The sequence below is a fragment of the Melanotaenia boesemani genome, chromosome 12, assembly GCF_017639745.1.
Source record: "Melanotaenia boesemani isolate fMelBoe1 chromosome 12, fMelBoe1.pri, whole genome shotgun sequence".
Lineage (NCBI taxonomy): Eukaryota > Metazoa > Chordata > Actinopteri > Atheriniformes > Melanotaeniidae > Melanotaenia > Melanotaenia boesemani.
The window spans coordinates 2,036,583-2,097,530 of record NC_055693.1 but is presented as its reverse complement, the minus strand read 5'-3'; the positions used below and the strand labels follow the sequence as shown (position 1 = coordinate 2,097,530).

Sequence of the window (60,948 nt, the reverse complement as noted above, 5' to 3'; positions counted from 1 at the left end):
GCAGCTTTTAATCCCAGTATAAACCAGCCTGTAGCAGCTTTTAATCCCAGTATAAACCAGTCTGTAGCAGCTTTTAATCCCAGTATAAACCAGTCTGTAGCAGCTTTTAATCCCAGTATAAACCAGTCTGTAGCAGCTTTTAATCCCAGTATAAACCAGTCTGTAGCAGCTTTTAATCCCAGTATAAACCAGTCTGTAGCAGCTTTTAATCCCAGTATAAACCAGTCTGTAGCAGCTTTTAATCCCAGTATAAACCAGTCTGTAGCAGCTGGAGCTCCCAGCAGCATACTGGCCGACCAGAAGCAGAAGGGAACGCCAGCGTTCCCGATGAACTGATGATGTAACAGCTGGTCTGGTGGAGTTTTTTGGGTTCGTTGCAGAGAAAAAATAAAAGCTGAACATGATGAAGATAATAATCTACCACATGCTGCGCCCCAGTTTGTGTCAGAGTGAGCGCTCCTGTCAGTTCCAGACTCTTTGACTCGGTTCTTAATGTTCATGGCTGAAAACATTTCAATGAAAAACCAGCTGAGCCTCCGTTTTCTGTTCTGTCTGGAAACAAGACTAAAGAAATCAGGAAGAAGTCAGGAGTGTTTAAGCGCCACAACACAAAGACTCAAACAGTTTACTGATTGCACACGTTTATGAAAAAGCATTTATAGTACACAAAGGCTGGTTATTGGTTTAACATATATTATAGTACATAGTTTAAGTACTTGGCTAAATAAAAGTGAATTACATTTTTTTCCTTTTTCTTAACAAAGGAGAGAAATATGGCATTTGTCAGGCTCATCGATGCGCCTGTCAATCAAACATTTGGCTCCAGGTTGTATAATAATAGTGGCTACAGTCATCACACGTCTGCTTCACAGTCCATCGTCCCGACACGCCGTCCGCTTCACGCCGCAGGACGACGCCTCCGACAGCCGAGCGTATAACTCAGGAGGGTGAAGTTGTGAGGAAAGTTCAAATACTGAGAGACGTCCTGCAGAGCGGCAGGACTCCAGCAAAGCTGCCATGTTACAGCCGATCCTGCTCGGCCTCATCAAACCGTCCACGTCGCTTCTGTAGTGTGGGGGCCAGACTAAAAGAAAAACACGGGAAGGAGAAACTCTGCTCGCCACGCTTCCATCCTGAACTCCAGACTTTCCCTCGTGTGGAGCAGGGACGGGGACCCTGGTCCTCGATGGCCGCCGTCCTGCAGGATTCAGATGGTTCTGAATCCATTTGATCTGGATTGGGACCACCAGGGGTCTCCGCCCCTGGTGTGGAGGCTGAACATGTGTCTGATGCTGCGCCTAAAGCAGGCAGCAGTTTCTCTAACTGTTGGTTGCTATGGCGACACACTGATGGAGGGGAAGTTAATTGTGGACAGAAGTCATCATGATGTCAACTTTTCATTTTTTTGAAGTGGATTTTTTTGTCTGAGCCAAAGTTCAGATGTAAATTATATAAAGTGTTGCTTTGTTATTGAGGTTGGAAGCTTAGAAAAAGTGAAGAAGCTGCTCAGCCTCCCATCCTGGAGTTCTGGTTGAACAGATATCGAGCATTAAGGTCTTCATCAGAGAGCATGAGAGGAGCGCAGTACAGAAGATCTTTGCAGCCATGCTAACATGCTACAGAGCATTAGCATCCACACCAAAGGCTGTTCAAAGCCTAAGCACTTCTTTGTGGTGAATTTGGGTGAAATGAGCTAGTGTTATTTAGAGTATTTTCGCATGACGTCATCGCAGAGCACGTCGCCATTTTGTGGGTCGAGCGGTCAAAGAGAACGGTAGCCTAGCATGGTGAATGCTGAAGTCGACGACCACGTGCAGCAGAAACTCACGTCTATTCCAGCTGTACGACTGACCGACAGCGAACGGAGAGATGAATGTCAGCCGCAAAGATCATCTCATTACAGGTACGATTACACCAATTTTATGTAGAATTATGCATTAAACATGACTGAACGGGCAAATCTACATCGACCTCTAACCACCACGTTTCAGTTTAGAATCATACCTTAAATACAGCATCATCTTTCAAAGATGAACAGACATCTCAAATGCGGCGCATTGATTTATTTCTCTCGTTATATTTTTTGTTAATAAGTAGAAGTCTATCCCACTTTCATCCAGTTGTGTTGCATGATGAGACAGCCTAGATCTACCGTAAGATTTGTAGGCTTTAGCTCCGCTAGCATCTAGCATCGTCTGCTGGTCACAGAGTGATTAAAGATGAGGTTTCCGCCTCCTGACCACTCGGGTCGCTGCCAGGTTCTGTGTCATATCTTCCTCAGGTACCACATCCACACTGTCCCTGTTCTTTGTTTTCACGTTCCCTTGGAAACGGCGGATGAATGACTCCACTGTGACAACAACTCTTTGTGTGACCCACAAAATGGCGGCCATGCGCAGCGACCGTATGAAGGTAGTGACAACGCTGTGTACAAGCTTCTCTATTTGGCGCCTCATTTAAATCTTATTTCCAAAGCTCATTTAAAAAACTGGTTAAAAATGTTTAATTCTTGATTTTTCTGTGTTAGCATGTTTACTGTTGAATATTCTTGTATGGTGTTTTCCTTATTTTATGTTCTTGCTTGCTTTGGGACTCTGGACGGAAATGAGCTTTCTTCTGTTTATACCTCACTTTTTATTATCCCTCATTCACGGCCTGATTTATAGCACCTCTACTTCCAAAACATGGTCAAATTGAGGTTTTTCTGACTTTAACATGTCAACAAAATGCAGAAAGAAGATGCAAATTAGCACATTGGTTTACTATATAACACCATATATGCATATCTAAACATAACATTTAATTTATGTTGCACTACAAAACTAACAGGAGTCATGTGAGGAATAAACCTGGAGACGTTCGTGGTGATGGGTAGGTGCAAATGTTACCTCGTTCACCTGGAGTCTCGCCTTAAATCTTTCTGGTTTGTTGCTGGAATACTTTCAGCTTCAATAACCTGAGTGTTGAAACCTGCAGCTGCAAGGAATTCTGGGAGTTCACTGGGGACGCTCTAGTGCTTAGCTCTGAGGTCAAACAGCTGCTGACTCAGAAACTTCCAGAGAAAAGAGACTTTTCAGTCAGACCTTATCAGACCTTAGAGACAACCGTCTCATATCTATTTACTGTTCCGATTATTTCCAGAGGGACCAACATTAGGAGGAGGAGGGAATCCACCCGTTGACACCATGATGATGTCTGAGGCACCACCTAGTGGCTGCTGGAGGTATTGCAGCTAAAGGCACTTCCTGTCTGACAGCAGACCACTGCATCCCTTATATTTTTTCTAAACGGAGGAGTTTTTCAGGGGCATCTGTGCAGGTTTGCTTTGGAGTGGACCTGAAAGTGGGTCTGGCTGACTCTCCTCCTCACACGTTTCCTTCCTGATCATTTTACCTCATGTGAGGGTTTCCTGGCTTTTTCCTGCAGGTCTGCACGCAGCTTTGGTCATTCAGGGTCCGGTTTCTCCACACACAGTTTCACCATGGGGGGGGAATTAAAAGCTGGGGATAATCTCCTTTCGGGCCCATGTTTACTGCACACAGATGACGGCGTGCACCGTGCACGTGTTGAGGTTTCAAGAGCCGTAGCAGAACAGCACATTACAAAAGATAAATATACACTTACATCGAGCAGTTTAAAAAACATCTGGTATAATATTCATCTGAAGGCACAGCGCAGAGTTTTTAGAGCGACAGCGTTAAAAAGGTTTGGAAAGAATTCTGGTTTCCCTTATAAAAACATCTTTGGTTGTTTGGATTCACCTGAACCTCCGTCCAGCCGGCTCCAGCTGCATCCTGGTGGGCCGCTGCATCGCAGGGGTGAATTCATACTTCATTGTTAATGTGTAGAGAGGCAGAGCAGACAGCGTATATATGGTAGAGAGGGATATATGTTAGAATAAGACATGAGGAAGCGGCGTGGATAAGCACTGATACAGGCCAACTATAGTGGGTCAGTGTTGTCCTGCGGTCCAGCGACGAGGCGGCGAGGCTTGGCTCTACTCCATCAGGTACATGGACATGTCCAGAGCAGGACCATTGCTCTGTGGGACAGAGACGAGACAATTACAACACAAACACATGAAGGAAAATGTTTGGGATTCAGATCCTGTTTAAAAAGATGACCAGACTCCAAGAAGAAATCTTAATTGTAATTAATTACAAAAAAATTAAACACGTTAAAATGAACACGTTTGTCAGTGCCGGTTTCCGGTACACCGATTACATGGAGACACAGCTACACTCGGCTCCATCCATTTAGCTAATTTAGCTACGTCGGCGCTTTGGTTAGCACGTTTTCAGACCCATCTAGTGACTCTAGCGACAAATCCAGAGACTTTTTCTGGTTATTGGAGACTTTTTGAAACTGAGGTGAAAGCACGTTTACTTCTTCGCAATGTGTTTCGTCCCCTCCCCCTTCCGCAGGCCCCTCCCCCGTCCATAAGCTCCCAGTTCCAGATCTGGAGACGTCCCCTCTGGTCCAGGACCAGACTGGAAGCTGCTGCTGGATGATCCCGTCCTGGCTTACCGGCACAAATTAATGCCTGTTATTGAAGTTCTCTACCATGTTGTATACTCTGAACCAGAGAACAGCTGCTGGTTAAAGGACTTTTAAATAAACTTTAGCTTTAGCTCTGTTCAATTTGGCCAGCAATATTTTCTATTTCTGTTTCTACTGTTTGGAACTGAAATGCAATTAAATGCATTTTCCAGACATTACTAGAGCTGAGTTTACAATATTAAAGTCTGTGTGTATTAATTGATTTAGTCGTTTACTAAAATCCATTTAAATAAAAAAAAGTTGCTATTTTGGGCAAATATTTTTATGTGATTTAAATGCAATTAATCGAGATTAATTAAATACAAAGCCTCTAATTAATTAGATACTTTTTAAAATTGAGTCCCAGCCCTCGTTTATACATGTCCATCCGTCCATGTATTTTCTTGCCACATCCGGGGTCGGGTTGTGGGGGCAGTAGCTTAAGCAGGAAAGCCCAGACTTCCCTCTCTCTGGCCAAATTTGTCATATTGTCAGGGGGGATCCTGAGGTCTTCCCAAGCCAGCAGAGAGAGGTAGTCCCTCTAGCGTGTCCTGGGTCTTCCCCGGGGTCTCTTCACCAACAAGGCTTTCAGGAGACAACCTGACCAGATGCCCGAGCCACCTGATCTGGTTCCTCTGGATGTGGAGGAGCAGCAGGTCTACTCTGACCTCTTCCGGGATCACCGAGTTTTTCATCCTGTCTCTAAGGGCTGAGGAGGAAACTCATTTGTTTTTCATCTTGTTTTCATGATTTCGTTCTTTCGGTCACTACCCACAGCTCATGACCATAGGTGAGGGTAGGAATGTAGATCGACCGGTAAATCGAGAGCTTTGCCTTTTGGCTCAGCTCCCTCTTCACCACGACAGACCGATGCAGAGTCCACATCACTGCAGACGCCGCACCGATCCGCCTGTCCATCTCCCGCTCCATCCTTCCCTCACTCGTGAACAAAACCCAGAGATACGTGAACTCCTCCACTTGGGGCAGGACCCTATTGCAGACCCGGAGAGAGCACTGCACCCTTTTCCAGCTGAGGACCATGTTCTCAGACTTGGAGGTGCTGATTCTCATCTCATTCGCAGCTTCACACTCGGCTGCGAATCGCTCCAGTGAGAGCTGAAGATCACGGCCCGATGAAGCCAACAGAACCACATCATCTGCAAAGAGCAGAGACCCAATCCTGAGGCCACCAAACCGGATCCCCTCAACACCTCGGCTGCACCTAGAATCTGTGACATAGGGCAGCCTTGGTAGAGTCCAACCCGCACTGGAAACGATTCTGATTTACTGCCGGCAATGCGGACCAAGCTCTGACACTGGTCGTACATACACATATACAAATGTGTTTACCTGTGTGTGTGTGTGTGTGTGTGTGTTTACCTGTGTGTGTGTGTGATTTCCTGTGTGTGTGTGTTTACCTGTGTGTGTGTGTGTTTACCTGTGTGTGTGCGTTGCTGCCTAGGTAGTGCTGAATGTTGTGTGCATGCTCTGTGGAGGCCATGCTGGGCGTCGCAGTCGGAGGACTGATGCTGGTGCCCTCCCGGACCGACGTTCCCACCACCAGCTCGCTGTGGCTCCACTCAAAGTATCCAGAACCCTGCGGTGGGCTCTGCTGCAGGGGCGCATCAGCCCTGCAGAGTCCTGAGGGCCCGGGGTGAGGAGGGACGGCGTGCTGTTGGAACATGCAGCTGCTCTGGGCGGCGGCTGGGCCACCCGCCAGCCCCCCCTGCTCTGTGTGGTTCAGCCTGGTGACATTCCTCTGCCAGAACTCGCCACACGGAAAGGCTCTGTTCTGGGTCTGACCTTGGAAGGCGGGAACCACCTCAGGTCCGTTCTGCAGGACCCTAGCGTGCGGCCACTGCTGCATCGGCCCGTTGTGCGTCTCGAAGGGGAGATTGTCCTGAAATCTGGCGGGAATTGTGTTGGTGCTTGAGGAAGTGAAGTCACTGGAGGGAATCAGGGGCGGCAAAATGTTTGGAACGGCTGGCGCCGCGGTGGCGTGGGGTGTTTGAGCCGAACTCTGCAGCAGCTGACCACTTCCAGCCAGTTCAGACGGCTGTAGAAGGTGGTTCAGCTGCTGGACGTGGCCGTAACTGTTCTGCTGGCAGGACTGGACAGCGGCAAAGGTGTCGGAAATGTTCGGCACGGAGAGCTCCGGCAGCTCGATAGACGGGCTGAAAATGTCCTGCAGCTGCAGCTGCTGCAGTGGTGGCAGGCCTCCCTGGTCAGCCGGACCCTGGTGGAACAGTTTCTGGTTCCTGCTGGCCATCTGAGCCGGCTCCACGCCCTGAATGGCCGCTCCGTTCGGTGGCACCTGCTGTTGAGCGTAGGGGCCAGGGTTGACATCCTGCAACAGCTGCGGCTCACACAGGTTGGGGGGAAGGTTGTTGACTCCAAGGCAGCTGGGGGCCACGTTCAAACAATCCTCTCCTTTCTCCTTAAAGACAGAGTCAATGTAGTCGAATATGTCGTTTGGGTCGATGCTGTCCAGGTCGGCGCTCCTCTGATGATCCTCTCCGTTGTTGAATCTCTTGATGGCGTTTTCCCACTCTGTCAGCACCAAGTCGTCCACTTCCAGATGATCCAGCACAGCCTCGAAGTCTCCGTTTTGGGTCAGCTTCTCCAGGCTGTTGATCACAACGCTCATGGACTTCTTCGTCTCCTCTTTCATCATCACCGGCTCACCTGCCGTGGCCGCCGCTTCATCTTCCTGCCACGAATCTCCAGCGAAACTGATCAGGGCGCGGCTGTCCATGAACACCTGGTCCACGGCTATGGGGGAGTCCACCGTCTGCATGTAGACGGTCTGATCCTGAGCCAGGAAGCAGTCCACCAGAGAGGTGGGGGCCGTGTCCTTCTTTGTGTCTTTGTTGTTGAACATTTGGTTGAACTGGAACTGAGTGATGTCCACGATGGGGCCCGAGTCGTAGAGGATGCCTTCTCCAGAGCTGCAGATGAAGGGTAGCTGCAGACCACGCTGCCGTTGATATTCCTCCCCCTCGGCATTCCTGAAACAGGAAGACGGGTGAAAACACTGACACAAATGAGTTGACTTGCCTCAGAGTCAAACACTTACGTTAAGGCTCTCTGGTACGCGATGATGAACTCCGGTCGTCCTCCTTTGTAGATGAGCTTAGCGTTAGACTTGACCCAGATCCAGCTGCCGGACTTACTGAGGAGTCTGAAAACAGTCAGACCACTTTCCCCTGTTTTAATCACTGACAAACACAGAAAACACAAGTAAATACTAGGGCTGTAAATCTTTACTGGTCTCACAATTCAATTACAATTATCCTGTAAACGATTGGATTCAGAGATGCATCACGATGTGTTGCATCCTCAGTTTTCTTCCTCACTGCACATCGCTGCTTCCTTCCGTAATGAATACAAGCAGGCCGATAATTATGAACTCCAAATTATGAAATCAATCTTCAGACAACTTTATTAATCCTCTCAGGAGGTTTCCTCAGACAAACTGAAGTTACACCGCTCATCACTATGCTATCAGGAAAAGAAAAATAAGAACAGAATAATGTGAAAGGATGAAAAAAATATATAAAACACGTATATATACATAAAAAATATATATGTGTATATAAAACCTTTGTTCATCTTTCCCTCTGAGAGACTCTGCCTCTCTGAAATGCTCCTTTTATACCCAGTCATGTTACTGACCTGTTGCCAGGTAACCTGATTAGTTGTTGAATGCTCCTCCAGGTGTTTCTGGTTTGTACCAGGTACTTTTCCAGCCTTTTGTTGCTCCTGTTCCAACTTTTTCCAGACGTGTTGCTGCATCAGATTCACTATCAGCTCATATTTTCATCTCATGGTGAAACGTCTCAGTTTCATCCTTTGACATGTTTTTATCTTCTACTGGTAATAAAATATGTTGATTTTGTTTTTTTTTTACATTTTACACAGCGACCCAACTCAGATTTGTTCTTTCTTTCTTTCTCTGTTTTAAACTAATTTTGTTTTTATCTTTTAAAATTTGGAGGCAACTGTGTTTTTTTAACCGTACCTATATATATCTTTACCTAAAAATTTAACTTCAAACAAGTTTACCTGCCTTGTTTGTTTTTTTTCTTTGCAAAACCTCACATGTGTGATTTTACAGATATTTTTTAATTCCGAGCTCCTGTATTAACACACTGAACCTAAAATCCCACAACAGACCAAAAGAAAACAGAAACTCTGATCACTGCTCTGATGAGAAGATCCCCCTGATCGAAAACCATCTTGGTGCTCTGGTCTGTTAAAACCAGCCTCATCAAGCTGTCTTAGGAGGGTCGTTCCCGACAGCTCACCAAAGATAGTTTTTATCACGTGAGATCTGTCTCACATGGCAGGTTCGGGCCAGAGCCTCCTGAAGGTCCCAAAGACCCTTTCAAAACCCGGGGAGACCTGTTTTTTCAGGCTGAAGCCCCCAGACTCTGGAAGGACTCAGCCCGTCCCACCATGTGGTCGACTGCGTGGACTCCTTTTGTTAAAAAACAGTTAAATTATTTAGTTCAGAAAAGCTTGTTGTTGATGGTCCAGGAACCTGTTCCTGAACCGGAACCAGTTCCTGTCCACCAGAAGAGACTAGAAGAGAGGACGCCACAGGTTGGACATGTCCAGGGTGTGCTAGTCCTCCTGTCCACCAGGAGGCACTTCAATCGGCTTAGTGGACTTTAGTCATTCCCACAACTTCTCCTCTTCCTCGGCAACCGGATTTGTCATGTTGTCGTGTCATTTTTTGATTGGTTGACGTGGTGCATTTTCCCACCAATAGAAAAGGAGATGCTCGGGGTTTTTTATGGCTTACAGAAGTTTCCTTAGAATCGGATGTTTTTACTGTTTCTTCCTGCACCAAATGTGATGGTATTATATACAGGAAAATATGTCCTACATTTTACATCATAGCTGTTTTACTGGTTTATCAACACAATAAAACAACCGGTTAATAGTTTAAAAGTCCGTCCTGTGGACAGAAGTTGGAGTGGAGGATGCGTCTTGCTGCTACGTCGTCTTAAACCAGAGCTGCGATCTGGACGCACCATCCACCCCAGAGGGTTAAAAAAAAACTTCGGTACAACTTATAGTTTTTATGCAGCGAGAGTTTCAGGCTGTTTCTTGTCTGCCTTGTGAAAAAGGCGGGAATTGCCACGGCAACCACCAAGCAGCTGTTTCCATCGAGGTACTGTCAGGATTTCTCAACAGACGGCTGCTGTGTTCTAACTCGCCATCCAGGAAAGTTTAGGTTTAAGCTGAACTTCATCTCATGTTGAGGTAAAAGAAGAAGAAAGGTGAACTTACTGCGGATGTGGTTGTCAGCGACGTACATCATGTCGGCGGCGTGGATGAACTGGTACCCAGAGCCTTTCATACACAGTTCAATCTCTGAATAACCCAGGATGATCTTCCCTCTGACCGAACACAAAACAGAGAAGATGAAACGGCTGCAGATTTCAGCCGTTCGGTGGGGAAACAAGACTCTTTGGAAGGTGCAAGTATTCCGAAAGCATGGACTGTCTCCCATTTAGGAACCCACAGCTGCCTTTTACCAGGGAAACTTGAAAAGCAGCACATCTCAGACTGAGACCTTCAATCCGTCCTCTGAACAGATGTCAGTATCCTCTTTGTGTGTTTGTTCTTTTTAGTTTCAAACCATGAAAATTTAATCACAAATAAAAAAACATGTATTTTGAGTTGTTTTCATCAAGGAAAATCCTACAAATAAAAAGTGAAGATAAACTAATAAACACCTGCTGTCAACGCCCATCGGTGTGAAGTCCAGCTTGTGCTTCGTTTGAAAGAGAAGCATCTTGGCTCTGATCTCCACGATGGACGGAGGCTGGACGGGTACAGCGAGGGCGAAGAGTGCCAGCTGGGGTTGGTTCCCGTTGTCCCGGGAGACATTTTGGCCGTGAAGGTACTTGAGACGACCCTCGAACTTCAGAGCCTGTTTGGGAAAAGAGTAACCATAACGTGATGTTTAGGAGGTTTTATCCTGTTTTGGGAGATGAAAAAAGAAAAACTGGACCCACCAGGAAGCCGGAGGAGTTATCCAGGAGACAGCGGAAGCGGCACACGAAGTTTCTCTCCAGGAAGGAGGAGTTTTCAGGGGGAAGCTGCTCGGGATTGCACATCAGTGTCTCATCACAGGTGTTCGGGACTAGGCAGACAAAACATCAGCTGTTACCCCACTTTCATAAATACTCCCAATACTCCACAACTGATCGCAGTATTAGACGCTATGATTCATGAGTCAATTCATTAGCTTAAAACCTTAATTTCCCTCCCGAAGCCACACTCGGCATGGCCAGGCAGGAGGCCTCAGCTGTGCAGCTCTTCCTGCACTAACTGACCAATAGGTGAGGATCCGCCTCCTCATTTACATAATGAGGCATAAATGCAGAAACGTAAAAAGAGAGACAGAGAAATAAATATGCTTGGAAAATAAATAGAGGAATAAAATGCAACATTAAAAATAACGAGGATGTAAATATGACAGTGGATAAAAAAAGTGTCAATAAACAAATAAAATGTTAGTTGAAAATGAAATACAGAAATAAATTATTTTGGGGATAAGAAAATGTAAAAGGAAAATAATACAGAAATAAAAACAGGAATAAAAATAAACCAGGAAAAAAAGCACCAAATAAATAAATAAACTGCAAATGACATGGGAAAGTAAATAAATAGGAATATTAACACAAGTTTAAATTAAAACAGTTGAAAATGAGAATAGAAATGAAAATTTTTGTCATAGTTTTCTTAATAGTAAAACCATTTTTATTTTTTTGTATAAGTTATTGGTATTTAGTTTTAATTTTGGCAGTTTCAGTCCTCCATATTTAAGGATTTTACACATTTGTAGTGTTGGGAAATTAATCAATGAAGAATAATCATGAAACTGTTTATTTGTTTATCCCTAGCTCCCACACACAGAAAACACATGAAATCAAACTGAAACAAAAAAGCCATTAACCATAAATAACCCACTCACATTCTCCGTCAGACGGAGGGTTCAGAGCGAAGTGGAGCTGCTCTCTGAACAAGGCGCGGTCGTCGGTGTGGATCAGGTCGAACACGCTCTGGTGGACCACGTCCGACTGTGGACGGAGGAAACGACACGAGTTTTCAACCACATGACATGAAACAGCCGGTTTAACCACAAACGTCTTCCAGCGCCTCACCTGATGGAAGCCCAGGTAGTCTTTGACTGTCGGCGAGGCGTAAAACACCAGCCCCTCCGATGTGACCACCATCACAAAACCGCTCAGGGCCTAGACAGGAAACAGGAAGTCAGAGTTTGAAAATCATATTCAAGAGAATAGATTAAAAAAGAAAAACTCTATTTTACTTAAAAGTAGTGCCAAATAAAAAGTTTCAGCTGCGCTTTAAAAGAGCTGAAGTTTGGGTCACGCTTCAGGTTGTCTGGTGGAGCAGCTCTAATTCACACCAAAGTCATCTCAAGCAAGGCTGGGCGGCGTATCGGATGTACTCGATGTATCCCGAGACGTTTCACAAGCGATATATAAAATGTCTACTTCGTAAACATCGAATACAAACTGACGCGGCGGCGGTTAAGAGACTGCAGGTGATTTTCTTCAAAGTTTAGCTTCTCTCGGTCACAGCAGAAAGACAGGTCACCCCCATCCAGAAAACTCTCCTTGTTTTTCAGAGGACACAGGAAACAGAGCATGCAGCTAGCTAGCAAGCAAGCTAGTTTACGATCGTTAACACGTCCATTTTAAACAGTAATTAGCCTCAGAGATGATGACAATGACGAGGAGACTGATCCCGATGGACATGACGTTCTTACAACACCGGAGCAGAAACCTCCTCCAGCTGCTTTCGTTATTAAATAAGAGCTCAAACCAGATTTCAGTCTTGTTTTACAGCTGGTTGAAGCCACTATTTCCACTGTGCATAATGTTGAATTCAATATTTATGTGTTTTAGAGGACGTTTCAAAACATCGGGATCTATATCGTGTATTGCGATAAAGCCAAGAAATATCGGTAAATCAGTTTTAGGCCAACTTCAAGATACAGATCTTTTACAGACACATTCAAATTCATTATAATCTAATTATAATCCAATTAAAACTGATCCACTATATGATCCACATTAGTCCCATTTACAGCATCTGTGTTCATAGAAACCTCTTCATAAAAATTACTGAGCTAAGATATTAGTAGCAGAAATACTAAATAGTTTGAACTCATGGGATGGACAGCAACATGGACCCAGTGGAAGAGAAATAAGACAGAACTACCAGGTCAGCTGGGTTTTATCCAGGTTAATCAGGTGAATTTGGAGGGTTTTTTGTTCCACTTGCTTGTGTAAAAACAGTCACATCAGGAGTGTTTGATGCTGTCTCGTACCTGCAGCAGCAAATCTCCTTCGGAGAAGCCGGTTGTGTCCATGCTGTTCCCGTTCTGTCCGGTCATCCCCAGAGACAGTCGGCTGCTGCTGCCGTTCTTCATGGTCGCTGCAAACAAAGTGAAAAAACACAGGAACAGTCAACATTTGCAGGAAACGTTTCCACATTTTACGCTGTGCTCATTTCTGGTTTAGTGTTGCTTTCCTTGTCTACACAGCACCGATAAATTTTCTGCTCTGCCTTTAACCCTTAAAACTCCACCAGACCTCCGACACCCCTGAGCTCCACCTCTTCTATCATCACCAGCGTCTCAGCAGCGGTGGTGTGTAGCTCTGTGGGGTAAACGTGATGGATATTTAACCCTTTAGCTGATCTACGGAAGTTTTCCAGCTTTTCTATCCCGTCCAGGAGGTTTACAATCCAGCCACTAAATGTAGTTTTATTCAGAGACTCTATCTGGTAAATCCACAATGATCCATGATAACAGCATTATTTATCACATTTCACCATAAAAACATCACCATCACTACTATGTTGCTAAGAGACCTCTATTTAGACCTGGACATGATGATGACGCCACTTCCTGTCAGACTTTCCACCAATCAGAGAGCTTAGATTGACGGTAACGTCCAATCAGGAGCAGCCAAAGATCAACCAGTGAGCAGAAAGTTCTATGTGTGTGTGAAAAGAAGAAAAATAATGCTCCTCTATGGCTGGAATAAAGCCAAGAAGACGTTTCTGATGCACGGTGGCGCCACAAAGCAGCTGAGCTGGAGTTGGTTTAGTGAGGATAGCAGGTAAATAGTAGCAGGAATAACTGGAAATGAGGAAACAGTGGAAACATGGAAATAGTTTCTGTTGTGTGTTTGTTTCAATAACAATATTTTTTCTCCTGAAAGCCAAGACTTGAGAGAACGATGAGATGAGAAAAGGTTTGGTCACTGTTGGTCTGTGTGTTATTTCTACAAAGTTCTGTTAGTAATAAATTCTGCTTTCTTCTTCTGGTCGACCTTTATGCTGCTACATCTATTCATACATTCATTTTACATCATTTTACCTCCCAGTCTGACAGCTGAGAAACATCATGTCTGACTGGGATTAAAAGCTTCAGCTTCTAGAAGCTGGATTTATACTAAAAACATGGCTTGGAGTTTCAAGGTTGATCTGTTTTGTAATTTATTTCCTTGTCAGTATCCGTCTTGTTCTGGCTGTTCAGCCTGCAGCCGAACACCTTCTACATTTCGCTGGTTTGGATTCCCTGCCTCCTGCATCAGGTCCTCCACCTGCATCCCTCCAGCCTTTCATCTGTAACAACAACAGTAAGTAAAATAGCCCATATTTACATCTGAGGTATGCAGAGGAGCATCTCTAAAGCAGATTATCTACAGCAGCAGAACAGATGGTGTGGTCTCAGTCAAAAACAGCTCAAAGCTTCACAAACTTCACTTTTTTCTTCTTCTTTTAAACACTCTGGTGAGCTGCTGCCTCCTACTGGCGGGCTAACGTCACTACATCTTCTCTGAATCAACTTTAATTAGCTAAAACTCAGTGAAGCTAATGACCAGTAAAGGTCATCATTCTGAACTGTTTGTGTAGCTGGACAACAGATTTCCCTGTGATCAATGACCTACATTTTCTGGAGGGGAGACATTGTTCTTGGCCCAACAATATGAGCTGCGACAAGTTCAGGTACTTAAAGAAACTGTGGTAACAGAACACCACATTCATGAGCTGCCGGAGAACAAAGCCAGTTTAGACAAGCGTTTCCAGGTAAGGGATTAGACAAACTTGGCAGCTCTTCGGGGAGCTGAGCGAGCCGAGTGTGCTGCAAACCGACACCCTTCCAGAGCTTGTTTGCTTTGGATTTGGCTCGGCATCTCCTGCAAAGGCAGCTTATGAAACCCTGGGCAGGTAAAGTCGCCTCTCGCAGCTCTTCGTTATCCTGCAGCAGCCTGGCGTGTCGCATCATGTTCACAGAGCAGCTCTGCTCTTCTTCTAACATAGAGGCGTCAAACGTACGGCCCGGGGGCCGAAACCGGCCGTCCAGTGGTTCTTGTCTGACTTCATAGAGGTGACTTCGGTTTGAAGGATGAGCTGAGTCAGTTCAGGTGCGCAGGATTACTACACACACGAGGAAATGTACACGTATGTACATTTAAAAATAACTGGATTTTTCCTTCCAGATACCTGGAATTCAACGTTTGCTGGTTCCACAGATGCATGCTGATCCAGAGGTTGTAATAAACATCGAAATGAGTTCATCTGTAAACCAAATAAAATAAAAAATAAATAAAAAAATGATTGATTTCATTCTTAATGAACAAATAATTAAATATTATAAATTCAAACATTATAAGATATGTAGCAAAAATATAACAAAAAATAGATTAAATACGAAAAATATATGAACTGGTTTTAATTTAAAAGAAAATAAATGTAAAAAAATAGATGTATGATTTTATAAACGTATATTTATACACGAATGTACATACATCGACAAACTAGAAGATCTTTGTATAGATTATATTTAAAATACATAAAACATGTTTAGTGAGATAAAGACTAAATAAAAAACATTAAAAATATGTAAAATAGACTAAATAAATTAAATATAACTACAAAAAATGAAAACAAATGACAAAATACGATAAAAGAAAAAAAATTATTAAATAAATTAAAAGTAAATATAATATAAAACTATAATATATACTAATATAGTTAGAGATAAAAATATGAATCTTCATAAGATACGTTTTTAAAAAAAGTTACCCAAAAAATTTATAGAAATTTATCAATAAAACTGCATGAAAAATAATTTTATAAAAAAGCATAAAAATAAAGTAAAAATATTTCTAAAATCTTTTATATCAATTTCTATTTATTATAAGTATATATTATATAAATAAACAATATGTATCCAAAAATAGACATAATTTTAAATATAACTATAAATTTATTTATTGAAAAAGTGACATATATACATGTAAATACATATATATATATATATATATATAAGTATATGAACCATACAATATAAAATAATATAAAATATGTAAATAAATATGTAAATGTGTAACCTCTTTGTACTAAAGGGAAAAATGTGGTGTTATTTACAACTTGTGATGCTGGTCCGGCCCGGAGCTGAACGCAACCCTGATCCAACACATGAAAACTCTGCATGTCTGCAGCTAACGTGGCTGGACATGATCACCTGCACGCTCTGCATCACCCTGCCAGACCGTTTACATCCCTACGGCGTGGGCCGTGCACAAGACCTGGTTCTAGATCCGTAAATACTCTGGATGTTAGATCACAGAACCTACAGCAGAAAATGCAAAGCAAGCTCCTGTTGTTGGACTTTTGCCAAAACAAAAAAAGAAAACAGGTTTTCTCGTTGCTGGAAAACTGATCTGGCAGTCTGGAAATCTGCAAACACACACACACACACACGCACGCACGCACGCACGCACGCACGCACGCACGCACGCACGCACACACGCACACACACACACACACACACACACACACACACACACACACACACACACACACACACAAACAGCTGCCCTTAGGGGAAGTTTTGTAAGCAACAGCCAACAAGAGCACTTCCCTTATCTGGACGGCCACTGCAGGAAAATCCCAGGATACGGCCTCTCCCACCGCGTCCGTCCAGCCCTGTCACGCAACATCGTTCAGGAGGAAGGGTCCCCTGAACGCTCCTCCTCCTCCTCACCAGAACTGAGTGTTAACACACATCCAGGGCTCAGAAAGCTGCAGGCTTCATGTCCAGCAGAGCAGCCAGCACAGGTTAGTAACCCCACCGTCCAAGCACCGCACACCACATCCCCCGTGCACAGTTCTCTGCCCTGTGTGAGCGTGCACGAGTGAGTGGGCTTCTTTGTGTTTGTTTTCATTCAGCTGTGCCCCCCTGGCGGTCAACTCTGCATCCACAATGTTTTCTGCTGCAGGAGGAGGAGGTGGACAAAACCTCAGAGGCATTCCTGAGAGTCAGAAGGAGGCTCTGAACATGCACGCTGCTTTCACAGGGCAGGAGAGGGGCGTGCACGTGGCCACACTGCTGTATCATCTGATGGTACCTGAAGGTAAGCGAGGAGCAGGTGAACCCAACTGTTACCAGAGAAACAGACGTATTTGCTCCAGCATCGCCAGTCGGATCAGAGCCGGATCGGAGCCACGTTTGCAGGGTTAAAGGATTCCTTTGCTTCAGGGTTAATAATTTAATCCCTGAAGTGATGGACAAGAAGTGAGCACAGCGAACTGGTCGGTCATTTGGTGGGATGCTTTTTAGGATTTTAAGAGAAACAAGAGTAAAGAAATCACTGGAAATCCAACACCAAGGCCGTCTACAGAACGGGACAGAGCAGACTCTACTTAGAGGAAGATGACGCCCTTCAATGTCTGAAACATGTTTCATAGCTTCAATCAGTCTGTTGTTCAGCAATCAAGACCAAAACCAGAGACCTAACCCTTAAAACTCCTCTAGATCCCCATCTCCCGTCCAGGAGGTTTACAATCCAGCCACTAAATGTAGTTTTATTCAGAGACTCTATCTGGTAAATCCACAATGATCCATGATAACAGCTTTATTTATCACATTTCACCATAAAAACATCACCATCACTACTATGTTGCTAAGAGACCTCTATTTAGACCTGGACATGATGATGAAGCCACTTCCTGTCAGACTTTCCACCAATCAGAGAGCTTAGATTGACGGTAACGTCCAATCAGGAGCAGCCAAAGATCAACCAGTGAGCAGAAAGTTCTATGTGTGTGTGAGAAGAAGAAAAATAATGCTCCTCTATGGCTGGAATAAAGCCAAGAAGACGTTTCTGATGCACGGTGGCGCCACAAAGCAGCTGAGCTGGAGTTGGTTTAGTGAGGATAGCAAGAAACTGAAAAGGTCTGTAGCAATAAATGATATGATCATACCTGTTTTTGATGAACAAACGATAGAAAAACTGCTGAACAACCAAATATTTGTGAGACGTTCTGTGTTATTTAAGTACCTGGCCAATAACCAACCAAATGGCATAATACCTTATTACATTACTGGCTCCAGAATTTATTTACATCATTGATTTTTTCCATTTTAAATGGACAAGATTATTATATTATTTATAGATGGAAACGTTGGCTTCAAACGACAGAAATTACAAACATAAAGGCGGGTTCGTGTGATTTTACTCATTTAGTGATGGCGAATTAGTTCATTAAGGCAGAATAGTTTAATATTTCTGTGACTGTAATCTATAAAAGTGACATTGCTAGTCCAGAACAAGAGTCAGTGTGAGCTAATTAAAAAGCAACAGGTGGATGTTGGGATGCTGTTCCTGACTGCCTGCGTTAAAATAACCGCCGGTTACAGCGTCAGGAGGCCGCGAGAGGCCGGGGGATACGTTCATTAAATAACTGAGGCGGTTGATGTTTCATTCACTTGTTAGGCCATGTTCTCTATAAAAAACAAAGCAGTCCGCTTGGAGTTTTCCTGAACATCTGTGTTTGTTTAAAGGTGCCGATACCAAAATTTAATCCTGGAAAACCGAGAAAAAAACAAAAACAAAAAAAACAAACAAGCAGACAGCAGTTAGAAGAAGAGACAAAACATTTCCAGGCGCTCAGATCTTCCTTTTAAAAGTGTGTCAGGCCTCGCTGTAACCCGACACCTCGAGAGGCCCCGCTCCGGCATCAAACTGTAGCTTCCTGTTTCACAAAGCGGCTCATTATGGGCCTGCTGAAAGCTCAGAGCAGGGTTTAGACCTTTCCTCTACACAGCGACGCTTGTGAGAACCAAACCTGAGGTTCTTCTGAGCTGTGGTCGAAAAGTGCATGAAAAACCAACCTGAAAAAACAAAAGAAAAGCCTCGTCTACTTCAAAGTTTTAGGATGTGGTGCAGAGTTGAGGCCCTAAAACTCAGGAGAGAAAAAGGAAATGCTGTCACGGGCTGGAGGTCTGCCAGAGCCAGAGCAGTATAAAGCATGCCAGCAATGCATAGGGGAATATTATCTTGATTTGAAAACATTTAGTTCCAGTAGATCCTGAACAGAGATCTGTGTTCTCACGCAGATTTGCAGGAAGAGGCGGAGCTAACAGTGAACAACAGGCGGCTCAGCGGGTCACTCAGTCCGCGGGTTCATCCTCATCACGGGTCAGAAAAACGCCCTGTCGGCTGCAGTCATCCCAACTTCGCCGGGAACAGGACAAGGTCTGGAGGTGATTTCACTCACTGCAACTCTTTGTTCTTCAGATTCAGCTCACAGCAGATTAAATGATTTCAGGGCGTTATCACTAAATCAGGGAGTGGACCACAAATCTGCACGTGATGTCCTATTTGTGGACGTCTGCATGTGTTCTACTTTTCTTTTTAATTTAACCATCGTCAGTCGTTGCTGTTTGCTTGCTGCAGATTATCAGAGGGAGGACTGTTATCTCCTCAGTGAGGACCTGAACCGGAGGTTTAGCCACGGAAAATGCTCCAATTCAACTATAGGACTCAGTAAAAGTGATCTGAGTGGCCCTGGTAAGTGATAGGAGGAGGCAGGAGACAAGGTGACAACATCAAGTTCAGGTCATTTCACACAGTTCATCTGTTCTACTTCCTGTTAACACAAACATCTAGCCAGCCAATCACAGGGCAGCATGTAGTCAGGTAGACATGGTGAAGTCGACTTGAAGTTCAAACTGAGCATCAGAATGAGGAAAAAAGAGGATTTTGGCCCCTTAGTACCAACGTGTCCTGGTTTAACCAGCACAGCCTACCTGAGTATTGTTGCTGACCATGTCCATCCCTTTATGACCACAGTGGAGCATCTTCTGATGCTACTTCCAGCAGGATAATGCACCATGTCACAAAGCTCAGATCATCTCCACCTGCTTTCTAGAACATGACGATGAGTTCACTGGACTCCAACGGCCTCCACAGCCACCAGATCTCAGTCCAGTAGAGCAGCTTTGGGATGTGGTGGAACGGGAGATTCTCATCATGGATGCAGCCGACAAACCTGCAGCAACTGTGTGATGCTGTCATGTCAATATGGAGAAAACCTCTGAGGAAGGTTTCCACCACCTGCTTCATCTATCACACCAGGATTAAAAAGGTCTGACCCGGTACTAGAAGGTGGTCCTGATGAAGAGGACCACCCGGTACTAGAAGGTAGACCCGATGAAGAGGACGACTCGGTACTAGAAGGTGGTCCTGATGAGGATGACGACCCGGTACTAGAAGGTGGACCTGATGAAGAGGACGACTCGGTACTAGAAGGTGGACCTGATGAAGAGGAGGACCCGGTACTAGAAGGCGGTTCTGATGAAGAGGACGACCCGGAACTAGAAGACAGACCTAATGAAGAGGGCGACCCGGTACTAGAAGGTGGTCCTGATGAAGAGGACGACCTGGTAGTAGAAGGTGGACCTGATGAAGAGGACGACCCCGTACTAGAAGGCGGTTCTGATGAAGAGGAGGACCCGGAACTAGAAGACAGACCTAATGAAGAGGGCGACCCGGTACTAGAAGGTGGTCCTGATGAAGAGGACGACCCCGTACTAGAAGGTGGACCTGATGAAGAGGACGACCCCGTACTAGAAGGCGGTTCTGACGAAGAGGACGATCCGGTACTTGAAGGCGGTCCTGATGAAGAGGACGACCCGGTACTAGAAGGCGGTCCTGATGAAGAGGACGACCCGGTACTAGACGGTAGACCTGATGAAGAGGACGACCCGGTACTAGACGGTGATCCTGATGAAGAGGACGACCCGGTACTAGAAGGTGGACCTGATGAAGAGGGGGGTCCTGATGAAGAGGACGACCCGGTACTAGAAGGCGGTCCTGATGAAGAGGACGACCCGGTACTAGAAGGCGGTCCTGATGAAGAGGATGACCCGGTACTAGAAGGCGGTCCTGATGAAGAGGACGACCCGGTACTAGAAGGCGGTCCTGATGAAGAGGACGACCCGGTACTAGAAGGTGATCCTGATGAAGAGGATGACCCGGTACTAGAAGGCGGTCCTGATGAAGAGGACGACCCGGTAGTAGAAGGTGGACCTGATGAAGAGGACGACCCGGTACTAGAAGGCGGTCCTGATAAAGAGGACGACCCGGTACTAGAAGGCGGTCCTGATGAAGAGGACGACCCGGTACTAGAAGGCGGTCCTGATGAAGAGGACGACCCGGTACTAGAAGGTGGACCCGATGAAGAGGACGACCCGGTGCTAGAAGGCGGTCCTGATTAAGAGGACGATCCGATACAAGAAGGTGGACCTGATGAAGAGGACGACCCGGTATTAGAAGGCGGACCTGATGAAGAGGACGACCTGGTACTAGAAGGCGGTCCTGATTAAGAGGACGATCCGATACAAGAAGGTGGACCTGATGAAGAGGACGACCCGGTATTAGAAGGCGGACCTGATGAAGAGGACGACCCGGTTCTAGAAGGTGGACCCGATGAAGAGGACGACCCGGTACTAGAAGGCGGTCCTGATGAAGAGGACGACCCGGTATTAGAAGGCGGACCTGATGAAGAGGACGACCCGGTATTAGAAGGCGGACCTGATGAAGAGGACGACCCGGTACTAGAAGGCGGTTCTGATGAAGAGGACGACCCGGTACTAGAAGGCGGTCCTGATGAAGAGGACGACCCGGTACTAGAAGGCGGTCCTGATAAAGTGGACGACCCGGTACTAGAAGGCGGTCCTGATGAAGAGGACGACCCGGTACTAGAAGGCGGTCCTGATGAAGAGGACGACCCGGTACTAGAAGGTGGACCCGATGAAGAGGACGACCCGGTGCTAGAAGGCGGTCCTGATGAAGAGGACGACCTGGTACTAGAAGGCGGTCCTGATTAAGAGGACGATCCGATACAAGAAGGTGGACCTGATGAAGAGGACGACCCGGTATTAGAAGGCGGACCTGATGAAGAGGACGACCCGGTACTAGAAGGTGGACCCGATGAAGAGGACGACCCGGTACTAGAAGGCGGTCCTGATGAAGAGGACGACCCGGTATTAGAAGGCGGACCTGATGAAGAGGACGACCCGGTACTAGAAGGTGGTCCTGATTAAGAGGACGATCCGGTACTAGACGGTGATCCTGATGAAGAGGACGACCCGGTACTAGAAGGCGGTCCTGATGAAGAGGACGACCCGGTAGTAGACGATAGACCTGATGAAGAGGACGACCCGGTATTAGAAGGCGGACCTGATGAAGAGGACGACCCGGTACTAGAAGGTGGACCTGATGAAGAGGACGACCCGGTATTAGAAGGCGGACCTGATGAAGAGGACGACCCGGTACTAGAAGGTGGACCCGATGAAGAGGACGACCCGGTACTAGACGGTGATCCTGATGAAGAGGACGACCCGGTACTAGAAGGCGGTCCTGATGAAGAGGACGACCCGGTACTAGAAGGCGCTCCTGATGAAGAGGACGACCCGGTACTAGACGGTAGACCTGATGAAGAGGACGACCCGGTACTAGACGGTGATCCTGATGAAGAGGACGACCCGGTAGTAGAAGGTGGACCTGATGAAGAGGGCGGTCCTGATGAAGAGGACGACCCGGTACTAGAAGGCGGTCCTGATGAAGAGGACGACCCGGTGCTAGAAGGCGGTCCTGATGAAGAGGACGACCCGGTGCTAGAAGGCGGTCCTGATGAAGAGGACGACCCGGTGCTAGAAGGCGGTCCTGATGAAGAGGACGACCCGGTACTAGAAGGTGGTCCTGATGAAGAGGACGACCCGGTGCTAGAAGGCGGTCCTGATGAAGAGGACGACCCGGTGCTAGAAGGCGGTCCTGATGAAGAGGACGACCCGGTAGTAGAAGGTGGACCTGATGAAGAGGACGACCCGGTAGTAGAAGGTGGACCTGATGAAGAGGACGTTCTGATATATAGAAACTGTTTTGTGTTGATCAAAAGGAAATAAATTGGTTTCAGGTGAGCTCTTATGGAAATAAAGTTCGATCATCAGCTGTGTGTGTGTGTGTGTGTGTGTGTGTGTGTGTGTGTGTGTGTGTGTGTGTGTGTGTGTGTGTTTTGGAGTCTTGGAGCATCTGTTCTCCAGTTCCTGAACTATTCTTGGAAAGTTCTGTGTGTGTGTGAAAAGAAGAAAAATAAAGCTCCTCTATGGCTGGAATAAAGCCAAGAAGACGTTTCTGATGCACGGTGGCGCCACAAAGCAGCTGAGCTGGAGTTGGTTTAGTGAGGATAGCAGGTAAATAGTAGCAGGAATAACTGGAAATGAGGAAAAAGTGGAAACATGGAAATAGTTTCTGTTGTGTGTTTGTTTCAATAACAATATTTTTTCTCCTGAAAGCCAAGACTTGAGAGAACGATGAGATGAGAAAAGGTTTGGTCACTGTTGGTCTGTGTGTTATTTCTACAAAGTTCTGTTAGTAATAAATTCTGTTTTCTTCTTCTGGTCGGCCTTTATGCTGCTACATCTATTCATACATTCATTTTACATCATTTTACCTCCCAGTCTGACAGCTGAGAAACATCATGTCTGATGCTGACATGTAATTTTGTACTAAAATGAGCAAAAATAACCAAAACTGGTTTGACGTTTGAAGGGTTAAAGCCTGGAAATCTTGGTTAAAACTAAAATCCATTAGTCCTGACCCTGACAGATCTGAATCACTGCCCTTAAATAAACATCATAAAGCATCTGCGGTTCTGATCCGGCCGCCAAACTCAGAACGGGAACACGGCTGATTCTGGTTCAGCACATAAACAAACAAAGTTCTTCTGGACGAGTGTAAATGTCACCGGTAGGCGAGCTGAGTGCTGGCCAGCAGCGGGGGAGACGGAGCGCTGTGGTTCGGAGCTGGAGAGGCCGGGAACAAACCTTCCAGAGGATGGAAAAGGGGAAAAATGAAAACATGATTAAATCTGTCTCTCAGCGGTCGCTTCGGTTCTCACGAGATCCTGAAAGCTGAGTCCTGATGGAGAAGGACGGGTTCTCCTCGGATGATGAACGACGCTCGGACCGGAGTAACTCCACCGTGACGTGCACAAACATCAAAAATACTCAATTACATCAAACTGAAGCTTATGCTTTGACGTTACTACGGCAACTGTGATTGCTAACAGGCCCTGGATGTTTTCTCTGGACTTGAAAAGCTACTCCACTTTTTCTTTTTTTTCTCCTCAAATTTCTACCAGCGTCACACAAATATGTCAGCAGCAGCGAGCCGCAAGCTTTCCAAAACATGCAGAGCTGCCTCGGAGAGTCACGCTATGAGGCCATCAGTCCGCTTCCAGGCAGCCTGATAATGTTTCTCTATCTGCTCTGGAAATCACACTCGCACCCCCTCCAACTGCTTATGTTTGTTCTTCTCTCTGAAGCCTTTTCTTTTACCTGACGATTTACAGGATCCTTATCTGGGATTCTGGACATGTCCCTACTTGAGCGCTCATCCCTGGCCTGTGTTTTGACTGGGACAGCCCCCCCGAGACTCAGCGTTTGGAGGCATGAACTCACATACACGTTTTCAGGGCTATGTAATGGATCAGAGACACTGCTGCGATGGACAGTGTGTCTTCCTGTGTGTGCCTGCACAAACTTTCCCAACATCAGAAAGTCAAACATTCCTCGTGTTTCCTGATTATTTGATCCCTCCATCCCAACAATATTTTCCAGTGTTTGACTTTTACACGTCCTGCAGATGAAGCCATCTCATTCATCATTTCTGCAGCAGCCTCGTTTATTCTACATCAGCTAACAGAGTTCAGGGACAGAACTGATGTCCACCTTCTGAGGTGGACGGATGCGCCGACGCGTCCACGTCGCAGGTGAAGACGACGCAGCAATGGAGAGTCTCCGTTCCAACTTCTGTCCCCAGGACGGACTTCAAACTATAAACCAGTTTTCAAATGAATGATAATGTTTCCTCACAGCAGCGTCGGGCCAGATTATGTTCTTATATTTACATCAAGTTAGGAGACGGGGCGGGGCGGTCTTAATTTGAACTTTTCAACATGCAAGCATTGCTGTTATTATGTAAAGTTGCAGGAATCTTCCACAGAGTAGAAAATAAACCAATTCCACAAAATGATCATGCGTCTAAGGTCCTTTCAAAATGATCTTGTTTGAAACTGCTGAACGACGCAGCGTTTCTAAAGAAGAATGAAGGAAGTGATGAACTTTGACACAGAGAGGCAACAATGGGCCGAAGGTGCTGAGAACAGAGAAGGTAAACCCCATCAGAGAAAATCAAGTTAAACAGCTCATGTTTCTGCAAACAATCTTTGCAGTTTAAATCATTCTCCTCCAAAAAGTAAATAAAGGTAAACCTCATCTCGTTCCTCCGTCCTGCCGACCCACTGCTCCACGTTCAGATGAATCATGTCAACGTCACCGTGACTCACATCCTGTTTATCAAACAGAAACCTCGCTGTTGCAGCTACAGGTCCAGTCGTGCGTTCCAGTTTTCTTTGGATGTCATTTTTTGAAAGAATTTTACCGGAAATGACAAAGTGACCTCATTTTTCCGAACAGAGACCATGTAAGTTACAGAGAACCCAGAGATGTCAGACTGAAAGATGGCTGCTACCACCATCACTGGCTTTATTCTTTTTTTTTAATATGGTTTGTGTTCACTAAGTTGCTAGTGTAAACAGCAACGAGTTGTTATTGATCATTAAGTTCAAGAATCTTTAGTACCGCCTGGGGGCAACACACTTTATAGCCAGTAGAACGACTTGTTAAATAAAAAACTAACAGCTAACAGGTCAGTTCAGCACCTCGGCAACCTGAACTGGTCCTTTACTGGGTGGTCTGGATCTGACACGATCAGCCTAGCTTCTCTCACTGACCCCACCTTGTGCAGATCAGCGAGGCTGTTTAGGTCTGCGCTAGCTATTTAAAGCCTCGTCTCCACTGAGCGTTTCGGTCCGGGCTGGTACGGTTTGGAAGTTTTAGAATGGTCCAGCCAGTTCAGGTGAGCATTCCCAGTCGGACAGCTGGGGTTTAGACCAAATGCCCAGCGTGGCCTCGTACCAGTGAGACAACAGCAAACAACAGTGGAGGCCGATCAGCAGCTCGTTGTTCTGCTTGGCTTTTGGTTCTTGGTACGAACGATACATGCTGCTTCGTACAACCAGACCTTACTGTCGTTCACAGGTTTCCTGTTTCCAACGTCCAACTGAACCATGAACTGAACGGCAGCGCTGTGTTTGCTTCACACTTGCTTTTGTCGTGGGCAGTGACGTTTTTCTGTCCGCCAACCAGCAGATTTTACCTTAGACCAGTAGCTCTGCCTAAACCGTACAAGAGCATTTTCCCTATAAACCTAAAACTGAAGGGGTCCATAAATGGTTGGATGGTTTGCTTGTATGGGTCCCTTTTATAATGGAAACGTACAGACTAGCGAACCGGCCTGAACCGAACCGCTCAGTGGAAACAGGGCATTACATCTATTTCCTTCTATTTTTACATGTTAAAAATAAAGTAAAAATTATTAAGGACTTGATAAAACAAGGATAAACATTCTCATGAAAGTAAAACCCACATTAAAACCAAGAAACTTCTGATTAAAAATACATTAGCTGATGAGCCTTCTTACAAAGTGAATCCACATGGGCTTGAAAAGTCAGCCTGTCATGAAGTACAGTTCCCAGGTACCGGAACTGGTTCACCACTTCAACAGTTTTACCTGAAATGGCCACGCGTCAGGTAACTGTCCTTTCCTTCATAAACTCAACAATCATCTCCGTTTTCTTAGAAACATTTGTCTGTAAGAAGGAAGACTCAGAGCAGTCAGTGAAATCGTGACCTCTGATCCGTGATCAGGATCAACACTGCTGAGGAGGGACGAGATGACCGAGTCATCGCACTGCTGATCCTGGCTGCAACAATCATCAGCGTTCAAAATAAATACAGGCAAAAAGAGCACATCTGTGGGTAGAACCGGTAGAGGAGAGGAGGATGTCCATCAGCCAGCCTGCGAGGTCAGAGTCAGCACCGTAAACTGCAGTTAAACGCTGATGAGAAATCAGTAAAAAGCTATTTTGACACCTTCTCGATGCCTCAGGATCATATTTAAACTGAAACGGATGATTATGTTGTTGAGCTGGGGTTGCTCATGAAATGTTATGATTATGTGGTAAATTAATCATTATCACCAAAAAAGCACATTTTTACAACTGGTCTGTGGTTTTCTGGTTTTATGAGCCATGACTGTAGATGCTCACCAATTCCGCAGGAATTTATTCCGAGCTGGTGCGACGGGAACAGCACCTGCCTGGACGCCACTTACTCCCTGCTGCTTGGAATTACGTGACAACTGGAACGCACCATTAAGAAGGAAAAACTTTAGCTCTCTTTGCTGTTGCATGAAAACACACAGTTTTGTCCCTATGACTGGTCAGAGAGCTGGTGCATCGTACTGTTTCAATTGGGAATTAAATGGAATTAACCATAGTTTTGTCTTTGGTAAAATATGGTGTCCCACAGGGGCCTGTCTTGGGGCCACTTTTGCTTAGTTTTTACATACTTTTGTTCACGTTTATGCTGATAACATACAGGTGTATTTCCCTGTTGAAGCTTCTAATTCTGGTATGCTGAGTTCACTACTTTACTTCTACTTTTACTTGAGTAAACCTCTGAAGAAACCACTGTTCTTATTCCACTACATTGGGTGATACACTCATTACTTTATTTTTCCCATAATTTATCCAATTAGATATTATTTATTGTTCCCTGTCAGTGGTTATAATATTAAAATGTTCGCTTTATATGTACTATTCAATGCCCTAAGAATTTTTTCATATAATAACAGTTCATTTTAGTCACTATACAACACACTGAACTTGATCTTTGTGTTTCCAGAGCTGCAGCTATAACGCCATACATAGGAGGTAAATAAAAAAAATTCTAGCTCTTTATAATTTTTGGATAAAAGGAGTAAAAACTGGAAGCAGTGTGTAAAGGCTGAGTTGTGATCAGAACTGAAAGTATCTTCCAACAACTTGTTCCCTCCTGTTCAGATTTTCAGGTTCATCTTTTTGGATAAAATCAGTTTTATGTTGCTTTCTCTTTTCGTTTTGATTTGAACAACCTGCAGTTTAGCGGAAAGTCCCTGAACTTCTGTCACAGGACTGATGGTCGCAGTCGTACTTTCAAGCACATAATTCAGTGCAAACTGTTTATTTTTGCTATATTTCTGGATGTGACGTTGTGTACAACAAAATTAATCAGAGGAATGAAATTCAATTCAAGCAGATTTTATTTGTCCCGCTGCATCCGTTTTTAGGCATCCAGAGTAGCGTGATAAAGGAAACAAGAACTAGAACTTGTCATGACAGAATTAATCGCAGTTCGATATCTGAACATTTCTGAGTGTTAAATCTTTCAGACGTAGAAAATCGAATTTACAGCTGGACATTCGAAGCATGCTCGATTACATAACTAGCAGTTAGTTGCTGTTCTTGCATTCATATCCGCTCTCTGTCTGGCATCTAAATTACTGGCAAACTTCATTCTCTACGAGTCTCCACTCTTAATATAGAACATGGTCATGCACCCAGACAGTGTGTGGCCTTCTTTTGTTTACTGGTAGTCATGAAGGAGGGTCAGCTGTTGTGTGGTGACCCAGATTTTAATCACTGAGAGCTGCATTCATGCACACATCAGTCATGGTTGGACTAAATATGTTGTCTATTGATTCAGTTTTAAAATCTGCAAAGGTCAAAGGTGCAGTGAAAGCTGGCGTGGATCTCTGGTTCCTGTGCAATAAAGACAGATTTTCCTTTAATGTGGCAGCTGTAGCTCGGCTCGTATGGAACTGGGATAGGCTCATAGGTTTGGTAACTTTATCCACTAGTATAAGTCAGAAGAAACAGGTAAAAAAATACAATTAAATTCTTCAGATCAGAAAGTACTAATAAGTTTTACAGGTATGTTCGCTGCATGGGACAGGAAAGCTCTACAGGGCTCATAAAAGGAGTACAGAAAGTCATTGGCAGCCCCCTGCCCATCCTCCGGGATCCATCACACCCCGGTCACCGACTCTTTAACCTGCTGCCCTCTGGGAGAAGGTTCAAGCTTCTGAGGCAACAAACAGACTCAGAAACAGTTTTTACCTTTGAGCCATCAGGCTCCGAAACAAACAAATAAATAAATAAACAGTGAGTGCAGGACAGGTAGGATGAGTAGAGGAGACGCAGCTTCTAGCCTCTTTTTAGCATGATGGATATTTGTAACTCTGTGTTGACAATAAAGTACATTCTTAAGTCAGAAAGTACAAATACAAAACATTGAGACGTTTTACGAGCCTTCCTAAGAACCAGTTTAACTGACTAGCAGATCGAATACATACTTCCTGCTACTCTTACAAACAGGGTTCCACAACAACCCCACAGATGGTCCAAACATTCCCTTTAGCAGTTTCACATGAACACCAGAGCATTTCTGTTAAATGTGGAGATATGCAGGTCCGGCCTCAGCAGAGGATTCAGCTGGAAGCACAGCAGCAGAACATCTGCAGAAATCTCTTTTCTTCATGGCAGTATGATGCAGAAATGATTTCACTAGACGGGGCTGGTAGTGTCAGCAAGCAGTCTTCACGACTGCAGTAAATGTGGCAGAAAAAAAGTCATTTTAAGTTCCTCCAGTTCTGGTTTTCAGTCTTCTGACTGTACGAAAGCCTCCAGATGTTTACTCCTCAGTCTGGAAGTGAGGAAAAATCTAAGACGTGCATCGAATGTCACAAAGACTTTTGTATCAGGCTGGTGCTGAATCTGCCAAGTTGTTTCTGTTCAAACCATAATAAAGCAGAACACTGAAAACAAAAACACGCCACCTTCGCTTTGCCTCACAATAGGAACATAATAGACCTCCTGTGAGCCACACCTCCGTCAAATAGCCCTGCTGACTATCTGCAGCTCCACCCTGCACCGTCTCCAACATAAACACCACGAGCTGATCCACGACCTCTCAGCCAGCCTGACACAGTCCAGAGTCAGACGTTTCCACTCACAAGCCTGCATCTCTTCATGCACCGAGGCAGTAACGTGCTGAGTTCAGGCCTCCGAGGCTGTCAGCTGCTGGATGACACACACCAAACACGTTCTGTTAACTACCTGAAACAAACATGGACGTCGCTTTCAGCACCGTCAGGCCTGCAGCTCACTTCCTGCTGCAGCCGACAGCTCGCTGACATTTACAGGAAAGCAGGAAACTGACACAGACAATATGGTCAATAAATACCCATTTACCTACACAAACCAGTCAGTGGAGAGCTATTTATAACGCTCGTGTAGAAATCTGAAGCAGAGTAAAATCCATTTTTGTTATTTATCCAGCATCTTGTGAAAGTTTGCAGCTCTACAACCTGCTAATAGGGACGCCAGCACGGCTCGCGCACAAACGTCGTCAAACTCATCATTTATAGTTAAATATTTATTCTGATATTTTGATTCTGAAAGAAACTACATTACTTTCATATTTGCGGATTAATTTCTGATAAATATATTCTGGCTGTTATAAAAGATGTCTGAATTTACTGGATTCATTCATTTAATTCATCTGGTTTAAACAAAAGGAGTAAAAATTAGAAAGCAATCAAAAATATTAGGAAGCTTATTTATTTATTACAAGAACAATAAAATATACAACAGCTTTACTGGATCTGATGGCAGATCGACAGTGGAACCAGTGGAACCAGTAAGTAGTCCTGAATGTGGGACAGATCCAGACTGGGACTCATGTTAACCAGAGAACAGCAAACCTCCAACCTGGTGGAGGAAAGTCATGTTCTCATCTGAGTTCCATCCCTGCAGCAGGAAGACTTTCTACCTGGATTCTCAGGTGTACCACCTCACCTGTCCTCTCATCATCCGTTCATCCAGCTGTTACCTTGGAAACTGTCCTTTATATCCAACCCACACTCAGCCAGAAGCTCATCAGCCGGAGACGTTTCCACTGGTCTCTGGGACGTGTCCACTGGTCTCTGAGACGTGTCCACTGGTCTGGGACGTGTCTACTGGTCTGGGACGTGTCTACTAGTCTCTGGGACGTGTCTACTAGTCTCTGGGACGTGTCCACTCGTCTGGGACGTGTCTACTGGTTTCTGGGGACGTGTCTACTGGTCTTTGGGACGTGTCCACAGGTCTGGGACGTGTCTACTGGTCTCTGAAACGTGTCCACTGGTCTGGGACGTGTCTACTGGTCTCTGGGACGTGTCCACTGGTCTGGGACGTGTCTACTGGTCTTTGGGACGTGTCCACAGGTCTGGGACGTGTCCACAGGTCTGGGACGTGTCCACAGGTCTCTGGGACGTGTTTATCGCTGCACTGCCTCCAAGACAGAAACGGAGGTTGAAAATCTGCTGATCACGAAGCTGCTGCTGCAGCCGAGGACACGACTCGGGGAAAAAACATATGTTATGAAATACTCGTCAGAAAATCTGAATAATACGGAGATTAAAAGACAAAAGCCGCTGCTGGACTCATGTAAACAACGTCACCCACAACAGTGAATTACTCCCACAATTCTGTGCATTGACGACACATTCTCGAAAATAAACTGCCTGGACGTAACTCACTGCATGGGCAATATGACGGAAAAATGAGGAACTGGATGTCTGGGAGGACATATTTGGGACAACCTGATAAAACTACTCTGTGACTTTACGTCACCGTTTCCGCTCGGCCGCCATCTTTATCTCCACATCATTTCAGCAGCTGCAGCTCGTGTGTCCAGCACGGCGAGGACTCTGGAGACCAAGAGAGTGCACATGTGTAGTCAGTGAAGCTGATGCTGCAGGAACATGGAGGTCGTCGCTATGACAACGGTAGACACTTCAGTTCTGGAGCTGGAAACTCTAAAATGAGTTGGCTTCAGATGCATGTCCAGCCAGAAGATTGTCTCATTTGAGACAAGATCATCCTCACCCATCACGTCAGAGTGAAGATCACCAGGTCGTCATGGCAACAGAAAATACAAGTACACAAAGCTAAAAAGAAGGTAAACAAATCAGGGGACTTACATGGAAATAAATTAATAAGTGTGGGTTTATAAATTGCAGGATGACCACTAAGGAGAATTAGGCTTGAAAAAAGAAATAAAATAAAAAAGGAGATTTAACAGAAACTAAACTGACTGTCTGAAAGAGAAAAACAAAACTAACAAGGAAACATGAGAAACAACCGAGAATTCAATTTAAAAACGTACGGGGAAAATAATTTAAAAACAAGGGGATAGAAATAACAAAAAATATATATAAAAATAAAAATACAGATAATTTTACAATAAGATATTAATATGTTTATTGAAATAACTAAAATACAATGGTTCTTGTTTTGGTTGTCTTCATATTAAATATGCTTATCTATTCATTTCTATGCATATTTTCCTTTTCTTTCCACAGATTGCTTTCTTCTGTGTGGCACTGATACCATACATCAGTACAGGAGACCAACATATACGGAAATACAGGATGGCCAGAAAATTAAACCTGGAAATAATATAAAAAAAAAACAAATAAGCGGATTCAGTAGAAATGAATAAATAAACGTTAAAATATAAACACAATTAAACCTGAGCCAATTAGGTTTGGACGTGAGCTTCGTTCACAAGAAAATTATTCTCATTAATCACCTCAAAAATCTATTTACAAAGACTAAAGAATAAAATAAAATAAAATAAAATAAAATAAATATTCACTCAGAGGGGGTGGAGCCAAGCTGCTTCTCAAATCTGATTGGCTCAAAGAGGATCGCAAAAACTGAAAAAGAAGTTTAAATGTTTAGTAAATATGAACATGAATGAAGATTTAAAACGCAAAGAATAAAACAAACCATAAAAATAAACATTACATTTTTGGAGGAAATTTGGGCAATTTTACAGAAAAAAAACAAACAAAAAAAAAAAACAAATGCCGATGAGGAAGCAGAGTCTGGGGTAGCTGGTGCTGGCTCTGAGGTCGCTGAGGTGGTTAAAAAGCTCCTCGGTGGCAGGGCCCCGGGGGTGGATGAGGTCCGCCCAGAGTTCCTTAAGGCTCTGGATGGTGTAGGGCTGTCTTGGCTGACACGCCTCTGCAGCATCGCGTGGACATCGGGGACAGTTCCCCTGGACTGGCAGACTGGGGTGTCTGCAATAGGGTCTGCCGTCTGCATCGGTCTGTCGTGGTGAAGATAGAGCTGAGCCAAAAGGCAAAGCTCTCGATTTACCGGTTGATCTACGTTCCTACCCTCACCTATGGTCATGAGCTGTTGGTAGTGACCTAAAGAACGAGATCGCGAATACAAGCAGCTAAAATGAGTTTTCTCCGCAGGGTGGCCGGGCTCTCCCTTAGAGATAGGGTGAGAAGCTCGGTGATCCAGGAGGGACTCAGAGTAGAGCCGCTCAGAGAGGAGCCTCCTGGACACCTCCCTGGTAAGGTGTTCTGGGTAAGCCCCACCGGGAGCAGGCCCCGGGAAGACCCAGGACACACTGGAGGGACTACATCTCTTGGCTGGCCTGGGAACGCCCCCCAGGCTGGGGAGAGGGAATTCTGGGCTTCCTTGCTTAGGAAGCTCCCACGACCTGCCCCGGGATAAGTGGAAGAAAATGGATGGATGGAAAAAAATATATTTATTAAAATAAATATAATAAAATGTTGTTTTCAATGTCTTTAAACACAGTTTAATCATTTTTACGTATCATTTTACAGATTTATTCTGTTTTGTGGAACTGAATAAGATCTGAGCTCTGGTTAAACAACGTACAGAGCTAGTAAATAAAACAACTTCCTCATGTTGATTTAACAGCATAAATCAAAGATATGGAAACTTTGTCTCGTCCTTCCTGATACGACGTCCATCGTTTCTGTGCCTTCCTTCAGTTTCTGACGCAGCAGAATGAAGCTGGAGCCGTTTCAGATGAATTAAAAACAGGCAGATTAAGCCTGCAGACCATCTCAGCTTAGAAAAATGTTTACACATCAGCTGCATGCAGCTCGTCTCACCTGCAGAGCAACAGAAAGTAGGCGAAAGGGTGAGAAAGGAGGCATGGCTGGAATGTCACAGACCAAACGTGCCCGTTCACACCGTGCACGGACCATATGCAAGCTGCTGAACGTGCCTTCATCGCAGTCATCCTCTCACTCCGTTCACTTTGAAACTGCACTGGCTGCAGAACGAAACCAGTGAAAGCTCATGAAAAATGAACAATGTTTATCCTGATAAAACCAGGAACACACACACACACACACGCCTCTTCATCACACATACAGGAGTTCACACACATGTCCTGATGATTTTATGACTCACACATGACTCATCACGTCTTCAAAGCCCAAACATTTAATCAACACGAAGCAGATCTTAATGGAGGCTCTTGCGGGTGTTGCTGGCGGAGAGGGTGGAGGGAGGTTATAAATACCGAGGATGTGTTGTTTCCTAAAACCAGATTCTTCCTGCGTACTTCTCATTCCTGCCTCGGCTGTCAATGAACCGCTGGAACATCGTCATGTGACGCTCTCAGATCACCTTCAGTTCAGCAATACGACCGAGGACCTCTGCTCTGGTTTAGAGGTTTATCAAGTACAGAAGATTTCATTCCCTCGGTCTTCACCCTCAATGTGACGAGCAGAAGATGAAGAAAAAGTACTCCAACATAAGTTAGTAACAACTTCCTTCCCTGTTTGTGTCGAAGCAGCTGCTTTTCTAAAAGTGAGAGGAAAAGAGTGGACATGACTGAAAGCCTGAGTGCACGAGGAAGAAAGAATGAGGCAACAACAGCCTGTTGTTGTGCAGCCTGTTATTCAGCCCTAAAAAGCCCGGACGCTGTATAAAACGTAAACATGCCAACTGGATCACACAATGCAACTGTTTTTATGTTCCACATACTACATGTTTTACAGGTGTAGGGTTTTATTTAATCTTCAAATCATTGCTTTTACTCATTTTTTGTACATTTAAGAAAAAAATTCCAGAGCTCCTGAAAACTGTATTTTATAGAAAATGACCATTTTCTTCCCATAAGGATGACATCATGTAATAAATTTGGCATTTAAAAGAGTTTAAATAATTAAAATAACTATATATCTTTTTTAATGAGGAGTAATGCTGATTTAGCAATTTGAGCAAAAAGGTGGAAAAAAACTAAATCTGCAGTGGTTTTGCTTCCCAGAGCTTTTGTTAGGAAGTTGATGCACGCAGAGAGTTAAAACACTGAATGTGCTTCATCTTCATCCTCCCAAATAAAAGACTCTCCTAGTTTCTTCTTAATGCCGACATGAACCAGGCTGCAGGACCGAGCTCATGCAACCAGGACCAGTTGGTTAGGTGGAGGGAGTTTACGTTTCCCAACAGGGAATTTTTATTTCCTCCCTGCCTGTTACTTTATATCCTCGTGCAAAGTCCTGAAAACACTGCAGAAAGCTGGTGATTTAACAGTTTAATGGAAGGTGTTTTCCACCTGTTTTCCAGTCTTCTCCAGGCCCGTAAGAATAAACAGGGGACCAGTAAAACTCTGACCCACTGGTGCAGGAGGGAAGGGGTAAAAATGTCCTGCTGGAGCTCTAACTGAAGCCGAGACGTGGAAACACACAGAAACCAAACCAAGGGTGCTCCTCACCTTTAAAGTAGCTCTTCACCCTCAGGTATCCCACGCTGAGGCGGAGGACCGACAGCTTGTCCAGACGGGAGCGAATGTCCTCGGGGAAGGGTAGGAGGTCCATCAGCCTGTCCAGCTCCCCGTTCAGCCGATCCCGATGCCGCTTCGAAGGGTTCGATTTGACCACTTCACTGGTGTCAGGGATCTTCTTCCTGGGGGGTGAGGGGAGGTGTTACATGTGCAGACTGAGGATTCAGGCCTGGCGTAACCCGCCCTGCGACAACACTGAAGCTGCTGAGAGCTGCTAATTACACATCAGCCATGTTATCCGTCTGCAGCGACCCACACTGAATAACAACAGGAAGTCATGACACACGCCGCAGATGTCCAGAGCGCCACAAACTCACACCAGGTCAAACAACGCCGAGTGTGTCCAAACAGTGACAACCTGGTGTTGAGCTCCCCGTGGGAAGGTTTCATGTTACATTAAGGTCTCATTAAACAGGAAACACACTCTCGGTCCACCTGTTCAACTTCCTGTTAACACAAATATCTCATCAGCCAATCAGCTGGCAGCAACTCCGTGCATGTAAACATGTAGACATGAAGAGGAATTCTGTTTTACCGTGTCAGCTCACGTTTTCCAGGACGGCCTGGCCAATTATGTGGTGACTATATAAAAATATATTATTTTTTTCTTTGAGATATTATTATTATTATCATGTTGGATCTAAAGGCCTTTAATGTGACCTGCAGTGAAGGGATCCGGGGCAGAACCTGTTTAATTTATTTTCATAAATATGACAATTAAAAACTCTAATTAAAAGGTAGAAATATACAGACAAACAGACAGACAGACAGACAGACAGACAGGCAGACAGACAGATCCTCTTCATACGAATCGGTACTATTAGGGAAATAAACAGATGTTTTGACCATATTAAGATTTATTGTTACAAAAGAGAAATAAAGCACCTTACAGTTAGTTTATTTCATTAGATTTCAGGTGTTTATGCATTGAAATAAAATAAAATAAAATAAATTAAAGATGATTATATGTGAGAGAAAATAAACAAAAGATTCTTTTAAAAAAATAAAATGCCAGATTATGCAAGAAAGAAACAACAGATTTAAAACAATAAAATAACATAAAAATAACTGTCCACAATAAAAAAAAATTACAACTCAAAAATCTTTTCATAACCACCCTGCAGCTAAAACAAATAAATAAATAAACTCATCAGATTTCTGATTGTGCAAGAGAGAAAAACAAGTAAAAGACGAAAAATGCAAAAAGAAAAAAAACCTTTAGGTAAATATGCGAGAGGGAAAAGAACTAGATCAATTTTTAAAAGCGACATCATCACCTGGTTACCTGTGACACACACAGCTTCATGTGCTGCGGGTTTCAGCCACGTTGCATCCCATCATGTTGTCTGTAAAGCTGAATTACACCGAGCCGCATGAAGATACCGACACAAAGAAGAACCTGTTCAGACCTGTTCCAGCAGCTTCTACCTTCTAGGCCTGGTCAACATGACAAGAGCTTGTTTTCAGCTCAGGGTTCACTCAGCCTGACACGACTCTTTGTTTCTAATCTGAAACCACAAACATAACTTCACTGAAAACGACCGTCTGGCTGGTACCAGCCAACCTGAGTGAAACCTACCAGAACCTCGCTGCTGATGCTTCTGCTCGTTGCAATCACGCTGAATTCATTTCCAGCAGGCTAACTCAGAGGAGAACTCAAGCAGCCACGAACATTTTCTTTCCCCAAACGTCTCTTTTTACAGAAACTCCCCATAATGACAGGCTATTAAATTTCCTCCCTCGCCACTAAACTCGCCCGCTGCCCTCATGCCCGGGCTCTACCTTCTCAGAAAGGCCTGATCTCACTGTGAAGAAATGCTCTGCAGAGACAAAAGCCAGCATTCAGAGAGGTTTTTCCTCCTTGGTTTACAGGATCACGGGGCTGAGCAGCAGACATCAGGGTGTTCCAGCTGAAAGAAGGCCTCGCTTTCGACCAGGAGCCCTGGTCTCTGCGGGACGACGGCCGGCCTCGGCGCTGACCCGATCCGGAGGGATGACTCACTGAGAAGCATGACGAAGCCGGCTGATAAACAGACTGAATAACAGCTTATAAAAAGCTGCCTCTGGCCTTTCAGAACTTTCCAGACAGGACAGACAAAAGAGAAACCTGGAAGGTCAAAGCACTATCACTTCAGACTTCTACGGTTCTGGTTCTGCTCAGACCTGCTCTGATGGGTGCCCAGATCGTAGTTCTGACCAAGTCACACTGATGCAGACCCGTTAACACACAGCAGTGGTTAATGTGGCTTCAGTAAACAAAAAACAGCTGTTCAAGCTCCCCTCCTCCAGGATTTTACCTCCAACTGCTGCAGCTGCAGTAGGGACTCCTGCTGTAATGCAGCGTCTGTCTCGTGTCCTCAGGTGAAGACGTTTTTCTCTCTGAGACAACATCGTCCCAGTTACTGCAGGTAAACCCTCACAGTGTAACACCGAGCTTCAGCGTTTCTTCTACATTTAACACTGATCATCATTTATGAGTCATGGTCACATGACATGTGAGAAAACATTCATATTTTCAGGTTTTTCAGTAGGACATATGTCCCTCCAGAGCTACCATACACAGACTGAACCCAGCTTAGTGGCGTCTTTAGAACCCATTAAAATAACCATAAATCTCCCACAGAACTGAGGAGGTAAGCTCATTCTTGTCATTATCAGTACCGATCATCGTTTATCAGAAGTTTACCTATAATCAGAGTTTCTAGATTGATGGGCAGCAACAGCTGCTGCTCTAATATCGTTGCTGATGTCTTTCCTCCTTGGCATGGAGTTTACACACTGGCATGTTTACAGGGACGGACTGAAAACCAGAGGCCTGTACGAAGAGTGGCCAACATACCGGAGGTCTCTGTTACCTGGGGGGACCTACCCAGACATTCAGGTCACATGAAAGGGGCGGAGTCTGCAGCGTCTGACCAATCACAGACATGGAGAAACCCTGCAGAGCAGCTACTTCACCATGGAGGAGCAGACTATCAGTCTTCACAAATATGAACAAACGTTTGTCTGAATGTCTGTTTGTCAGCAACATGAGTCACAACGTTCGGGACGGAGTTTCATCAAATTTTCAGTAAATGTCAGAAATGTAATAAAGGAACAAGTGATTAGATTTTGGGGTGATCCAGATTATTATTTTAGAGGATTCTTATGGGGAGATGTGGATCATTTTGCCGTTAGAGGACGCAGAACACAAAGCACTGTAAAAATAAATAAATAAATAAAAAAAACATGCAAAATTGCACAAAAAAAATCTGCAAAACTGCGAAGCCGCGAAAGATGAACTGCGTTATAGCGAGGGACCCCTGTACCAGTCAAGGCCGGCTTTACGCAGGGGCAAGAGGGGGCAGTGCCCCCTCAAACAAACATTCTGCCCCCTCAATCAAATGCGCCGCAATGGGCAAATCTCTCCAAACGCTCTCTCCCCTCTGTACTGAACTCTGTGTGTCGGAGCTTCACAGGATCCATTGTACTGTCTTCAACAAGTCCTTCCCACCACCACAGAAAACAACCAATCAGTGTTTAGTATGCAAATGAGTTGACATACAGCCTGATCTTGCGGTGTCATATTTCTCCCCCTCGTAGAGAGAGCGGCTGCTGAGCTCCAGCGGTAAAACTTATAGAGTAAAGCTCTGTTAAATGTGTTGTAGCGATACTGAATAAATACTTATAATAACAGACGTATTTATTGCATCTATTCTGTCAACTGGGGTTTGTTTCTGTTCTATTTAAACGTGTCTACGCCTGTTAGTAGGAGCAGTGATCAATCACGCACGGGCCATAGATGTGACTGCCTCCTCGGTACTAGACTGAGGGAAAACGAGCTGCGCATATGAGACCCCTCAAGCTCCGCCCAGCCTTTAGTTCAGCATGCTAGTTTGAAGAAAAAAATAACAGAAAGTTTCACTCTACATTCCCGCTGCTTTCAGCAGTTCAGCTCAGAGCTTCATGTATGCCTTGTTGGTTCTTAAAATTTTGATGAAGGATCATTTAGTTTTTACTCATTTTCATTTATTATTATCATTATTTCCCCCTGAAGGTTCACTGCCTTATTTTGGTAGGGGGTTTAATTTTTTGCTCTGTTATTGTTGTGCTTGATAGTTATGATTCTTTAATCATTATGGTCTATATACAGACAGAAACAAACACACAGATAGTTGAGTTTATTGTTATTAGTTTCAAATTTATTCAAAATGCTTAGACATCTAATGGCTGTCCAATAGGGCAATTGTTATTTTGTTGGTTGTTAAAGCTTTGATAATGGATCATTCTTTTCTATTTTCTTACTTCATTTTGTTATTGATATTTTCTGTTCCCCCCCTGAGGGATTGCCACCTTATTGTGGTCAGGGGGTTTGCGTGCCTCAGTGACTCTAAGAGCTATACCAGCAGGAGCTTTGGTTTCAGGTGGGACACCCAAGCTGGACAGGTCTTAGAGTAGAGGCCTGACAAAGTGCAATCCATTTCTTTGAAGTTGGACTCCACTAACAGCACAGTTCCGTTAAAGAAACACTTAAAAAACAACAACAAGAAAATGCTGAAGTATGTACTCATAGTGCCCCCTTCAAATTTATGCCTGCCCCCTCATGTATGCATTCCTAGAACCGGCCCTGGTACCAGTATCATATCGGTGTCGGTGATACTTGCCCTGGATTTACTTGGTATCGGATCAATGCCAAATTATCGCCCAGCTCTATAGATTACACAAAAATGCTGATTTAATTTCTCCCACTCAAGAAATTCAGTGCAACCGCGTCTTCGCATCATTTCTTTTATTTTATTTATTATAAATATATATTATATTTATAAATGATTCATATATTTATATAAAAATATTTTATTTATTTTACTATTTAATTTATCTAATATTCAATTGTTTTATTTATTCCAGCATTTGATTCTATTTTTTTCCCTAATTCATTACTGAATTTATTGTATTTTATATAATTGTGAATAAAATCAGGCACTACGGGGTGGTTTGATTTTCACGTTTTCCGTCTGTTAGATAATAAAATGAAACGCACCTCCCCGCCTTCATGTCACATCCTTCACCCTCCACATTAAAGCTGCCGCTGCTTTCTGGAATAATCTCATGCTGGAGCTGCAGGGTCTAACTTATAATCAACTTTCTCTGCTGTATGTACATTCACACACACACATTTTCACCGTGTTGTGTGTGAGGTTTCAGTCAGCCCCGTACACTATAATTAACCCAGACTGTTAAACGGAGAAGTTATCCCAGGAGGCAGCAGGAATGCCGCTGATAACAGCCAACAAAGATAAGAAAGAACAAAAACAGGTTCAGAGTGAATTTAAGCAGCGCTGCACAACGGCGGTTGTTAGTGGACGGTGAGACCAAACCAACTACAACAGACCGTCTCCTGGAGAGAAGACGGATGCAGGGTGCTCTGCAGGCGTCCTCGGTAATAAAAGAGGGAATGTGGACGGGCAGCGCCGCCGTGGAATGCCCCTGTGTGGTGACCACAGCGGTTTACAGTCGGCCTCAATGCTGCCTTTGTGCAGCGGAGCCCAGCCGGCCGGCCAGGAAACCTCAGCCCCACAGACGTCTGCACACAGGCCACCTCTTTATTTTTGGGATTTACAGGGAGCAGCCGAGTCCGTCTGAGGATTCATATCTACGTTACAGAGGAGACGGAAACTATCGCTCCATCTATGCAAATATCATTACTAAACTTTAAAGGGGTGGGGGTCCACGTGGTTGTGATGCACAGATTCACTAACCAGAAGAAATAGGCACATCCAGATCATGATCCCTCCATCACCATGCTGACTGCTGCTATGAGCTGCTCTGACCAAACATGTCAACTTCAGCTAATTTCAGGCTCAGCTCTAACTCCAGGTCAAAGCAGACCTGCATTCAATGACTTTCTCACACATGAATGACTGGTTAACAAGCTGGTCACCAGCCAAGTCCGCTACACTCAAACCACTGCAGTCTTTGTCCATCTCATGGACAGGGAAAATGCAAATATACGTCTTCTTTGTAAAGATAGATAGATAGATAGATAGATAGATACTTTATTGATCCCGAGGGAAATTCAAGCATCCAGTAGCATATACATACATTAAAGGTTAGTACTTGACATTAGGGGTTAGTACTTAAGCATAACTAGACTAATTTAAAATTAAATAGAGGCAACGGTAGATAAAGAAGACCATTATTATGGTCTATGTACATATATACTGTACAGGTGATCAAGTATGTACATATGTTGACGGTGGTAGCCAAACAAGGTGCATGAGTGAAAAAGTGCAGGATGTGCAAAAACTGCTGAGACAGTGTTAACAGAATGGGATAAGAGCAAATGTGCTTCCAAATGAGAAAAAGGCACATGTCCATAAAAACTATTCAGACTATGGTTGTGGTTGTGACCCCTGCGCCCTCAGCGAGATGTTGTACAGCCGGATGGCCCGGGGTACGAAAGAGTTTTTGAGTCTGTTGGTGGAGCAGGTCAGGGACAGTAGTCTGGGGCTGAACACACTCCTCTGCCTGCTCAGAGTTCTATGCAGAGGGTGAGAGGAGGAGTCCAGGATGGTCAGGATCTTGTCCAAGGTCCTTTTTTCTGCCACTGAGACCAAAGAGTCCAGCTCTGTGCCCACCACAGATCCTGCCCTTCGGATCACTCTATCCAGCCGTGCTGCGTCCCTTTTCTTTATGCTGCCTCCCCAACACACCACAGCATAGAAAAGGACACTGGCCACCACAGTCTGGTAGAACATCAGCAGCAGTTTCTTGCAGATGTTGAAGGACCTCAGCCTCCTTAGAAAGTACAGACGGCTCTGTCCTTTCTTGTGGATGGCGTTGATGGTCTCTGACCAGTCCAGTCTGTCATCAAGCTGCAGTCCCAGGTACTTATATGAACTGACCGACTCCACCTCCACACCCTCTATGGAGACGGGCCTCAGGTCTGATCTGTTCCTCCTGAAGTCCACCACCAGCTCCTTGGTTTTGGAAGTGTTCAGCTTCAGGTGGTTCGCCCTGCACCAGCCAACAAAGTCTTCCACCAAACTCCTGTACTCCTCCTCCTGTCCATCCTTAATACATCCAACTATGGCAGTGTCGTCTGAGTACTTCTGCATGTGGCAGAGCTCAGACTCATACTGGAAGTCTGATGTGTAGATTGTGAACAGGACAGGGGAGAGCACAGTGCCCTGTGGTGCTCCGGTGCTGCTGACCACAGTGTCAGATGTGCAGCCACCCAGCCTAACGTACTGTGGTCTCTCTGAGAGGTAGTCCACAATCCAGGAGACCAGATGTGAGTCCGCTCCCATGTTATGCAGCTTGTCTCTCAGAAGAGTGGGCTGGATGGTGTTGAAGGCGCTGGAGAAGTCGAAGAACATGACCCTCACAGCGCCGCTGCCACTGTCCAAGTGAGTGTGTGCCCGGTGAAGGAGGTACAGGATGGCGTCATCCACCCCCACCTTTGCCTGGTAGGCAAACTGCAGGGGGTCCTGGGCGTGTTGAACCTGGGGTCTGAGGTGGTGGAGCATCAGCCGTTCCAGGGTCTTCATCACATGTGATGTTAGAGCCACCGGCCTGAAGTCTTCTGGTTGACTCGCGTGTGGCTTCTTGGGGACTGGGACGAGACAGGATGTCTTCCACAGGGTTGGAACTTTCCCCAGACTGATGCTCATGTTGAAGACCCGCTGGAGGGGATCCCCCAGCTCAGCAGCACAGGCCTTGAGTAATCTCGGGCACACCTTGTCCGGACCTGCTGCCTTACCAGGGCGAAGCCGCTTCATCTCTCTGCTGACTTGCTGACCCGTGATGGTGATGGGTGCTGTGGCGCTGCCTGTGTCCTCCTGCTGGCTGATGATGATAGGTGGTGGGCGGGTTGGGAGAGAGGGGGCGTTGTTGAAGAACTGGTTGAACTGATTTGCTCTCTCTGTGTCCCCTTCTGCTGTGCTGCGGTTCTTCTTGCAGCCTGTGATGGTCTTCATCCCTTCCCAGACCTCCCTCATGTTGTTCTGCTGCAGCTTCTGCTCCACCTTCCTGCTGTAGGACTCCTTGGCCTCCCGCAGGCGAATCTTGAGCTCCCTCTGTACCTGCTTCATCTCCTCCCTGTTTCCATCTTTGAACGCCCTCTTCTTTCTGTTGAGGACCTCCTTCATGTCGCTGGTAATCCAGGGCTTGTTGTTGGGGAAACAGCGCACAGTCTTAATAGGGAGAACAGTATCCCTGCAGAAGTTCACATAGTCTGTGAAACAGTGAGTAACCCCCTCAATGTCCTCACTGTGTGGCTCAATGAGTACATTCCAATCTGTGGAGTTGAAACAGTCCCTCAGAGCCTCCTCTGCCTCAGGGGTCCACTTCCTGAAGGAGCGGGTGGTTGTAGGCTGCCTCTGTACTTTTGGCTTGTACTGAGACTGGAGATAGACCAAGTTGTGGTCGGACTTTCCCAGTGGGGGGAGGGGTATGGCGGTGTATGCATCCTTAGTGTTTGCATACAGGAGGTCTATTGTCCGGTTCTGCCTGGTGGGGCAGTTTACAAACTGATAAAAGTCCTGCAATGTATTGTCCAGTGTGACATGGTTAAAGTCCCCAGATATTAGGACGAACGCGTCTGGATGTTGTGTTTGCACCCTGGCAACGACGGATTGAATGACGTCACACGCGGTGTCAGCGTGTGCCCGTGGAGGAACGTAAACAACAATGGCGATGGTGTGGGAGAACTCCCGTGGCATGTAGTATGGTCGGAGACTCACCGCTAAAAGCTCCGTGTCCTGGTTGCAGACAGTCTCCTTCACCGTAACATGCCCAGGGTGGCACCATCTGTTGTTCACATACAGTGCGAGTCCCCCTCCTTTCCTCTTGCCACTGAGCTTACAGTCCCGGTCCGCTCTCACCAGGTAAAATCCAGGTAGTTCCACGGTGGTATCGGGCGTGCTGCTGCTCAGCCATGTTTCAGAGAAACACACTACACTGCACTCTCTGTAGGTCCTCTGGGTCTTAACGAGGGCGGCCAGCTCGTCGATCTTGTTTGACACAGAGTTTACGTTCCCCATAACTATCGAAGGAACTGCGGGCTTGTATTTCCACCGCTTTGCCTGTAGCTTGGCCTTTAGCTTCGCTCCAGCTCGGCAGCCGCGATACGGGCGGCGCAGCTCTGCAGGTATGGGGTGAACAATGCCGGCTCGCCCTATTGTCCATAGTTCGAGTAGCTTCTCCTTAGAATAAACAAGGATTCTACTACAACTTTGCCTCTCCAAATACTCCATATCCTTAGGATATAATATAAATACACAGCAGACGCGTGTAGAAAGAAAAGGAAAGGGTAGAAAAGTGCAAAAAACACTTAAATAAGGAGAAAGAAGACGGAGCTACTGGCGAGGCCGCCGACTTCCGTCAGCGCCATTTTAACACACAGTTACACATGGCTCAGCTCTTGCTCCTCTTGGATCTTCTGTTATGATCTAAAATAATTCAAACTGGACCACAAGGAGGGTCTGAAGAGAGGAGTGTGTTGTTCCACTGGGAAAAAGGTCCTTAGGACATGAGAGTGGTTCAGTCTGGTTTAAAACAAGGGCTAGTTAGCATGTCCCTGTTAGTATGTCCAGAAGTAAGTTAGCACGCCTATGTAAGCATACCCATGTTAGCACGTCCAGAGGCTAGTTAGCGTGTCCATGTTAGCATGCCCAGAGGTTAGTTAGCATACCCATGTTAGCACGTCCAGAGGCTAGTTAGCGTGTCCATGTTAGCATGTCCAGAAGTAAGTTAGCATGTCCATGTTAGCATGTCCAGAGGCTAGTTAGCATGTCCATGTTAGTATATCCAGAGGCTAGTTAGTATGTCCATGATAGCATGTCCAGTGGCTAGTTAGCATGCCTATGTAAGCATGCCCATGTTAGCATGTCCAGACGCTAGTTAGCGTGGCTATGTTTGCATTTCCAGAGGCTAGTAAGCATATCCATGTTAGTATGTCCAGAGGCTAGTTAGCATGTCCAGTGGCTAGTTAGCATGCCTATGTAAGCATGCTCATGTTAGCATGTCCAGTGGCTAGTTAGCATGCCTATGTAAGCATGCCCATGTTAGTATGTCCAGAGGCTAGTTAGCATGTCCATGTTAGTATATCCAGAGGCTAGTTAGTATGTCCATGTTAGCATGTCCAGTGGCTAGTTAGCATGCCTATGTAAGCATGCCCATGTTAGCATGTCCAGACGCTAGTTAGCGTGGCTATGTTTGCATTTCCAGAGGCTAGTAAGCATATCCATGTTAGTATGTCCAGAGGCTAGTTAGCATGTCCATGTTAGCATGTCCAGTGGCTAGTTAGCATGCCTATGTAAGCATGCCCATGTTAGCATGTCCAGAGGTTAGTTAGCATGTCCATGTTAGTATGTCCAGAGGCTAGTTAGCATGTCCATGTTAGTATGTCCAGAGGCTAGTTAGCATGTCCATGTTAGCATGTCCAGTGGCTAGTTAGCATGCCTATGTAAGCATGCCCATGTTAGCATGTCCAGAGGTTAGTTAGCATATCCATGTTAGTATGTCCAGAGGCTAGTTAGCATGTCCATGTTAGTATGTCCAGAGGCTAGTTAGCATGCCTATGTAAGTATGCCAATATTAGCATGTCCAGAGGTTAGTTAGCATATCCATGTTAGTATGTCCAGAGGCTAGTTAGCATGTCCATGTTAGCATGTCCAGTGGCTAGTTAGCATGCCTATGTAAGCATGCCCATGTTAGCATTTCCAGAGGCTAGTTAGCGTGGCCATGTTTGCATTTCCAGAAGCTAGTTAGCATGACCATGTTAGTATGTCCAGAGGCTAGTTAGCATGTCCATGTTAGCACGTCTAGAGGTTAGTTAGCATGTCCATGTTAGCACGCTACCAATCAAGCCTGTCAACACTGAAAACTGTCAGCTGCTGCCATCTTGTTAATGTTAGTCCTTGTCCTTGTATGTACGATAGAAACCATCTCTGTGCCCACGTTGAATTTTAAACATTTTATCAAATGTGTCTTTACCTTATCACTTTTTGATCAGTTTTAGCTTATTGACTCTTTGTTTATAAACAAACCCATCAATCTAAAGATAAATCTTTAGATTGATGGGTACTTGTGTTTCTCTTTGTTTATCGTTGTTTGCTATGTGTTGTTTTGCTTTGTGGTTTAGTCTCTATAGTGTGTAGATTTTAACAATGTTATCAACTGTTGTCTCTGTTTAATCACTTTTGATCAGTTTCATCTCATCAAATAATATTTTTAGTTTGACGGATAATTGTTTTCCTCACAATTTTCTGTTTATCTTTTTCCTGAATCCAGGGACTTCTTGTGAGACCTGGCCTGGGACAACAGATGAAAATGAGCCCTTTGGCTAAATCTGTCATACTTAGAAGTGTTCCTTTGTTTATTAATGTGCTCTGTCCCTGTCAAATAAACAAGTAAAGTTTGGTCTGTCCAGAGGACCTTGTTCCAGACGTCTGCTGGTTTGTTCAGATGCAGCTTTGCCAACCTAAGCCGTGCTGCCATGTTCTTTCTTTCTCCTGCAACCTTCCCAACAAGCCATGCTGGTTCCATCTTTTTCTAACTGGACTGTTATGAACTTTGATATTTGACCTGCTAACTGAGGCCTGGAGAGTCTGAGATGGAGCTCTGAGGGATTTACACGGGCCGACCTTGGGCTGAACTTGCTGGGACATCTGGAAAATTGGCTCTTGTATGTTTGATGGACTCCAAATAGTTTGGAAATTAACTTTATAAACCTTCCCAGATCAATGAGCAGCAACATTTTCTTGCTGATGTCTTTCCTCCTTGGCGTTGTGTTAACACACACCTGGATGCAGTTTTCCACACTTATTCTGACTTTCAGTTTTTGTTCAATACAGAATAAAAAAGCATAAAATGCTATGTTGCTCATCTGAGGTTGAATCTACTGAATTTTAAGACCTTATAAGAACCAGGTGCTTTATTTTTATTACATCCTAATACAAAAAAAAAAAAAAAAAAAAAAAACTAGAAGTAAAAGAACACAGAAATTCTAATTTGCATGGCTTTGTGTCAACCTGAAATCTCTGCTTACAAGGAACACTGGTTTCTCTTTTAATAAAGTTTTAAAAGCTACGAAGACAAAACAATGGGGGGAAGGGCAGCAGCCACACAGCCAGCCTGAACTTGAAACCACAAAACCAAACCACACACATTCATTGACATGGTTTGTAAATGGTGTATTTGACACATATAGATGGAAGTGGTAAAGAAAGTAAAGAAGTAGTGAAAAGTACTACTAAGCAGTGAAAGTACAGGTACTTAAAAATTACTTTGGAAATTATTTGGAGTAATAAAACTATAGTTAATTACTTAAAAGTGTTATAAAATGAAAACTGTATACGAGGAAACACCACCGAAGCCATTGTTTTGTAAAGAACTGCAAATAAATAAATAAAACAAAGAAAAAAAAGAGCAGATGGGTTTAATTTCTGTTCGAATAATAATTTATTCTAGTAAAGTTTAAGTTTTAGAGTACTCTCTATGTTCATGGCGCCGATTTTTTAACCTTAAAAAAGTTTAAAACGTGATCAACAAGAGGCCAAAATAAGAACAATCTGCCTGCGCTGATCCCTGAACGCTGTTGCGCGAGCCTGTATCAGATTACAATAACACGCTCTGAGGGCGCGAGCCCCCGCCTCCAACCCCCGCCCTCCTCAGAGCATCGCGTGAGAGCAGCAGCCGACTTTCCAACTTGATTGTGATTAATGCGCGAGGGCAAGATGTCCATGCCAGATCCAGCTAGACACATTAAGGTGGTCCAAAAAAAGCGGAGAACTCGACTCGGAGAGGACAACTCCGAAAGGCGCGCGACTTCATAGCTGCTCCAAAAACTTCACTCAAGTCTTTATGAAACGTAACCAACAGTCAGAAAGTTAATATGGCGACGGGAGAAGTCCGCGGCTGCTTTCAGTCCACCTTAATTCACGCTGCCTTCATTTTCTGCACAATTTGATTTCATAACTTGATTATGAGCTAATCGACTTTCCATACTTTTAAGGCGACACGAGCCGAATGTTAGTGGTTACCTTTGTGTAACTTTACGCCGTAAGTTAGTTCCTAGTCACTTTTAACGATTTTAACCGATAACGTTGACATTTACCCCCCAAAGTTTCTGACATTATCACAATAACACATTGAGCCGCGTGAAGGGAAAAAGGTCGGCGGTCTTACTGCTTGAGGACGGGCTTCTTCCTCTTCTTGTTGGCGTAGATTCCCGGGTTGCCCAACATGGTGTCAAGCGGTTCAACTAAACTTTTCGACTAGCTCACTTTCTGTTCAGTTCCAGAAGCGTTACTGTATCCACCGCAGCGTTCAGCTTCACATTCCCATGTTTTAAAATAAAATTTAAAAAGTACACAAACGGCCCGGGCTCGCGGAGTTTCGGTGCGGCTTTGACAGCTCCCGGGGGCGGTCACTGCTCCTGACCTTGGTCGGTCGATCGGTCCGCGGTGCAGCGGGGCTGCTGGAAGTTCGGTGAAGGAGAGGAAATGGAAGTAAAGAAAAGTTTGGCTCAGAATTCAGACCACGTCCAACCCCTTCTCTTTGGATAAACAACGCCGCCTTATTATTACTATACGGAGTCACTTGAGTTTCTCTCTCTCTCAACACACACACATACACGCACGGGGCGTTTTCAGGAAATGTGTACAGTCTGTAGGAGCTGCGTTTTAAGGTGGACTGGCTCTTTCTGGCTCGCTTTTTTATAACGAAAAAAATGCTTTTATAACATCCAAATTGGGTTAAGATTTTTTTTTTTTTTTTGGGGGGGGGGATTTTTTTCACATGTTACACGCACGCTTCCCATTTAAAGACACAATATTCCCACTGAAATCCATGTGAACTGAGTGTTTTAGTTCCACTGCTACTCATGGAGAGTGGGACAAATTTAGAAAAGTTACAAAAGGCAGAACAATAGTGGGAAAACAGGAACAACAATAATAAAAAAAAGCAATCATCCTAAAAGCACAAGACTTCTTACAATAACACATTAAGAAACAAGCCACCATGTATGGGACGCCATTTTAGTCAATAATAAAGTAATAACAAAGCATAGAAAGGATTAATAGAATACCCTTTATTGTACCTTATCAGGGGTATTCGGGAGGAAAATGGGAATGCCAAATATACAAAGAATTATAACGTACAAAACCTCTTTAAATATGAAGAGACCAAAGAAGTTCAATTCAGTTCAGATTTTTTTTACAACTCCCATTTATAACAGTCATCTCAAGTCATTTTTACAGACAGTACAATTCACTGTAGTTCAGTTATAGTCCAATTAAAACAGATCCGTTATATGATCCACATTAGTTCACTTTATAATAACTGGGTTCATAACAATAAGGACCTAGCTAAAAATAAAAAATAAAAACAACAAATTGGATCAAAGGTTTTCTTTAATTCATCCTAAGCTGCACGAGGAGACACCAGAACCAGGAAGGAGGGCCGTCTTCCTGGACTTGTTGGGGGTGTAGAGGACAGGAAAGAGTGGACCAGCAGCAGAAGGGGAACCCTGGTGCATCATGGGACGTCCCCCAGCAGAGAGGAGCCCAGTGCATCATGGGACGTCCCCCAGCAGAGAGGAGCCCAGTGCATCATGGGACGTCCCCCAGCAGAGAGGAGCCCAGTGCATCATGGGACGTCCCCCAGCAGAGAGGAACCCAGTGCATCATGGGACGTCCCCCAGCAGAGAGGAGCCCAGTGCATCATGGGACGTCCCCCAGCAGAGAGGAGCCAAGTGCATCATGGGACGTCCCCCAGCAGCCTCGGCCTCTAGCAGCAGGACTAAATGATGGATCAGGGTCACCAAGACAGACCTGCTATAAGATTTATCAGGAAGGAAAGTTTGAAGATGATCTGAAGGTAGAGAGAGTCTGATACCTGAAGGTTCTGCCTCCCGTTCTACTTCTAGAACCTCTGGGAACCACCAGTAAACCTGCAGTCTGACAGGGAAGCTCTGATGGGAAAATATAACACTCAGGGACATTAGGATCCACTGGAGCTTGGCCACTAAGCAGTTCTCTATAAGCAGTCATTACTCAGTGAATGGAGTAGTTATTACACAGTCAGCTGTAACTGAACCTTTGTACTAGTATGTTACACAGTAAATAAACAGGTTATTTTGATTGATTAATATGACACTAGAATAATTTTTACAGGTGGGATGGAAGCTATTTTTATTGTTGGCTTTCAGCTTGTGGACTAGGGTTTATTTAACAGCACACCTCACTGTATGATCAAAGGCACAGTGGACACCGTGTGAGTAGCATCTCATTCATCATGACGGACATTAATACTCCACAGTTATCCTCCAGGTTTAGGTCAGCCACTACGTCTGGGTTGCTCCTGTTAAGTTAAGCAGGCCAGAAACATTCTCAAACTGGGAAACCGTGGTTCCTCATGAACCTCGCTCAGTGCACAGCGGTGTTGTGATGTTAAAACAGGAAGGAGCCCTCCCCAAACTGCTGCCTCAACACTGGAAGCACGCTATTGTCTGAACTGATTGTGCTGTTAAGAATTCCATTTAAATTTCTGGGAAATGAGGAGCTAAATGCAGTCATGATAATCCAAGATTTGATCGAGTACGAAAGTTGTGATGTTTTTGAAATGCAACAAAAGTCTTAACCTGTTATTTATTAATTTATTTAAAAGTTAGACATAACAACAACAAAATTATTGTTATGCAACAACTCTCTCATGAAAAGTTGGTCTTGCATAAAATAAAGACAGAAACATTTCGATAAAAATGGCTGCTCGGTGGTGTGGTGGTTAGCACCGCAGCCTCACAGCTCGCAGGTTCGAGCCTCGGCTGAGGGGAGGCTTGAACCTGGGGGCGGTGGTCTTTCTGAGTGGAGTTTACATGCTTGTCTCTGTGTCGGCCCTGCGATGGACTGGTGACCTGTCCAGGGTGTAGCCTGCCTCTCACCTGCTAAATACTGAGCTAGGCTCCATCTTCCCCGTATAGATGATGAATGAATGAACGTTTCTGGAATATCCAGTAAGATGGTTCTGGAAGACTCTATTACCAGGGGATTAACTGGTAACAGGTAAGGGTGTCAGGATTGGGTATATAAGCAGTGTGCGGTGTGGATCCCACACCTCACCACAAAACAATGTTTGGCTGCAGTTTGATTGGCCCATATTTGGCCTTGACTTGTGGTGGTGACTATGTGAATGTGGCTCCAAATCTCAGCCACAACACCACCAGTTGTGGCCCACAACAAGACTGTTGTAATCTATGTTAAGGTCGGCTCTTCATACTTGCACCACTTCTGACTCAAGTAATACTTGCCAGTGACATAACTAACTAACTAACATAAGTGCCAAAAGTAGCCTGGGTTCGGTCCAAACGTGTCTCTATCTGGGATGGGCGGTGGCTCACCACTTTAGTCCAAATTCCATCAGAGAATCATCTACAAGTTCAAATATTGCTAAAGATATACCATTGTTGCCCTGCAGAGTCCCGAAGTTTCACAACTTTACAACTATTTTTCTTTTCCCAGCACATTAAAGCAGCATTTTGCTTCACGGGACCTTGTCACAGGTTAGCAACTGGATATAAACCCACTCACTGTTAGGAAGGTGCACCAAGGCTGATTCAGCAAAGAAAGACAAAACCTTATGGAAGGAAGAGAAGTAAAGAAAGAGAGAAAGAGATAAGACAGGCGTCAACGTCACGCTGACTTTTACTGGCTGAAGAGATCTCAAAGAAGAGACTGGATGTAGACGATGGATTAGCCATTGGTAGGACTATGGTGTCCACAGTGGTGTGCTCCAGCTGCTACACACTGGTTTATAGTGGGATTAAAAGCTGTTACAGGCTGGTTTATACTGGGATTAAAAGCTGTTACAGACTGGTTTATACTGGGATTAAAAGCTGCTACAGACTGGTTTATACTGGGATTAAAAGCTGCTACAGACTGGTTTATACTGGGATTAAAAGCTGTTACAGACTGGTTTATACTGGGATTAAAAGCTGTTACACACTGGTTTATACTGGGATTAAAAGCTGTTACAGACTGGTTTATACTGGGATTAAAAGCTGTTACAGACTGGTTTATACTGGGATTAAAAGCTGCTACAGACTGGTTTATACTGGGATTAAAAGCTGCTACAGACTGGTTTATACTGGGATTAAAAGCTGTTACAGACTGGTTTATACTGGGATTAAAAGCTGTTACAGACTGGTTTATACTGGGATTAAAAGCTGCTACACACTGGTTTATACTGGGATTAAAAGCTGTAACAGACTGGTTTATACTGGGATTAAAAGCTGTTACAGACTGGTTTATACTGGGATTAAAAGCTGCTACAGACTGGTTTATACTGGGATTAATAGCTGCTACAGACTGGTTTATACTGGGATTAAAAGCTGTTACAGACTGGTTTATACTGGGATTAAAAGCTGTAACAGACTGGTTTATACTGGGATTGAAAGCTGCTACACACTGGTTTATACTGGGATTAATAGTTGCTACAACACACTCAGGTGTGTTGGTACAGGAATACATGGAAAACCTGCTGGATTGCGGCCCTCGTAGGACCGAATTAAGTAGCCCTGGCTTAAACCAAACAGTCTTCCCCGTCACAGGACGTCATGTAGAGAATCCTGGCTGCTCGCCGCTCTCCTCATCCCGAATCACCTTAGAGTTTCACATGCAGACTTACTGCTATTAGTAATGTTTTTATTGTTGATGCTAATTAACAGTTAAACAGGCTCAGATTTGCATGTAAACACAAAAAACTGTGCAGATTATCTGAAAAAAAAAGGAAACATTTGCATATTTGCATGAGCGTTAAGTTGCAGTTTGTGCTGGGCAGCTGGATGACTGAGAGGCGCTGCAGGTGGAGGTTGGACAGGGAAGCTGTCTCTCTTCAGCCTCAGGGATCAGGGATCAACCATGTAAAAATGTTCAGATCTGAGGTCACGTTCCCCTGATTTCAGAGCAGATATCTTCTGTTACACAGCTGCAGGTGTTTGCAGTCAAACTTAGAAATTTACCAAAATAAAAAAAAACTGAACCTCAGTGATTAGAGACAAAGATTATCTCATCTACAGAAGTTTTCCAGACATTTCTATCCCGTCCAGGAGGTTTACAATCCAGCCACTAAATGTAGTTTTATTCAGAGACTCTATCTGGTAAATCCACAATGATCCATGATAACAGCATTATTTATCACATTTCATCATAAAAACATCACCATCACTACTATGTTGTAAGAGACCTCTATTTAGACCTGGACATGATGATGAAGCCACTTCCTGTCAGACTTTCCACCAATCAGAGAGCTTAGATTGACGATAACGTCCAATCAGGAGCAGCCAAAGATCAACCAGTGAGCAGAAAGTTCTATGTGTGTGTGAAAAGAAGAAAAATAATGCTCCTCTATGGCTGGAATAAAGCCAAGAAGACGTTTCTGATGCACGGTGGCGCCACAAAGCAGCTGAGCTGGAGTTGGTTTAGTGAGGATAGCAGGTAAATAGTAGCAGGAATAACTGGAAATGAGGAAAAAGTGGAAACATGGAAATAGTTTCTGTTGTGTGTTTGTTTCAATAACAATATTTTTTCTCCTGAAAGCCAAGACTTGAGAGAACGATGAGATGAGAAAAGGTTTGGTCACTGTTGATCTGTGTGTTATTTCTACAAAGTTCTGTTAGTAATAAATTCTGCTTTATTCTTCTGGTCGGCCTTTATGCTGCTACATCTATTCATACATTCATTTTACATCATTTTACCTCCCAATCTGACAGCTGAGAAACATCATGTCTGACTGGGATTAAAAGCTTCAGCTGCTACAGGGTGGTTTAGAATAAAACAACACAAGTGGACCAAAAATTTGCAAGGAGTTTTAAGGGTTAAGAGACTTTGAATGTAGCATGGTTGTTGGTCTGATATATTTTCTTAGCCCACTTTGGGCCCCTTAGTACCAACGTGTCCTGGTTTAACCAGCACAGCCTACCTGAGTATTGTTGCTGACCATGTCCATCCCTTTATGACCACAGTGGAGCATCTTCTGATGCTACTTCCAGCAGGATAATGCACCATGTCACAAAGCTCAGATCATCTCCACCTGCTTTCTTGTTTTCTTTTTAGTTTTAACATGTTTATCAAGATTCAACTGACAGTGGAAGATGACAGCCACATTTTTAGTAAATGACATTTTATTATCAGCTAGTCCAGTGGTTCAACCTATTTCCCCTGAAGGAGCCCCTCCTTTCATTGTTTGCTTCTCACCATAAATGATTAATTCTGCCTGAATCCTTTCCTAATTATCATCACAGAGCTTCTTTTTTTAAATAAGGACAAATCTTCTTCTCTTGACACGTCTCATTAATGAAACAATGCATAGTGTTTTCAGGCTCCCAAACTCTGGTTCCACGAGAATAAAACACCCAGATGATAAAAGATGTAAGTGGATCCACCTCAGCTCGTCTTTGTGTGGACACAGCCTTCGTTTCAGTCACACTGGCTCTGAACAGTCAACCCTCGGGGACCTGGTTTTATCAGCTTCATTTTTTCTAGGAATCACTTGGATGAACCGTCCTGCTTCGGACTGAAACTCTCTTCTTCTTTTTTATGTTTTACCTCTTATGTCCTGTGTCTAAACCCTTTTAACTATGACCACTATTTAATTAACCAGTTGAGTGTTTTATGTTTGAGTATCTTTAATATTTTCTTAGTTACTTCTGAAGTTACCATCATGTGTGATTTTAAGGTATAACAAAATAAAAATATCTGAATGACCTTATTAAATGACTCACTGTTGTTACATCCATGTGTACAGACACTGGACATATACTTGGCTATTTGTTTTTTAAATGTGGCCCCAGACATGGAAAAATGTAGTCCTGCCACTGGCGGGGTAAAGGAGTACGTCAAAGTGATCAAACACTGGATTAAGTGTGACTGCAGCCTGTCGGCGTGATGGTGGCTGGGTGTGAAAGCAGCTGTCAGATGTTCTGTTGGCCATCAGCGGCGGAGGCTTGATGGGAAGCAGGGCTGCTGCCCTCTGGGAGGAGGAAGAGTTGCGTGTGAAGAACAGGAGGGCAGTTTTTAACACAGCGGGATGGAACCGCAGCTCCATTAACATGAGCGTGGGGTTATTTAAAGCAGCCGCTGATTGTTTCTACTCATTTACGCCTGTGTGGTCGGACAGCTGCGGCCTGATCTTATTAGCTCGGCATGGAAGCTACTACTGTGAGTTTGACAGGAAGCCAGCAGCACAGTTCACACCCCCACAGAGAAGTAGAGCAAAGTTGGAGATGAGAGACCAGACAGGAAGTACACACTGCAGCAGCCATACCTGCAAACTCAGGTGTGAAAGAAGGGACACATTTAAACCCCTTTAGGGCCCTTTTTAACATGTAAATGAAGCATTCTGGTGTACTGAGAGGGAAATAAGCCTTGACCTCCATCTTTTACCAGCTCAGTCTGCACCTGAAGCAACAGTCCTGAGTTTACGGTTTTTCTTCCATCCGATAAACCTTTAAGTGATCATTCAGAATACTTTTCTTCCTGGAAGACGATGGTTCCCACCATCCCTCCAGTTTTTATTGTTGGTTGAAAAGTTCTGAACCAGGCTTGATGCCGACGATCTGACCCCTCTAAGACAGACTAACATCTTCTCCACGACCACGGATGTGTCTTTCCACATGGTTGTTTAATGAGAAGCTGCTCATTGATCAGTTGGGATTAAATAATTAGCTGCAGCTGGAAGATGATCACCCTGCAGGAATCATCCAATAGGAGGCTCCCACCTGTTGGCTTATTTAAATCCAGGTGGAGACTTTTTGTTTTTGTGGCCAGGCCGTCCATACTTGTCCGTCATCTGGTGGTACTGAAGGAAAGTTTGTTTTTTGTTTGAACAAGACAGTTTTGTTGGGTTTTGGTCTGATTGAAGCTTTTTGTCATTTTTTTCTGTCACAATAAACAAATAAATAAATAAATACGTCCATTAATATAAAATCCAGAATAATCAGAATAATTAAAAACATAAAAAAGGGGAAATATTTCAAATTCTGCTGTGGCTGCAGCGCGTGTTTAATGCAGGTGTGAGGTAAAGCAGAAAATGTTGGCTACCGTTGTGGTTGCCATGCATTGGAGTTGTTTTAATGACAAACACTGAGCCTCCTCCCTGCTGCAGACGAGAGAAGTAAAACTTGCTGTAAAACCAGCGGAAATTTGGCAGAGTTACATTGACCAAACCCCCGAGCCGGCCTCACAGGGCCGCAGCCTCCAGATCTCACCGTGGACTTCTGTTATTTTCCTGCTGGTTAATTAGCCTGGATCCGTTGTCTGTCATGCATGGCTGTGCACCGGTAAGGTAAGGTACTATAACTGTGCACCTCTGAACGCTGGCAGAAAGATGCAGCCTTCTTCTATGCAAAGCAGTATGAGACAAACGAATGGGCTGGTTCATCATGTTAAGCCATCAGTTTTCTCAGCTGCAGAGTTGCGTCCTGCACAGGTCGCTGGGCCATCACCGGACCGACTAACAAAACACCAGTTAGCCCAACATGCAGAGAACCCATATAACCACAGGAAGGACACATAAACTCCACAAAACCAGGAAGAAATCAATGGTAATTCATGACAATTAGCTAAAATGAATTAAGGGTAAAATTATGGAAGACTGTAACTGCCAAAATGAGATATAAATTTAGATTAATAAAAATTCCTCAATAAAGAAACTGATGAGAAATTATACAACAAATATTTAAAAATAATTCTTTCCATTAAAAAATCTATCAAATGTGACACAGATTTATATTTCATCTAATTTAACCCCTTAACGGCTGAATTTATTTACAGTTAGATAAAACAAAATAAATTAATGAATAAAGGAAAAAAACAGAATACATCTAAATATCAAACAAGATAATAAGAATACATTAATAAAATATATAATAGATCAATAATAATTCAAATAAATAAATGATATTGAATAAATAGAAATATATATTGAAATAAACGGAAAAAAAACAGAATGGAAGCAGTTTGTCATGATATGTTGGTTAAGTCAGTGAAAATGTAGGTTTTTGTTGCAGGAAACTGTTTAAACTAATCCAGAATAATTCAGTTCAGTCAGACCTACTTACACATACAGAAAAATCAGAATTACACCAACATGTGTAACACAGAACTAGGAATGGTGTAAGGATCTGCATCTATCAGATTATAATCGTCTTCATCCTCATCCTGCAGACTGGCCATCTTTGCTTCACCATGTGTAGCCTAGCGACGGCCTAGCGACGGCCTGTTTGGCTTCTCTATCTGAGCAGAACTGCAGGAGTGACTGTGATGCAGCACACATCGTTTTTGGGTTCTTTTAAGTTTGGAAGATCAAAAACCTCTGATGGTTTTGAATTTTGTAATAAACACAAGATAAATAAAATAAAGCCTGCGACTGCTTTCAGATGAGGGGACAAAGCTGTACTTCAGGGCCAGAGCAGAGGGGCATTAGGGATGCTAACGGAGCCCACAAAAGGGAAGTAGAGGAACTCCTTAAGGACAACAATCCATGGCCGGTGTGGTGGGGGATCCAGAGCATCACCAACACGTCCCACCATAAATTGCAGGCTTTGAGTCCCACAGACCACCAGCCTGCACAATGAAGCACCTCACTGACTCTACAATAGCATGATGTGAGGAGAGTACTACGTCAGGTGAACCAGAGGAAAGCTGCTGGACCTGATGGTGTACCTGGAAAGGTCCTTGCTGATTGTGCTGCTCAGCTCTCAGGGTTCCTCACCACAGCCTTTGACCTCTCCCTGGCTCAAGCCACAGTCCCAACCTGCCTGAAAACAGCCAACATTATCCCGGTCTCCTCCCCCCTCACACAGCACAGGCTCTCCACAGGGCTGTGTACCAGGTCCAGGGCCAGACGGGGACAAAAAGTCAGGCTGGGAGTCGAACACTCACCCAGGCCGCCCTAATTAATCCCGTTAACAGTTGCTAACAATAGCCAAACAAACGTGTTACGTCACTTGTGTTGTCGTGTAAATAAAGAGACCTTTCCTACCATGTAAGCACAACTCTTATGTTATATATTGTTATTTAAATTATGTGGGGTGAACACAAACTAAGGTTGTTTTTGTTTTTGTTTTTTGTTTTTCTTTTAAACAAAACTTGTTAAAGTCCTCTCTGTCTCGTATAACAGACCAGGTAAGAAATGTGAATATCATGGAAGCAGTTGGCAAATAAAGCTGTTATGTACTAAAATTACATGTTGTGGTGACCACAAATGTTTGTTTGGAAGAACAAGAGCAGGACAGTAAAGTGCTTCCTCCTTCCTCCTCCTCAAGGCAGCGTATTCAGGTGCGTTTTAGATGACGTAATAACACAGCACCGACTCAGCTCCGTCTGTGGAAAACCGAACAGGTTCTTTGGAAGCACCAGCTAAGCACTGGCTCTAGCACCAACACCAGACCAGCACTGGTTCGTCTTGAATGCAGCTGCGTGGAGGAGGAATGGGTGTTTGATCAAACCTATTGAAATGCATATTTAGGCTGTGTCCACATGGACATTCTCCAGCTGTGCGGCTACGCTGTCCTCATGTAACAGACGGTTACGGATTTTCTCCGGCTTCTCCCCACCGTCCAAAAACATGTTGTTAGGTTAACTGGTCACTCTAAATTCTCCTTAAAGGAGTGAGTGTGAATGGTTGTTTGTCTCTCTGTGTTGGCCCTACGATGGACTTGTGACCTGTCCAGGTGTACCTGCCTCTTACCTGTTAAAATGCTGGGATAGGCTCCAGCTTACCCACGACCCGTAATGGACTAAGCGGTACAGATGATGAATGAATATAAATTTTTGTTTGTTACCGTGTGAAATGCCAAAATTAGTGTAGTGCAAAAAGGTGTCCACCAGGGGGCAGAAGACAAATGTCAGATTGTGTTTAACAGATTTTTCCATAAAGTGATGCAAAAGGTCTCTGAAACTGTAAGAAGTATTGTACATACGATATTAAAGATCCATGTTTGCTCCTTTATGTACGTAAATAGGGATGTCTGTTTCAAGCGCTGTCATAGGTCACCACCCTCATACTTTCATGTGTCTTTTATGTTACCATGGTTGTTCAGTCAGTGCGTCCACTACTGGGCAGTGCTGAGGTCAGAGTTCATGTCCACGCTATGACATCAGTTTCAGACATGTGGTGGTATTAATGCATCGTTATAAAGTTGTTTGCACCCACACAAAAACTCCTGCCAACTCTACGGTTTTCTTCCTCTTCTTCCTCCTCCTGTTTCTTTCTTCTTCTCTGGTTTCTTACATTCGCTGGTTGCATGTCAGGTATCTTCCTCTACAATGCCCCCATGGTATCTGGTGGTATTGCTTCGTTTGCTGCATCAAGTGATGGATCTGTAAGGCCCCTGAAAACGGACCAAATTACCCACATAAACCATGCAGGAGATGGATGAAAGTGTTCGTCCATCTGCATATCTGTCACCTTTATCAGGGTTCGAATTATTGGGGAGCTGCGGGGAGCTCGGCTCCCCTGAAAGGCAGAGGAGCTCCCCCAAAGACATTCAGCTGATACTTTAAGGTGAAGCCCTGAAAATAGTCCACTTTCAGGTTACCTTTAATTTTTCAGTAAGGTTCCCGATGTTTCTTCAAAATAACAGCATTAATTTGTCAGCTTCTGTGTTTATTCATTTATTTAATTGAATTAAATCTTCCAAAAGAAGCAGGTGGTCCGTTCTGTTTCCTTCAGCCGCCGGACAGCAGTGCTGTTTCTGTAGCAGAGGGTTTTCTTGGTAGTAACAATATTTGTAACTGTGCTACCTGCACTAATATACATGTGCGTGAATGTAGCGTGTGAAGTCGTGGTGTATACCTGAAAATAAGGCTCCCCGAAAGCCCTGGTGTAATTCGAGCCCTGGCCTAATCCAGCATCCATCTTCATCCTACCAGTACTGTCAGATATCTCCAGCCAGTAAAACACAGTCTTATCTCGACTCTTTTCTTATCTTTTGTTCTGTCTCATTCTCTCTTTTTCCCCCCTTTTCCTCTGATCATGTCTTCTTGTGTTTCTTTGCTGAATCAGCCATGGTGCGCATTCGAAACCATAGATATCTACAATAATACTACATGTTTTATGGCAGAGCTTCGAACGTCCTCACCGGCAGCCATCTTACCACAGGCTTGCCCTGTCCGGGATCTGTGGTATCTGAGGGAAAGTGAGGGATCTGCACAAACGTAAATACTCTTATTTCGCTGAAATCCTGACGTATTTACAAACAATTTGGTTTCTTACAAACGCTATTAACGTGGCTATAATTCTGGATACTTTAACATGTTGAAGTTGAAGCTTTTGTTGTTATAACACAAGGTAAACGTGCAGCATAGGTGTGTTCTCCATCAGTAGACAGAGTAAAGTTCATAAGAGCA

General features: G+C 44.4%; 1 protein-coding gene across 1 annotated transcript; it reads right to left on the bottom strand.

The window, feature by feature from the left end:
* Window positions 1-624: 624 nt before the first annotated feature.
* ahr2 (aryl hydrocarbon receptor 2) lies at window positions 625-49,181 on the bottom strand. The gene is made up of 11 exons (XM_042001570.1): window positions 48,728-49,181; window positions 35,489-35,679; window positions 12,914-13,020; window positions 11,721-11,810; window positions 11,531-11,636; window positions 10,569-10,696; window positions 10,287-10,483; window positions 9,838-9,947; window positions 7,616-7,757; window positions 5,978-7,547; window positions 625-4,042 (listed from the first exon to the last, which is right to left on the bottom strand). Exons 1-11 carry the CDS (start codon window positions 48,784-48,786, stop codon window positions 3,998-4,000), a joined length of 2,745 nt encoding a protein of 914 aa, XP_041857504.1. The 5' UTR covers window positions 48,787-49,181; the 3' UTR covers window positions 625-3,997.
* Between the last annotated feature and the right edge of the window lie 11,767 nt (window positions 49,182-60,948).

What these genes read in the sequence shown, in the direction of transcription:
- ahr2 (XM_042001570.1), bottom strand. Translation starts at nt 48,786, where the DNA reads ATGTTGGGCAACCCGGGAATCTACGCCAACAAGAAGAGGAAGAAGCCC. An exon ending in AAGGAGATTTGCTGCTGCAG is followed by an intron (nt 11,811 to 12,913) that starts GTACGAGACAGC and finishes TTTCCTGTCTAG; the next exon opens with GCCCTGAGCGGTTTTGTGAT. An exon ending in ACTACCTGGGCTTCCATCAG is followed by an intron (nt 11,637 to 11,720) that starts GTGAGGCGCTGG and finishes CTCCGTCCACAG; the next exon opens with TCGGACGTGGTCCACCAGAG.